Source organism: Lonchura striata, chromosome 33, assembly GCF_046129695.1.
Source record: "Lonchura striata isolate bLonStr1 chromosome 33, bLonStr1.mat, whole genome shotgun sequence".
NCBI classification, from domain to species: domain Eukaryota; kingdom Metazoa; phylum Chordata; class Aves; order Passeriformes; family Estrildidae; genus Lonchura; species Lonchura striata.
Window position 1 is genome coordinate 3203490 of NC_134635.1, and position 69835 is coordinate 3273324.

At 51.7% G+C, this 69835-nt stretch overlaps 4 protein-coding genes across 4 annotated transcripts; all 4 read right to left on the reverse strand.

The window, feature by feature from the left end:
• Nucleotides 1-2891: 2891 nt before the first annotated feature.
• KRTAP17-1 (keratin associated protein 17-1) lies at nt 2892-3650 on the reverse strand. Its single transcript, XM_077789324.1, has 2 exons — nt 3275-3650; nt 2892-3028 (listed from the first exon to the last, which is right to left on the reverse strand). Exons 1-2 carry the CDS (start codon nt 3648-3650, stop codon nt 2892-2894), a joined length of 513 nt encoding a protein of 170 aa, XP_077645450.1.
• A 5878-nt stretch (nt 3651-9528) lies between these two features.
• Nucleotides 9529-19343, reverse strand: LOC110476839 (uncharacterized). Its single transcript, XM_077789325.1, has 3 exons — nt 18265-19343; nt 14058-14317; nt 9529-10060 (listed from the first exon to the last, which is right to left on the reverse strand). The coding sequence occupies exons 1-3, from the start codon at nt 19314-19316 to the stop codon at nt 9822-9824; spliced, it is 1551 nt and encodes a 516-aa protein (XP_077645451.1). The 5' UTR covers nt 19317-19343; the 3' UTR covers nt 9529-9821.
• Nucleotides 19344-43589: 24246 nt separating this feature from the next.
• Nucleotides 43590-44855, reverse strand: LOC110476838 (uncharacterized). Its single transcript, XM_077789422.1, has 2 exons — nt 44495-44855; nt 43590-44401 (listed from the first exon to the last, which is right to left on the reverse strand). Exons 1-2 carry the CDS (start codon nt 44853-44855, stop codon nt 43590-43592), a joined length of 1173 nt encoding a protein of 390 aa, XP_077645548.1.
• A 6945-nt stretch (nt 44856-51800) lies between these two features.
• LOC144247795 (uncharacterized) lies at nt 51801-54097 on the reverse strand. Its single transcript, XM_077789421.1, has 2 exons — nt 54086-54097; nt 51801-53770 (listed from the first exon to the last, which is right to left on the reverse strand). The coding sequence occupies exon 2, from the start codon at nt 53749-53751 to the stop codon at nt 52033-52035; it is 1719 nt and encodes a 572-aa protein (XP_077645547.1). The 5' UTR covers nt 53752-53770; nt 54086-54097; the 3' UTR covers nt 51801-52032.
• Nucleotides 54098-69835: the final 15738 nt, after the last annotated feature.

Consider the following 69835-nt stretch of genomic DNA (forward strand, 5'->3'; position numbering starts at 1 on the left):
GGGGGAGGACACATTGTCCTTGGAAATTGCTGGACACATGCAAAGCTTTCCAAACGTGGATCCAGGGCGTTCCTGCGGATCACCGGCAGCTGGTGGGGTGATCAGTTTTCTTTTGAGGATCCAAGGTAGGTGTTGCAGGAGACACCTCCAGAGACGGATCCTGTATTGGTCCCATGGAATCCGGATCCACTGCTCCCATGGCTGCCAGATACGTTCCCGTGGCTAGTGCATCCACCACTGCTCGTGTGGCTATTGGATCCTCCACTGCTTGCTTGGCTACTGGATCCGCCACTGGCTCCACCACTGCCCCCAGAGCAACGGGATTCTACGTGGTAGGACCGTTCCACATCCTTGCCCTGGCGGCGGAAGGGCATGGTTGGAGACCTGCTGGGAAAACTCATCCGTGAGTGAAGGCAATGAGCAGGGACACTGCACGGCTGCGTTGGATGGGACTTGGAGCACCCTGGGATGTGCTGCTGGCGGGGGAGGGGGGAGGTGTCCCTAAAATCTGATTTTAAGGTCCCTTCTAACCCAACCCTTTCCATGATTCCATAATTCCATCATTCCGCAGTTCTAAGCCAAGTTCTTGGGCGGGAGAAGAGTTACCACTGCACGTCTGCCTGTGGTGGCCTTTTGGGGCAAGCCTTGGTCTTGTCAGAGAGAAGTGAAAAGAGAAAAGCTGGACAGACTCCAGAGCAAGACACGCACAGCCCTCGGCCACCTGAGCCAGGAATTTTTTACGTTTTCCTACTCGGCAGAAGGACTGAGATGGAGACAGGAGGTGGAAGAGAAGTGCCCAAGAGCTCAGGATTGGGGAGAAGCTGGAGAACTTTGGAAGAGCAAAAATCAGATGGGTCTGGACTCACCTGGATCAGGAGCTCGAGAGGAGACGCTGAGGAGATGCTGAGGAGAAACAAATGAGACGAGATGCTGAGGAGAAGCGGGGAGCGAGGGCTTTTAAATGTGAATTGGACTTCTCTAGAAATGGGAGGGACCTGCTTGCTCAGCACCAGCGCACTTGGCTAAAGAACAGAGGATTTGGCTAATTAAAAGTTCCCCCCTCCACTGAGCAAATCAATATCCTAACATCCCTGTTGTTACTCCATAAAAATGTTCATTGTTCACCACGCCTGGGCTCCTGGGCAGGGCTGGGAGAGTTTGGGATGTTTTTTGCCACCTTTGATTGTGGCATTTACCTGTTCCTTGTGCCCAAATTCTGAATTGAGATGGGACGGATAAAAGGTGGGAAGGTGGGGCTGCAAAGGAAACTCAGAAATAAAAGAGAAAGAGAGCAAAAAAGGCTGTGGTGGTGAGTAGTAAAAAAATAAACATAATTGGTCAGGGCATAGCATCAAAGAAACACCAAAAATTCTGAATAAAGTCAGCAAAGAAGCACTAAAAGCAGGGCTGGGATTTTCCAAGTCATTTCTTCCTTAAAGGCTTTCAACCAAACAGAAGGAATTTAAAGCCCCGTAGGATGTGGAAAACGTCCTGGTAGGAGTGAGAGGACATCAGGATCTGTGTCTTCAATGCTCTGCTTTGGGGACAAAAGTGTCTTTCTGTCCAGGCCTGATCTCCTGCAGGGCTCTAGAGACCACTGTGAAATTAAAAAAAACCCCAAAACTGGATTGAATGAAAATAAAACACAGGGTCCAGGAGACTCCTCGGTCCCCAGGACAGCTGATTCACTGGACCTGATAGATGAGGAAATCCGATTTCACAAACACTGGGGAAATGGAAATCCTTGTGAAGCTCGTTATTCATGATTAATTACAGACTTGATTCCATGGATGGGGATAAACGTGTTCCATTGTTCATCTCAGGGATGGAGACAAACACTTGAGCAGGGCCCGGGGGCACCTGGGCCCATGAAGGGGCAGGACTGTGCTCACCCTACAGTGGTCTCTGCATCCCTTACAAAGCTCCTGCTCCTCGGAGAGGCATCCCTGGATCCACGGGGACCATTCTGAGCAAGAAATGGTTTTTTGGGGGTCATTTGTTGGATTTTTGAGGGAATTGCCTTTGCAGAGGTTGGCGAGGGAGGCTTGGGGCGGTGTTAATCTCCACCCCGAAAACCCCCGTCCTACACCTGCTTTGGCTTCTTTCCCTTTTCCTGCAGCAGAAATCCCCACCTGTGACGCTGGGAAAGTGGCTGATGGTGCCAGGAGGGGATGGAGGCCCTCGTCCGGGCTGGGGAGGTGCCAGGAGCTCTGGGCACGCGGTGCCGTGACTCACAGCGGCTCCCAGAAATCCTCCTGGGGTCTCCTCTCCCAGCCCTACCAGACCCGACCAGGAGTGTGGGGCCTTTCAGCCTGTTAGAGCCATTCCCAAATCCTCTTTCTGCCTTTTTTCCCCAGGGCTTTTTTTGGAGGTTTTTGGTGACAATCCAGCTGCAGCCGTGGGCTTGCGGTCCCAAACTGACGCCTCTGCTTTCTTCCTCTCTGGTGAAATGTGGATTTTTCTTACACAACCTTATTAATATTTAATTACCTCCTTGCATAAACAGTCCGTGATGAAAACTGTTACTTTACCAAGCAGGAAACTGCCTGACGTGGGAATGAGGAGCCACCAGGTGGAACCAACCCGGAGCCTCCTGGTGAGGGCGGGTGAGGCCGCTGCAAGCCCAGCTTTGGCCACCAGAAGGACCAGGAGCCACTCAGACGGATGAGGAGATAAAACCACGGATGCCAGGAGGGTTTGAGCCAACATTTTTTATTGCCTCCACGTCTGCTGTGAAATGAAGAGCATTTTAAATTTCACAGCATCAGCGGGTCACGACTTGGGAGCGCGTTACAAGCAGGGGGACAGAGCAGAGATCGGTGACGACGCAGGACATGGCTGGGGGGGAACAGGGACAAGTTCCCTTTGCTTCCCCTCACTCCTCACGTCCTTTATTTCATCTTCCGAGCTGGCACTTTGCAGATCTGCTTCTGCTGCTGGCGGGGGATGCCCTTGGCCACGGGCACACAGCCCTGCTGGATCGGAGGGGGACGGGGACAGGGACAGGTCTGCACTGGGATGCTCTGCACTGGTGGGGGACAGCACTGCACTGGTGGGGGACAGCACTGCACTGGTGGGGGGCAGCTCTGCACTGGTGGGGGACAGCTTTGCACTGGGATTCTCTGCACTGGTTGGGGACAGCTCTGCACTGGTTGGGGACAGCACTGCACTGGTGGGGGGCAGCTTTGCACTGGGATTCTCTGCACTGGTGGGGGACAGCTCTGCACTGGTGGGGGACAGCTCTGCACTGGGACGCTCTGCGTGGCCGTCCCACAGCACGGCTTCCCGCCCTGGGCCACTGATCCCTGGCACCTCTCGGAGCACACGGACCTCCCGTAGCCCTGGCAGCCCCCCGAGCCCCCGTAGCTGTACGTGGGTCTCCTGACGCAGCTGCCACCCCCTCCGTGGCACGAGCCCGAGGAGCCGGCGTAGCCGTGGCAGCGCTCGGCGCAGCGGGGCTGCCGGTAGCCGTAGTGGCGGTAGTCGTGGCCCCTCATGCCCTCCGCGCCCTCGCCGTGGCAGCCCGAGGAGCAGCACGTGGCGTAGCCGTAGCGGAAGGGCGTGCGCCGCGTGTCCAGCCAGGAGCCCGAGGGATCGTACCAGGTGGAGTTGAGGTTGAAGTAGGATTCTCTTCCGGAGGAGTAAATCATGTTGGGGCTGTGGGGAGAAACCTGGAAAAGAGATGGGTTGGTGTCAGCATCTCCTCTGATCGATTTAATTTCCTGTGGGGTTTATCTTGAGGGCCTGGATCTGGAGGAAATTCCTGCGGTTGCCCAAGGCTGGTTAGATTGCATCCAAATTGCATCCAAACCCTCCTTCTCACCTTCCCTTTCCGATTTTTCACCTCCAAGAACAAAACCAACCGCAAGGCACCACCACATGTGGCAGCACCGCTGTAAATCCCACCCCCGGGTCCCTCAAGAGCTTCTCCAGTGGCAGAGCGTGGTCTGAAGGTCCAGGTGTGACCTCCCAAATCCAAACCCCCATCCAAGAAGGGATGAGCCTCACCAGGTCTCAAATGAAGCCAGGCGCTGCCCAGGGGAGCAGAATGTGAGAGGCCAAGGGGCCGAGGGCTTTTATAGAGCTCTGAATGTTCCCCTGAAGGTGAAACACACGGCAGGAACGAGGATTAAATTATTTATTGGCAAAACATCTCCGCCATTTGGATGCTGTTCCCGGCGCCTGGCATGTTGTGCTTGACTCACCATTTCTGATAAGCATCTTTTAATTATAACATCGGTCCCCAGCGGGGCACATAAAAGTCTGAGATGGCCTAAGCCCCACTTTGGCTGGGTGAGACAGGCAATAAAGGACTTATTCACCCTCTGCAGGGGTGACCTGTGAGTCAGGAGCGGTGATGGCACCGCTCTGACCCTCCCCTCCCGCTGCCCGTGAGGAGCATCTCCAGCTGAAGCACGAGCAGGTGATGGGAAGAGCCAGCTCAGAGTCACCAAAAGCAAATTGTGCCCGTCGGTTTCCGTGATGAAGGGCTTGGCTCTGGGCACGAGGGAGCGAGGGCGGGCAGGGCCTGACACGGCTTTTCCAGGGAATTTCTGGCTGCCTCATTCCTGGAAGTGTCCAAGGCCGGGCTGGCCAGGGCTGGGATGGTGGAAGGTGTCCATGAGAGTTGCAGTGAGATGATCCCTAAGGTCCCTCCCAACCCAAACCATTCCGTGATTGTTTCTCCTCCATTGCTGCATTCCAGACTTGCCTTTCCTCTCACCCCCAAATTGGTTTTTTGAGGTCCTTTCCAACCCAACTCATTCCATGATTCTGTTTCTCCATTTCTGCATTCCAAACTTGCCTTTCCCCTCACCCCCAAGTTGGTTTTTTGAGGTCCTTTTCAACCCAACTCATTCCATGATTCTGTTTCTCCTCCATTTCTGCATTCCAAACTTGCTTTTCCCCTCACCCCCAAGTTGGTTTTTTGAGTTTCCTCCCAACCCAAACCATTCCACAATTCCATGGTTCTGCCCCAACTTCTGCAAGGTTTTTGGCGCAGTCTCCGACAGCAGCCTCAGGGTTAAACTGGTGGAGACTTGGACTGGGTGGATGAAAAAGGAGCTGATTCTGGTGCTGGTGATGTTTAACACCTTCATTAAAACCCTGGATAATGTGATGGACTTGGAAAATCCTCAAATTGGGGTGTGGGGCTGGAATTCTGAAGGAACAGGTCCGTGGCTGGGATGGGGTAACTGGGATGGGGTAACTGGGATGGGGTAACTGGGATGGGGTAACTGGGATGGGTAACTGGGATGGGGTAACTGGGATGGGGTAACTGGGATGGGTAACTGGGATGGGAGGGCTGGTGAAAAGCAGCTCGGAAGAGAAACTGGACCAAATCAGACCTGGAAGCGAGGGCTGAGCTGGCCCTTGGTCTGTGGGCCCTGAGTCACTGTGCTGGGAACTGGGAAAAGGTTGGGAAGAAAATGCCTAATAAAAAAAGGTTTCTGCCTGAAGGTAAATTCCACAGGTAAGTGTTTTCTTTTTTTTATTTATCTAGTGATTTTTTATTTGGCTAGAATTAGACACGAGAGAAATAAATTGTTGTGGTGAAGAAAACGAGGATTGAATTTCCTTTTTTTCCTTCCCAGCTCTCAGCGGTGGCTGTGTGAGGACACGCCCGGGCGATGCCGAGACAACACAAAGAAATTAAATTATTTCTTTTCATGCACTTTGCGGGAGGCTTTTCGGGCAAAGTGAGGAGAAGGAGCAGGTTATCCGTGTGCCTGCACCTTCCTGCAGGAGCGAAAAGGCATCCCCGGCATGCACAGCCACCCCTCCCGTGCCGGGCCACGCGGTCATTATCATAATTAACATGTAAATGAGGATGCCCTCCCCATGCCCTGCTTCCATCCAGGGGATGGAGGTGCTGGCCCGGCCGCAGAGCAGATGTTGGTGCCCGGATCTGCCCATCCCGAGCTCCCGGGGTGGGTAAATCCCGGTGGGGAGGATTTTCCAGCTCCCAGCCTGGAGAAATCCCTGCGGGCAGAGCTGAAACCCTCCCGTGTGAGCCCTGACTGATTTAAATGTACGAATTTCCTCGCCGGGGTTTTAATGGCTTTCGACATCTTCTCGTTGTAATGTCGGTGATGCTTGCGGGGGCAAGAAAGAGAGGAACCGATGGTTTGCTAAACATTTTTCAACTTTATTCTTGAATACAGGGGGAGGAGATAAAGTTGCAGGAGTCCGTGGTGCTCCTGGCCGTCACAGTGGCTCCTTTTTTCCTCGTAAAGACCCGGAGCTGCTTCCAAACAACCGTGAAAGCACAGCCCGGTGAAGCCCGGGAGAGCAGATCCCTCTGCTGCTGCCCAGAGAGAGCCAAAGCCCGGCAGGGGAGGACACCCCGAGTTTAAAGTGTCGGTGCTGGGGCCAAGCAGGGGATGGCAGACCCCAAATCTGATGTGCAAAGAGCAGCAGCCAGCCCGGAGCGGCGCTGGGAGCATCCCTGGGGCCCGGGGGGCGAATCCCCCCGAGCGGGCAGGAGCTGGGGAGGGGTCCCCGGGCTCAGTTCTTCACGCAGAGCGGCACCAGCGTGACCTGCTTGTGCTGCTGGTGCTGGCCGGGCTGCGGTGGCAGGGGGCCGGCGGGGCAGCAGCGCTGGGCGGGCCGGGGGCAGCCGGGCACGGGCCGGGGGCAGCAGGGCACGGGCCGGGGGCAGCCGGGCACGGGCCGGGGGCAGCAGGGCACGGGCCGGGGGCAGCGCTGGATGCAGGGGCAGCGATGCTGCAGCGGCAGCGGCTGCAGGACCACCGGGGGCTCCTCATCCTGCTCGGGGCACTGCTCCAGCCGCCGGCGGGGCTTCCCGCAGGAGTCGCGCTCCGGGCACGGCGGGCACGGGCGGTGCTGCTCCAGCGGCCGGCGGCGGATCTTCACGGGCGGGGGGCACACGGGGGGCACCGGGCTCACCTCCACCCGCCGCCGGGGCTTGCAGCTCGGCGGGGCTGGGCAGCAGGAGGGCCGGGGCGGGCACAGATCGCCGGGCTGGCAGCCCCGGGGCGGGCTCTGGCTGGAGCCCTCGGTGTCGTGGCTGAGGCTGCCGGGGTTGGGGCAGATCTCGGGGGGCTTGGGGCAGATCTCGGGGGGGTCGTGGCTGCCGTGGCCGCAGCCCGAGCGGTGCTGGCACAGGTCGTGGTCGGTGCCGCCTTTGTGGTGCAGCATCCTAGGACAGAGATCACAGAAGCGGGGAGTTATCGAGGGTGGGAAAGAATCCCAGGGTCATCCAGTCCAGCCTGTGATGGACCAACATCGCCCAGCCCAGAGCACCGAGTGCCACGTCCAGGAATTCCTTGGGCACCTCCAGGGATGGGCACTCCAAGCCTCCCTGGGCAGCCCCTGCCAAGCCCTGACCGCCCTTTCCAGGAGGAAATTCCTCCCGAGTCCAACCCGAAACTGCTTCTCTCCTGTTCCCTGGGAGCAGAGCCCGACCCCCGCTGCTGTCCCCTCCTGTCAGGAGCTGTGCAGAGCCCCAAATTCCCCCTGAACCTCCTTTTCTCCAAGCTGAGCCCCCCAATTCCCTCGGGAGCTGCTTCTCCCATGACTCACAAATCCTTTGAGGGTGACCAAGCCCTTGGGCATAAACAACCTTGGAAACAGCAAAGAAAACACCGACGCCTTTTTTTTCTTCTTCTTCTTCTTTTTTTTTTTTTTTCTTTTTTGCTATTTCCAATGGGAAACGGGGGAATCTGAGAGAAAGCAACTCACCCTGCGAGCAGAAACGGACGGGCTGAGCAGGGAGTCGAGTCCTGAGGACAGAGCTGGGGCTGAAAGCTTTTATACGCGGCCGAGCTCTCCTGGGAATGAGGCACGTCCTGGGAATGAATAGCTGAGCACTGAGGCCGCTGCCGTGTGTGTGTGTGTGTGTGTGTGTGTTTTTTGTTCCTGGAACTCGCTGTCGGGTTAATCAGCCACAATTAGCGCCTGGCCCGGTGTGGCCAGCGCTCTGCAGAGGCAGTGCCCATTATCCCATTAGTTCTGGCCCTGCTCGGATGGGCTCCTGGCTCGGGTTAGTCACACGGATCCCGGGCGCGGATACCTGGGATGCCGCGGTGCTGAGTGATGCGCCCAGCAGGGGACTCGGGTGGCGGTGGGAAAACCACAGGGAGGTCCAGGAGTCCTCCAGAGGAAGAGGAAGGAATCCAGGGTGGCCCCAGCACCGCGAGGAGCGGCGGGTGCTGCTCCTGTGGGTGACTGGGAGATGGGAATCCGGGATCCCTACGGGCACCGGGCACGGGGGGACAGTGGCAGGCTGGGCATGGGGCGTTTGGAGGTTTATTCCCTGATTTAAATGGGTTTAATTCGCTCCCAAGTGCGGAGCATCTTGGCTACAGCGCGGAAAAGACTTTTATGTGTGGAAAGTCTGGAATGGGGACACCAGAGGAGCGATGACCTCACACAGAAACAATTCCAGGCTCTGCCAAGCGCCCTGTCCACCTTTCTGGCATTTTTGCTTTGATTCACACTCCGTGGAGCTGCTCCGTTTTGCATTTCTGTGGCCGAGACGTTTTTTAAGTACCAGGAAAATTCCTCTCCCAGGAACCCCCCGGGGCTCCGAAGGCATTTCCATGTGGAGTAAGGGATGCTCAGAGCTCCGTCCAGTGGAATTTGGGTTTGAATCACTGGGAAAAGCATCCGCAGAATTCGGGGGTGTGGCTCCACGGCTGTGCTGGCACCTGACAGGGCTCTGCTGTAATTTATTCCAGAGCTACAGGAGAAGTAGAATTGCCTGGCAGGAAGCCATGGGATTTGTGCAGAAAGGTGAAAAAGACCTCGGGATCTGTTAGGGCCAAACAGGATTTTACGTTTAGAACTCATTGCCAGAGTCCCAAGTTTCTGCTGGATTTGGATTTTTTTTTCAATTTTAGAGAAGTTTTGGAGCCACTTCCCTTCCCGAGGATTTCACAAATCCCCAAGTGTGAATATTGAATTTCTGATCTGGTCTCTTAAAGTTTCCCACATTTTAATAGAACCCAGAAAAAATGGCTCAGTGTTTCTGGATCCTTCAGGCTGCACCTAAATCTCATCAGCCTGGGCTAGTGGGAGGTGTCCCTGTCCACAGCAGGGGATGGCACTGGACGAGCTTTAAAGTCCCTTCCAACCTGAACCATCCTATTTAATAAATATTTAATTGATCTATAATCAAGATTTAATTGGTTGATTTAATCAATTTAAGAACCCTCCTTTAAAGCTCAGCAAATTCTCTGGGAAGATTCAAATTAGGAAAAAGAGACCTCCAGCTCTGGCTTTAGGACCACAGAGATGCTTTGGCTGTGAACTGGATCTCAAATCAGCAGGAGAAAGATGGAATTAAACTGATGCTCCTCCTGCTGAGGTGACATTTTTCACTTGCAAGTCCCGTTTTCCCCCAGGTGAGCATCGGCCCAAGGAGTTCACCAGGTACACCAGGCGTTGTCGTCATGGAATGCCAAACATGCAAAATTAATTACATTAATCAATTAGGCAAATGCTAAACACATCCCACACTACTGTTCAAGGGATAAAGAGAAATGAATAAACATAACCCAGTAGTTTGCAGGATCAGAAGTTATAAATTTTATTGGCTTTCATGGCTAATTGGGGATTAAAGAAAGAGAAGGGAGAAGGAGACAGCACCGAACATCCCATCACCAAGAGGGGAAGGAAGAGCAGCGCCAGAAACTCGCTGGGCAGCGGCTCCAGGGCGCAGCCAAGCACCTGGGCACTAAAGGCAGCAAAAAGAGAAGTTCTCAGCGTCCAAGCACAGCAGGAAGAGCGTCTGGGCTGGGATCCACGTCCACATCCACGTCCACATCCGTGTCCGAGCCAGGCACCGCCGGGCGAGCTCAGTTGCCGCCGCAGCAGCCGCCGCAGCAGCCGCCGTTGTTGTTGCTGCTGATGGTGTAGCAGCAGGACGTGGGCATGCAGCAGGACTGCATGGGCATGCAGCAGGGGCTGCAGCACTGCATGGGGCTGCAGCACATGGGGGTCTTGCAGCAGCGGGGGCTGCTGTAGCAGCACACGGTGTAGTTATTCCCGCCGCCGCATCCGCAGCATCCGTTGGGCATCTTGGGGGTGGTGGGAGCTGGAAGGAGCAGAGAGAGGCTGTGAGGGGGAGCAGCAGGTTTGGGAGCAGGGGTGAATTCGAGGCTCTGGTCATTCATTTCCTGCTGGGGCTTCAAGGAGGCCAAACCCAGGCGTGTGCTGTTTGGAAATTGTGCCCGCAGCTCTGGGTTTTTCCCGTGGTGCAGGTGCCCAGCGACTCATTCTGGTGTCTCAGAAAGAGCAGCCCAGCACTGAGCTCTCACTCTGGGCCTTTCTGGAATATTCTCCATGCCCCTCCCCTGCCTGGCCCAGCTGATACCCCCAGAGCCTCCCCAAACATTCCCAGGTCATTCCCGGAACTCCTCGTGCAGAGTTTGTAAAACCCCGACGCCCGAGCCCCATCCCAGATTCCCAGCAATGCCTGTATCTGCTATAAGACATCCAAAATTCCATTTTGGGAGGTGAAGGAAGGATCAGAAGTTCTCACTTACCCTGCTGAAGAGTGAGGAGAGCTGAAGGAGGAGAAGACGAGCGAATGAAGTGAGCTGGGCCCGGAGCCCTTTTATACTCCCGGCCATCCTTCCTCCTGGAAGTGAGACAGCCATTGACCATTCCAGCTTCCCTGTTTATCCATCCAAACCCATATTTTTTAGCCATAGGTGTCTCCTGGAATTTGCATTTTGCCTCATTACCGGCGATCACCACGCTTGTTCTGCCTCGTCACGGTTTAGCCTGGAGATAATCAAAGGGCTGCCATGAATTTGGATGAATTTGTCCTCCCCACAACCTTGCGAGGGAGCCAAAAAATGTGGCCTTGTATCTGCTGGACGGAGATGTTCCGGGCCTGACTCAGCAGCAGCTGGTGCTGAATCAGTGCGGGAGCCCCGGAATCGTGACGGTCGTTCCGTCGGGATGGCGTTTGGGACAAATTGGGAAAACGTCAGGAAAATGGGGGTGTTTGTTCCTGGTCACTGGACGTGCACGTGAGGAGTTTTACAGGGTAAATGTAACAGAATAGAAACCCATTGAGATTTAAGTGAAATGTGCTGCTTTGGATTATTATTATGCTAGCATAGGTAAAATGTGATGGTTAGTCTCCAGCTCTGTGCTCTTGTAGGAACTGTCTCCGCTGAGGAGAAAAAATGCGAATTTCCAAGCTGAAGAGATAAGAGAGGCACCTTAAGCTTTGAAATGAAAAGAAAAAAATCCAAAGCTGAGTCTGCAAAAGATGAGCAAAGTGACCAGAGAGTTCTCGGTACAAGGACTTCTCTCTGTACAAGGACTAATTGCAAGCTATGATGTGAAAGCAGTGAAATGAATATTCATGAACCTATTGTGAAATTCTATGCATATGCACTAGAAGAAAAAATAAAAAACCATCAAGAATTCTCAGGGGGGCACATGTCCTTTAAAAGGGGAACAGTGCTGCAATAAACATTCTGGCTTTACAACTTTTACAAAGTTGTGGAGTTTGATTTATTTTTCTGCAATTCAGAGGGAGCAAGGGGTCTTTGGGATGTCTGGGGCTCAGTCACCTGCATGTGACTCCGTACAAATCCGTTGTGGAATGGTTTGGGTTGAAAAGGACCTTAAAGATCATCCAATTCCACCCCACAGCCATGGGCAGGGACACGTCTAGGCTGCTCAGAGCTCCATCCAGCCTGTCCTTGGACACTTCCAGGTTTGGGAAGTTCTCGCTTTATTTATTAACTTTTATTCCTAGTAGTATTTTTATTAATATTTAAGTTCAAAGGTTAAGGGGCAGCTCTGCCTGTGCAAGAGGCAGCACAAGGGACGGTGGCTTCAGGACTGGGTGTGGGGCACCCAAATCAACATTTCCCTCTGCAGCCTCCCCTGGATCCAGCTGAAGTCCAGCTGGGTCCTGGAATCCTGGCCCTGAGCAGGGATTGAGGGCTTGGAGTTGGTGCAGGACCCTCTGAGGGTGTTGGAAGGGGAGGGAGCCCAGAATGAACCAAAAGTGAGGAGATTGAGGTGGAAGAGAAGGGCCCAGCACAGAAACTGCTCCTCACCGGGCTGGTGGAGCTGAATGAGGGGCCGGGACTCAGGAGACTTTGTTGAGGTGAAAAAAATTTTCTGTGAGGGAGAGAGGAAGGGAGGGACATCAAGGTAAGGCAGAGCCTTGGGCAGCGGAACCCTGGCAGGAGCACCGGGGAGGAATTTTGGGAGGAATTTTTTCACGGGTGTGAAATTGCAGCTCTCAGTTGAAGACCTCGCCACATTATCTTGAAAGCTGCCTAATGAGAGGATGGTGGATCCTGCCTGGCCAGTTCCCTGCTCCTGCCTGACATCCCCAGGGATCCCGGGGCTGCTCAGGAGAGGGGTCGGCCCAGGTGAGCTGGGGCCAGCCCCGAGGACGGTGACAAGGACCTTGCTTTGTTCTCTGTGCAGTGCAAAGGGGAGCAGACGGAGATTTTAGAGCTGTTTCACCCCTGCAGGAAATGCCAACAGCTCCTTTCCAGGCTTCCCTGGCATGAGAGCAATTCCTGGAGTGGAACACGGGAGAAGAAACGCGGTAATTGTGGCTTCTCCGCGAAGAGCAGGAGAACATGCACGGCATTTCCTTCCTGGTGGGAGAGACAAATACACCTGGACAGATCCATTTATTAATTTATTAATTTACAAGAATGAACGGGGCAGAAGCAAAGGGACACACTCCACTTGTTCCTCCTGAGGGAAATTTTCCATGGCAGCTGTGAGAAGGGAGGTCGAGGTGGGCGTTTCCCACCCTGGATGGTCGTGTCCAGCTCTTGGTGGAACCAAGGTACCCAAATCATCTTTGGGGAGTGGGATGTGGATCAATGCAAACAAGGGACTGAAGCAGGGGGCAAACAGAGTCAGAAAATGGCATAAAATGCATCAAAAGGGTGGCAGTGCAGAACTTCCGTGTTTTGGTGCTATCCCAACCCACCCTCGAAGGCAGCAGAGGTTTCTCAGCATTTGTTTTACAACTTCAGTTCAGTGTCTGGCAACTCAGATGGCAGAGGAAGAACCTCCACGTCCTGAGTGTCAGACGGTCTGCAGGGACTGGCTGTGGGACCTGAGGCAGATTTTGGCTGGCTGGGATGCATCTGTGTCAGACTCTTCCTGAAAACATCCCCATTTTTTGTGAGTTTATGAATTATTTTCACAGAACCAGAAACTGGTTTGGGTTGGAAGGGACCTTAAAAATCTACTTATTCCATGCCCTGCCATGGGCAGGGACACCTTCCACTATCCCAGGTGGTTCCAAGCCCTGTCCAACCTGATCTTGGGTACTTCTAGGGATGGCACAACCAGAAATTCCCTGGAAAACCTTGCCAGGTCCTCACCACCTTCACAGGGAACAATTTCTTCCCAATATCCAACCTCAATTTCCCCTCTGCCAGTCTGACCCCACTGCCCCTTGTCCTGTCACTGCAGTTCCTGATGAAATTCCCTCTCCAGCTTCTCTGGAGCTGCTCCATGTCCTGGAAGGTGCTGTGAGGTCTCCACACAACATTTTTTCTCCTATTCTCTTCCTATTTCTCTGCTATTTTATACCAAGAGGGCAAATATCACCCCCAGAGGTGCCAGAAGCTCCAATTTGAATTAATTTACCACCAGGGATGCCCTGGTTTTATTTGAGTGAACACCTTGGCGACAGGAGAGTCCCAACAATGGGGAAGAATGCCAGGAAAAGGTGAAAGGTGAGGCAAAACCCCCTGGATCCACCAGTGAACAAACAGCTCAACGCCAAGAGGTTGCAGGGTCACAAACTACGGATTTTTTATTGTTTTTTTCCAGACAGATTGAAGCAGAACAGTGATGAAAAGGGCGAAACAACCCACACACCAAGAGGAGAATGAAGAGCAGCGCCAGCGCTCACAGGAGAAACTCGCTGGGCGGCGGCTTCAGGGCACATCACAAGCGCAAGGTGAGGGAAGGCAGGAGAAGATTTGGAGTTTTGCAGCCTCTAAGCGCAGGAGGAGGAGCATTTGGGGTGCTATCCACATCCAAATCCGTATCCAAGAGGGAACGAGCCGGGTGCGTTCAGTTGCCGCCGCAGCAGCCGCCGTTGCCGCCGCCGCAGCAGCCGCCGTTGTTGTTGCTGGTGATGGTGTAGCAGCAGGGCATGGACATGCAGCAGGACTGCATGGGCATGCAGCAGGGGGTGCAGCAGGGGCTGCAGCACTGCATGGGGCTGCAGCACATCGGCCTCTTGCAGGTCTTGGGGCTGCTGTAGCAGCACATGGTGTAGCTGCTACTTCCGCCACCGCAGCATCCGTTGGGCATCTTGGCGATGGGAGTGGAGGCGAAGCTGGAAGGGAAAGAGAGAATTTGTCTTTTACTCTGCTTGAATCTGAGTCAGCTTAAAGCATTCTTATCCCCAAATCCATCCCAAACTGGCCAGGGATGTCCTGAATCCCAGGACAGACTCCTGTGCTTCTGGCTTTTTGTCCAGTACTGGTTCTGCCAGAGAGATTCCACCTCAAAATCAATCTCTGGTCCCCAAAACCAATCTGCGATCCCAAATCTTCTGCAGTGTCCAGTCCCAAACCAGACAGCCCAGAAAATCCTGGAGAAGCCCAGGGAAACAGAGTCCCAAAGTAAAGGCAAGTAGCAAAGTCCAACTTACCCTGCTGAGCAGTGGAGGGAGGAGAGGAGAAGAGGCGATGATCGAATGAAGACCCCTGGGCTGGGGAGCCTTTTATTCGCTCCAGAGCCTCCTCCCCTGGAAATGAGGCATCCCTTGGCAATTCCGACTGGTGGATCACCCGGGGTATCCCCTCACGTGTCTTCCTCCCCCGATGTTTAATCTCTGCCTCTTTCTGTTTGCTCACCACCTCAATTGTGCCCCATAATTACTCCTCCAGAGGAACAACAGATGCAAATTTTCTAATGGATTTGCGTTAATGGGACCGGAGGGAGGGAGCTCTGAGGTATTCCCATCCCTTCCCAAGGAATCACCTTGGGACACAGGGACACTTAACAATGTGCCTGGGGGAGCCAGGTGCTGAAGCAGTGGGACAACCATGCCTGGAACTTGGAGCTGTCATTGCTCATGTGTCCCCTCTGCCCCTGGCCAGGATATCTGGGGGCCAGTGGAAATTTTTGGTCAACGGGAATCCTTTTTTTCCTGCCTCTGTGGTCAAAGTTTAGGCTGAAATTTCCCCTCTCTCAGTCTTTGCTCTTGGGCCTCCCTTTGGGGTGCTGGGTTCTCACACTCCCTGTTTTGTAATTTTTATTGTATTATTATGATTTTTTTCATTTTTATTCCTGCAATGGATAAGTTGAGTCTAAATGAAGGGGTTTTCAAAGCAGCAGTGCACACAGGAGGGTTTTCCCCTGTGTTTGTTCCACACATCCCATTTTCTGAGGTTATCCCAAAGGTTTCTGGGACTGAGGACACTTGTGCTGATCACGTTTGAGTGATCACAGGAGGAACTGTGGCCACATGCAGAGCAGGGACATCTCCACATTGGAAGACGTTGATGACGTTTCCACGTGATGAGAGGGACCTCCAGTAAAAAATGGGAATTCCAGGATGCTGAGGCGGCACCAATTCATGGCAAAAAGAGGCTGCCATCACATCCAGGAGACTCTGACTGTGAGGCTGACGTGGTGGCAGGTGATCCCTGGTGACTGGGACAGGATCTGCCTTTCCAGGATGTGACCATGACCTCCTGTGACGTCGGGTGTCCCCTCTGGAATTGTCCCCAGGGGAGCATTGTTTTGGTCACTCAATAATAACCAAGAGTTGCCTGCAGGAAGCAACGTCCTCCTTGTGTAAACCCTCAAACATCTCCCTTGAATCAATCATTCATCGCATTTTTATCAGGTTTTATTGTTGTCCTGTTGGCCAAGGTGATCCTGGTGTTGTAGTCATGGAAATATGGAGAAATTTGGGTTGGAAGAAACCCCAAAGATCATCCAGTCCAACCCTCCTGGGTGGGCAGGGACACCTTCCACTATCCCAAGTTGCTTCACACCCTGTCCAGCCTTGGACACTTCCAGGGACTGGGCACCCATGGAATACCCTGTGCCAGGGCATCACCACCCTTGCAGGGAAGGATTTCTTCTCAATATCCCATTTCAACCTGCCTCATCTCCAGGCTGAACCTCCCCACCACTGCCAGTATTTCCAGCATTTTCCCTGCTGTTCAACGCTATTTAACCTGCACTTGGGTCAGAAATAACATCTACACAAAGTTCCTTTTTTGGGCCACGCCCCATCCTGTGACGTCTTTGGAACATCCATGGTGGTTCTGTGAGTTTGAGACCTTCATGAATCTGTCCCTGCAGCTTCTCCAGTGTAGGGTAAGGCCACATGTGGTGGAGCTCTTGTCTATCTGGAGATGTCCCTGTCCATGGCGTGTTGGAATGAGATGGTTTTTGACATCCCTTCCAACCCAACCTGTCCCATGATTCTGTGGTTCAAGGATGGAATGAATATTCACAAGATTCCCTAAACAAAAAGAGCTTTATAAAACATTCTGATCTGGCACATCCTTCTGCCTGCGCATTGTGCCTGATTTACAATAAATAAAAACCCTCCTGAAGAACCCAACAGTGTTTTCAGAGAGTCAAACACATAGAGAAAATGATTTTAATGCAGATGTGTGAAGGTTGGAGGAAGCAAATCAAGCCAGAGCTCCAGGCATTTTCTCCAGACCTGCAATTCCGAGCTGAGTCCTGAATTTTAATAGCAAAGAAAGTCCCAGCCAGGGAGGGAAGGTATCGTTGACTCACGGGTTTGCTATTTTAGGAATGAGGCTTTTAGGTTGGATGCCAACCCCGGGTTTCATTCCCGGGCTCACAGTCCAGGAATACGTGGGGGAAACGCTCTGCTCCCGTAAAAATCGTTCAAGGATTTCAAGGGATTTTATTTCTGGAAGATGGTGGTGGGAAGAAGATGCTGCCTGCTGTCCAGTGAGTAGTGAATTCCTATTGGAATACCCCTTCAAGGTCAGGGGTGAGCTCCTGTGCATCTCACATCTGTCCACAACTTCCTCCCGAGGGGCAGCTCCCATCTCTGCTCTGGGACCAGGGGCAGGACCTGAGGGAATGGCTGGAGCTGTGCCAGGGAGGGTCTAGGTTGGATATTTCTGGAAAGTTCTTCCCCCAGAGGGTGGTGGGGCACTGCCCAGGCTCCCCAGGGAATGGGCTTGGCCACGAGGCCGCCAGAGCTCCGGGAGTGTTTGGATAACGCATCTCAGGGTGGGATTTTGGGGTGTCTGTGGAGGGGCAGGAGTTGGACTCCATGATCCTGATGGACCTTTTCCAAGTCAGGATATTTGTGGAGTCTCTGATTTATGGAGTGCTGTGGTTTCAGGTGGTGCTCGGTCCTCGCCCTTTGAGTTTTAATTACTTCAGCTTTCCGTTTGGTAGTAAAATCTGAGCTGAGGTGAACGACCAGGAGGGGCAAGAAGGAATCAAGGAATGGTTTGGGCTGGAAAGGACTTTAAAGCTCATCCCATTCCTCCCCTTGCCATGAGACACCTCCCACTGTCCCAGGCTGCTCCAAACCCTCCAACCTGGATCCAGGGGCACCCACAGCTCCTCTGGGCACCCATTCCAGAGGATCAGGAATGCTCCGCTTGCTTCAGATGTGGCTTAATTTGTGCCAAGAGCCTGGACAGCTCTTTGTGTCCCAACTGCTCTGCTGTGCCACCGGGACACACCCAGACCTTGGCACAGATGGTGCCAGAATGAGGACAAACTCTGGGCAAGATGGCAAACTCTGGGCAAGGTGACAAACTCTGGGCAAGGTGGCAAATCCTGGGCAAGGTGGCAAATCCTGGGCAGAGTGACAAACTCTGGGCAAAGTGGCAAATTCTGGGCAATGTGACAAATTAAGGGCAAAGCCATGTAAGAACGACCAAAAGACCAAATATTGCGTTTTGCTTAATGCTAAATTTTATTGTCTACAAGTCAAGAGAGGAAATGAAGAGTGGTCACAGTGACACCAAAGGTTTCCCAAACACCAAGAGGAGAATTAACACCCCACTAATATCTAATGCCTTATACAATGGGCGATAAATTCAGGAGTACTCAAGACAGTCAATAATTAAAGACAATCGATAACTAAAGGACGGAAAGAAGCAGCAGCTTAAGCTTGGAAAGAAGAAGAAAATCGCTATGAATTGGCTCCATCACCATGAGAACCAGAAGCAAACGAGCAACTTTTCAGCTCCTTGTGCCCATTCCTGGAGCCCTCGGAGCCAGCTGGGGGCTCAGCAGGTCTTCCTGAGGCTGGCACAGCACTGCTGGATGGGGATGCAGGGGGTGCAGCACTTCTTCACTGGGGTGCAGCAAACCACCACGGGCTTCTTCACCACATAGGAGCAGCAGCACCGGGACCCGCAGGGGCAGCAGCAGGGCCGTGGGACACAGCACACGGACTTCTGGCACACCTTGGTGCAGCACACGGACTGGCACGGGTTGCAGCAGGTTTGGCACGGGTCACAGCAGGGCTTCTGGCACGGGTCACAGCAGGTCTGGCACGGGTCACAACAGGTCTGGCATGGGTCACAGCAGGGCTTCTGGCACGAGTCACAGCAGGTCTGGCACGGGTCACAGCAAGGCTTCTGGCACGGGTCACAGCAGGTCTGGCACGGGTCACAGCAAGGCTTCTGGCATGGGTCACAGCAGGTCTGGCACGGGTCACAGCAAGGCTTCTGGCATGGGTCACAGCAGACAGTCTGGCATGGGTCACAGCAGGGCTTCTGGCATGGGTCACAGCAGACAGTCTGGCACGGGTCACAGCAAGGCTTCTGGCATGGATCACAGCAAGGCTTCTGGCATGGATCACAGCAGGTCTGGCACGGATCACAGCAAGGCTTCTGGCATGGATCACAGCAGGTCTGGCATGGGTCACAGCAAGGCTTCTGGCACGGGTCACAGCAGACAGTCTGGCATGGATCACAGCAGGGCTTCTGGCATGGATCACAGCAGGTTTGGCACGGGTCACAGCAAGGCTTCTGGCACGGGTCACAGCAGGTCTGGCACGGGTCACAGCAGGGCTTCTGGCATGGATCACAGCAGGTCTGACATGGGTCACAGCAGGGCTTCTGGCACGGGTCACAGCAGGTCTGACATGGGTCACAGCAGGGCTTCTGGCACGGGTCACAGCAGGTCTGACATGGGTCACAGCACACAGTCTTCTGGCACGGGTCGCAGCAGCAGGATTGCTGGCATGGGGAGCAGCACACGGTCTTGCAGGGGCTGCAGCACACGGTCTTGCAGGGGCTGCAGCACACGGTCTTGCTCTTCACGACAGAGCAGCATCCCGTGGAACAGCATCCAGTGGAGCACATGGTGTTGGGAGAGGAGCGAAGGGTGGCCGGAGCGAGGACCTGGAACACAAAGAACTTTGAGATTCAGCCCATCTTTCCACAGTGCCCAGGCCCTCATCCCACCTCGCTTCCTATTTCTTCGTCTTGAGTTGGAAACCCAAGATCCTCGCAGGAATCGAACCAACTGTTGCTCTGTCCCAGAGATATCTGAACTCTCCTGGGACCTGCCCGTGCTCATCTAGGACATTCCCTCCCTGAATTTCCACCCCGAGCAGCTCCTTTCCACTGTGCTCTCTCCACCTTTTCCAAGAGGCAACAGTCTCAGAAAAATCGGGATTTCAGGGAGAGCTGTAGATCATGGAGCCCCCAGTAATCATAAAACACTGAAACCATGGAATTGCAAAACCTTAGAACCGTAAAGCCATCGGATCACAAACCTATGGAACCAGAAACCCATGGAATCACAAACCCATGGAACCATAAACCCATGGAATCACAGACCAACAGAACCAAAGAACATTTTGGGTGGGAAGACACCTTTGAAGGTCCATCCGGCCCAACGCCCAGCAGAGATCAGACACAAAGACCCAGCCTCAATTCATCACTTGCCCAAAGCCAAATGAGAACAAACGATCCCTGGTAGGAAACACTCACCGTTCTTGCTGAGAGCTGAAGGTGTGTGAGGAGCAGAGGCACCTGGAGACCTTTTATTGAGGTTGGAGTTGTCCTGCCGGACATGAGGTACCCCCCAGCAATCCGTGATTTACGCACTAAGCCTGTACTTATTCACCCAATGGGCCTTCATGTGTTTAGTCTTTGCCTCGTGGCTTTTGACCAACCCCTCAATTTTGGGTTATTATCAATCTGTCGTGTGAATTTTTTACAATTTTTTAATGTCGAGTTAATTCTTGTGGGACGCTCGAAGGCGTTGTTTCTGCTCGCTTTGCATATGGTAAGGCTGGTGCATGGAGATGATTAATTGACATAAAAATCCTAATGAAGATGGAGGTGCAGTGGATTCCAGAGGCGTGCAGAAGCTTCTGGACGTCAGTTGCTCCTTGATATATTTTAAAAATAGAATTCCAGGAAGTGCAATTCCATGGTCCCATGCTTTGTGTCTGAATGCAGAAATGGTGGAGCCCAAAGTCCTTGTTTGGGGCCACCAGAAGGGCAAACCCAGAAAGTTCTCAGTGTTTCATCCCTCACCCCCTCATCCCATCCGTGCATGGGAAAACACCTGGGAATAGAATCATGGAATATCCCATGCTGGAAGGGACCCACAGGGACCATCCAGACCAACCTCTGGCCCTGCACAGCCCCAAAAACCCACCCTGAGCCCGAGGTCATTATCCAAACTCTCCTTGAGCTCTCTCAGGCTCAAGGCCTTGCCAATATCAGACATTTTAACTGCAAATTCATTGTGCAAATTTGGAATTGGTTTCGGGTCAAATTGGAGCCTTTGGGTCAAATTGGATCCTGTGTTTTTCCAATTCCTCTTTGACATATTTAAATAAAAGCAAAATGCAAAACTGCTCTGGAAGTTTTGCATCCTGTTTATGCTCGGCATAACTTGATCTGCAAAATTCCTGTTCAATTCTTTTCAGATTCCAAGATGCCCTGGAGTAATGGAAGAGCCACCCATGGATGTTAATTCTGGAAGAACTCCGTGCTCAGCTCCCAGTCACTCGCTGGCAGCGATTAGCGCTGATGCTAATGATCACGTTGTGATCAGCCATTAATGATGGATGTTAATATCTGTTTTGCATAAAAGCTCCGTGTGATGTCCTGAGCATGTCGAGGATCTCAAATTAAACCACGACTTTATTAAAAAATGATCTCTCTCCGGTCAGGGGAAATGTTTGGTGTCTGAGGTCACCCCCAGGGGAAGGGCTGATGCACTCCCTGCATCCCGGGAGACCCCTCACTTCTGCTGGGGTGAGGGAGGGGCGATTTAGGCTGCGTTTGCTCATCCAGTTCTGGACGTTGAGGACCCTTTGGGTCACCAGAACCTCCCATTTGACGCAAGACCTCTGTTTCCCCCAGTTCTGCTCTTGAAGCTTTGGCCACGTCACAATTCGAGGAGCTGGTCCTGCTTTGAGGAATTCACAGGACCGTGAAGTCACCACTTCTCCAGGCAAGGCCATCCCAAGGTCAACGTTCCTGTTCCCTCGAAGCTTAATTTCCTATTGGCTTCAGCTGTGTTAATGACCTTGCGCCAGGTGCGGCTCATTATCTCCTAATTAGTGATTGACATTCGCATGGGCTGAGCCCCCGCGAGGAGGCTCGGGCAGGGGATTCCAGAGCCTCTGGAGAAACTCCAGCATTAAAAATGTGGGACATTCTGAGCTGGGAGGTGATGGAAGAGAGGTTGGCCAAAATGTTGACTTTGTACAGATTCGGTGCATGGATTCATCCAGTGAGCCAAAAAAACCTCACCCCCATTGTTGAGTTGGATGGGAACACCAGAGGTGTTTAAAGCTCTGCAAGGTGGATTCATAGATCCAACAGCAATTTTAAAGAGGAAAACATTCAAATTAGGGCCATAAAAATGTCTCAATTATATTTTGCTTTGAGTGCAAGGCTCTGGAAGGTGCCCAGAGGAGCAGAGCTCTGTTTGTTTGGAGATTCAGGAAAGCAATCCTGAGGCAAATTCCTCCCCATTAATCCCTGGGGGTTTCCTCACAGTTTATCCTCCATTGTGTCGTTATTTGTGTCCTTAGCAGAGTAGAAATGTCCCTTCAGGCCACCTGGAGGAGAGGATTTCTCTTGCCAAATGTTTGTGGCTCTTCGAGGCCTTCCCACTCTCACAGGGAACAATTTCCTCCTGATATCCCACCTAAAACTCCTCTCCATCACTCTGAAATAATTTCCTCGTGTCTTGCCCCTGCAGTTCAGGAGGGAAAGTCCCTCTCCAGCTTCCCTGGAGCCCCTGCAGGTCCTGGGAGAGGCTCTGAAGTCTCCACAGGCTCAACATTCCCAACATTCCCAGCCTGGCTCCATGGGGGAAATGCTCCTTATCAACTTTATGGTCTTCTCTGGATTTGGAGAAGGAAATAAAATGTGCTGTGGTCAGTGATGGAGGAGAAAGTTGGAAGCTGGGGCAGCACAGGGAAGTGAAAGTCTCTGCTTGAAGACCAAACCACTTCTGTGGCCAGGAAACCTCAGTAACTCCATTCCCACCTGCAGGGAGGGCAGGAATGAGTAAGAAAATCATTTTTTCAGGCTCCTGTGAGGCTGAGCCACCTCTCAGCAAGGGCAGAAACCCCCAGGCAGGTGAATCATTCATTGCTCTCTCTCCCAGCCTCAACTTTTCCTTTTTAACCCATTCCTCGCTAATGAGCGTTTTCTCCAGAACCTATAAATAACTAATTCCAATTGCTTTTTGACCAAGTGGTCATTTAGTGGCTATTGCAGCACCCAGCTCATTCCAGGCTGTTTCCCACGCCAGGGATGGGTGATGAGGGATGAATCACGCTGGGGAAACCTTCACTTATTTTACATTGCAGAAACTGGTTAATTGAGGCTGCTCCGTGTTCCAAACCCTGCAGGATTTGATTTTATTTTGGTTCCAAAAATAGCAGTGTCTCTGAGAGCAGAAACATGCGGGGAAAACATGAACACACAGGTCAGGTGGAAACCCGAACCCCCAACAAGGTAAGGAGTTGTTTCCCCCAGGAATTCACCCCATGTGCTCCTCCCAGCCCTGCAGCTGTTTTCCATGGATTTCATGTTTCCTTGGCATTCCCCCAGCTCCAGGGATTAAATTATGATTCCAAACACACAAGGAAACAGAGATGATGCCAGACCAGCATGGAAACCCAGAGTAATCCCAGAGAAAAGAGATCCCAGACCACCAAATCCAACCTGTTCCCGATCCTCACCTTCTCACCCAGCCCAGAGCACTGAGGGACATCTCCAGGCCTTCCCTGGACCCCTCCAGGGATGGCGGCTCCAAACCTCCCTGGCAGCCCTTTCCAAGGCCTGACCACGCTTTTCCAGGAGGAAATTCCTCCTGATGTCCCCCCGATCCTCCTTTCTTCTCAGCTGAGCCCACCCAGCTCCCGCAGTTCTCCAGACCCTTGTCCTGCTGCCCCAGCCCCTTCCCCAGCTCCGTTCCCTTCTCTGGACACACTCCAGCTCCTCAGTGTCCCTCTTGACCATTGACCCAACCAATCTAATGGAGCAGTGACTGAAAACATCCAGGACTGTTTGGTCGGCTTGAAACACCATTTTTATTGTCTTGCTGGAGGACGAAGCAGCGAAGCAAGAAGGGAACCATTCCCAGCATCGGCAGAGGAAAGATAAACAGCTCAGAGCTCCTTAAACCGAGAGGTTTCATCCTAAGACTGCATCACCTCTGGCAGTTTGAGAAGGTTTTTCTTGGAGAGAAGTGACGAAGCTGGAAGGGGCGGGCGAGGAGCGAGCCGGTGCTGGATCCTGCCTCAGTACTTGGGGTAGCACGGGGGCAGCTTGCAGATGTTCTTGGTGACCTGGGGGCAGACCGGGGGGCAATAACGCTGCACCGGGGGGCAGCAGGGCTGCACCGGGGGGCAGTAACGCTGCACTGGAGGGTAGCAGGGCTGCACCGGGGGGCAGCAGGGTGTCACATAGGTGAACTTCTGCACGGGCTGCCTCTGGATGGTGTAGTGGCACGAGGGCCCCGAGTGGCAGGAGGAGCGGGATCTGTGGCAGGAGGAGCGGGATCCGTGGCAGGAGGACTCGTAGTCATGGCAGGACCCGCGGGAGCACATTGTCCTGGAGTTCTGGCAAAGCTGTTTGGAGCAAGGAATCAATGTGGTGAGAGGAGACTCTGGTTCTCTTCCTATATTCCTCCTCTTTCTTTTTAATAATATTTTTTCTTGATATTTCCTGTGAACTGTTTCTCTCCTTTTTTCACCTGCCTAACCCAGACTCAACACCCCCTCGATCCTGCCGGGTCTGCTGGGAGTGCTCTGGGAATTGGGGTGTGAAATTTGGTCCCTGTGAGTCAATTGGAGCCCCAGGAGCCCATCTGCCAGGCCCCAGTTCCAGCAGAGTTTGTGTCACCCCAGGATCCCTCTGGGGGCTGCGCCTTTCCAGGATTCCCAGGCATCCTTATTTTCCATCTGCCATTCCCCACCTCTCCCTCCCTCAGCACAGGCAGGAGGCACTTCCCTAAATCCCAGCTCCCATGAGATCCATAAAAACCCCTCGTGGAGGTTTCAAGAACAGAAACGACGAGGTTGGTCTTACCCTCTTCAGCTGCAGCAAGAAGTTTCTGGAAGCGAAGGCGAGCGACTGAGGAGGACGGGGCTGAGGGAGCTTTTATCCTCTGCCGAGGTTACCCGGGGTGTGAGGCACCTCCTCACGATGACATCTTAATTAATTCTGCGCTCAATCCCGCAGATGTTTGCACTTCCCCTGATTTTTAGGTGTTCCCTCCTTGACGCACAGGGCCCCGTCCTGCCGGTGATTCCTACGGCAGGGATTTCGGAAGGGCAGCTCGCTCCCATTTCCTGGAGACTGACACTGATGTGACGGGTGTTAATTAGGGACGAGGGACACCTGGGATTGCATCAGGCACAGAAAGGTCTCAGAAACGCTGACTCCTGCGGTTGGTCTCCCGTTGGGTGCAGGTGACAGCTCAGGGTTTTAATTCCCCTGTTGGTGAATGCCAAGAGGAAATGGGATTACCGCCTGCAATTCCTGGGGATGGCACAACGCTGGAAAATCCAGCGGGATCTCCTCGGCTCCCTGGGCTGACAAGAAATAAAATGTTCCTGATTCTTCAGGTGTCCCTCAGCTTGGCAGGTGACTGGGATGATCCCATCAGGTTGTTCCATGTGAATCACATGTTATTAAAGAGAAAAACATCTGACCCTGAGCTCTGTATGAGGTTTGAGAATATTAAATTTTCCCATTCCTTGGTTTCTCTTTCATTCCGTGATCTCTCACATCTTTTTCACCTGACCTCACCAGGGATTCAGAGAAGAGGAGCTGAAGTTTGGGCAAATATTGGGTTTTGTCATTACTCGTGGAAGTTTGGGCACTAAAGCTGGATTTATGGCCCTGTTTGACTCAGAGTTTGAAGTGTAAAAAAACGAAACTCCTCAGCCTGGGAAAATATTGCCTATTAAAGCAATTCACTGACTGGGAAGGGAAGATCTCCCAGTCAGGGGGTGTCCCACAGCTGTTCTCCAGGGTAAAGGCAGTCAGTTCCTCATGGGGAGTTTTGTGGAGCAAGGGGGGATGACAGGAATTCCTCAGGGACGTTTGGTGGCTCAGGTGTGGGTCCCTCAGCAGCCGCCCACGTGGCAAAGTGAGAGCTTGGGTGGCAGTTCTCCTTTTGTCCACATTGATGCCCTCCAAAATCTTTCTATTTCCCCCAGAGCCTTCCAAAAACACCCAAAAAATGTCTCTGAACCTTTCAAATTCAGGGCCTGCTCAGGAAAATGGGATCTCAGCAGAGTTCCCATCATCCTTTTCTCACAGTTCTTTCACAGAAATTTGGGCCTTCTGTTCTCAGAGGCTCAAAGGCTTTCAGATATTTGAAAATTTATATCCAAGGTCTGAAATAGAGCTTGGAGTAAGTTATTGTGTATTGAGAAGGAGCAGTGTAACCTGTTTATTCCCCTTCCATTTAATTTCCTGGAATCACTGAGGTGGGAAAAGCCCTCTGAGATCATTGAGTCCAATCTTTGACAATCTCCCCCTTTCCTTTCCATTCATTCCCAAATGAACATGAGAATTATTTGCCATCAAATATTGGGATACTTTGGAAATGCAAAGAAATTTGAATTGAAAACCCCTGAAAAAATGGCAAAATAAATTCAAATAAAAAGATAATAAAGGAATTCAAAGACAATGAGGGTCTCATGAATCAGATTTATTGTTTCCCACACCCAGATGAGTCTGAAACAGAAGTGCAAGGCAGAGAAAGATTCCCAACAAACAATTACACCCTGAATAATTAGAAAGGACATTTCCCAAATAATTAGCAAGAATAACACCATAAATGTTAATTAGGGTAACATTTCATCCCCACCAAGATCCCACATGGTGGAGACCCAGGGATTTCAGCGTGGACGAGCCGAGCCGAGGTCAGGGTGTCCAAGGGAGGAGCTGGTGGCTCCGGCTGCCGGGGCTGGGTCCTGTTCAGTACTTGGGACACGCTGGTGGAAGGTTCCAGATGTTCTTGGTGTACTGGGGGCAGTAGGGCACCTGGGGACAGCAGGGGACAGGGGGACAGCAGGGGACAGGGGGACAGTAGCGCTGCACGGGGGGACAGCAGGGCGTCACGTAGGTGCATCTCTGCACCGGCTGCCTCTGGATGTCGCGGCAGGAGGGCTCCGGCTCGTGGCAGGAGGAGCGGGACCTGTGGCAGGAGAACCAGGATCGGTGGCAGGAGGAGCGGGATCCGCGGCAGGAGGACTCGTAGTCGTGGCAGGACTCGCGGGAGCACATCGTCCTGGAGTTCTTGGCAGAGCTGGAGGGAAGAGAGAGATGGTCAGGCTGGGACAGCCACTCCTTCCTTGGCTCTTCTTTGGGACTGGGATGGGAAATGTTTCCCTCTGTTTTGGGGTGTACAGGACATGGAGACCCTTCCCTTTGGAGGGCACTTCACGATGGTGCGGCTCTGATGGGAATTTCCCTCCCAAGATGCTCCTGTTGGCTTTTCAAGGTAGAATTTCCCTCTAAAACTGCTCTGACTCGTCTGAGCTCTCTCTGCCTTCATCACCTGCCAGTCTGGAAGTGAATTCCTCGCTGGCTCCCAAGGACTCCCTGCCTTTGCAGGTCTGCTCCTTCAACTGCTCCTGCTTTTCTGCCGTCCCACCCGTGAGCAAACCAAGCACTCCTTGTGTCTGTTCAGACACCCAGTCATCAAAAACAAAGACAAAGGCAAGGTCTAAACTCAGAACTCTGAGAACTTCTGCTGCTCAAGAGTAGATAAATCAACATAACCCAACTCACCCTTGGCTGGAGCAAGAGGAAGAGTTCAGGGAGCTGATGCTGACTGAAGGATGGACAGGGGATGCCGGACTTTTATATCTCCCAAAGGGTTGTCCTGGAATTAGGCATCTCTTGGCAATGCTGACACAAACCCTCATATTCATATTTATCTCCTGTGTCTTGTTTTTAGCATTTCCGACTCCACGCAGTCAGGAAAAAACCAACGATGACTTTTTCCTCAGCACTTTAATAAATGAGAAATTTCCCAATCTGCTTAGAAGGGAATTTTGGAGGCAGTTGCATATTCCTGTGGCAAAAATGAACCTATCCCTGGAGTTATTAAGTGATTTGTCGTTGGGCAACTGGGATTGCATCAACTCTGGAGGCTTGACTCCTTCCCCACGTGCTGCCCCTGGTTCTCTGTGGCAGAGTCACATTTTGATTGATAGGTTTTTCCCCCTGACACAAGGGACTGTAATTAAGAGCCACAACTCCCAGGGACTTCATTAGAGGGAGGTCCTGGTGACTACCTGGGACCCAACGCCTCGACTCCGGAGGTGACGCCAGAATGACGTCCCGAATCCCAATTTTTTCTGTTCCGTTTGACAACCGTCAGCTGTTTTTTCCGTTTGTGCCACAATATTTTCCTGCTCGCGCTCCTCCTGGATGGAGGGGTTTCAAATCCTCAGCAGGAAAGGTTTGTGGAGGATTTTATCTGTTTTCAACCCCAGGTTTCTGTGGGGTCCCATTTCATTTAAGCGGTTTTGTAATTTTTATTCTTTCCCGCGTTTTGCTCTTTGGTCCCAAGTTTGTCCCAGAGCAGCCCAAGGTTTTAGGACAATAAAATGGGTAAAATGGGTGATTATCCCTTTCCTGTGGCTTTTATCCAGGTGAGAGCCACAGGAACAACTCAGGGATCGGGGAATGAGGTGATCTTTAGGGTCCCTCCCAGTCCAAACTATTTTATGATTCTATGAATATTTTTATTTATTTGTCAGGCCATGGTTCAGAAACCCAACAGCTTTTAGGGAAATCTTTTGGAGCTTAGGAGAATCTGAAGTCTTCTGGAAGCTGCTGTGATGGAGAAATGCTTCATCTGGGTGGATACAACTCCTTTCTGGGGGAGGCCCTTGAGTCAATTCTCCGTCAGGCGGGAGGAATCCATGGAATCAGGGAATCACGGGATGACTTGGGTTGGAAGGGACATTAAAGATAATCTCACTCAACTCTCAGGGTCATTAACTCAAGCTGAGTCTGGCTGCTGAGCTCTTGGGGAAGCTGATGCAGCCACAGAGCCTGTTCTGGAACCGGTGTCTCAGCTGGACTGGGAGATAAGGAAAGCCTGAGGTTGTCAAAAATCCAGAGGGATTTCACACTTATTTTAAGCACCTGCAATTGTCGCTGAAAACAGTAATTTGGAGCTCAGTGAAAGAAGGAGGGCTAGGAGAAGCCACGAGGTGCTTATTTGCATTTATTAGACACCTCAAAATGTTTGTGACTCTGAGTCAGAGGGACAAACGAAGTGTGAGGAGCTGCTGAGGAGGGGACCAGTTCCCTCCAGTGGAATCCTGGAACGGGCTGGATGGGGAGGGACCTTAAAGATGTCCAGTGCCACCCCTGCCATGGCAGGGACACCTCCCACTGTCCCAGGGTTCTCCAAACCCCTCCAGCCTGGCCTTGGGAACTTCCAGGCATCTGTGGAATCACTGGTGCCAGGGGCCCATCACCCTCCTGGGAGCAATTCCTTCTGGATATAAATGTATAAATACATATTCTGTGTATCAATATGTGAATAAATAGGGTGCAGATGGGCTCCCTGAGCCTTCAGTTACTTCAGAAATGCCTCTGGAATCTCTGGCTTTTATTATTTTGAAATTTTAGGGATATTTTGTGATCAGCTTGAGGACAAAAGAGTGAGAAGTGGTGATTAAAATGTCAGAGGTAACAATTATTCTGAAGAAAAAAGATCAAAGAATAAAGAGACCATGAAATTCTTTTACTTTTGGAAATCAAATTTTATTTCTTTGGAGACTGTCAAATGGGTGAAAAGCAGCAGGAATTATTCCCAGCTTCATGGAAAGCAACCTGAGCTGGGTCCTGCATGCTGAGCAAATTAAACCAAATAAGAGCAAACCCAAATTTAACCACGGCCGAGGAACTCGAGGATCAAATTAAAAATGGGAATAAAGAGCCATCGGCTGAAGCTTTAGGCATGGAGAGCATCCAAGGCAGGAGCAGTCCAGTGCATCCCAGACCCTGCCCTCAGTACTTGGGGTAGCACGGGGGCAGCTTGCAGATGTTCTTGGTGACCTGGGGGCAGACTGGGGGGCAATAACGCTGCATCGGGGGGCAGCAGGGCTGCACCGGGGGGCAGTAACGCTGCACTGGAGGGTAGCAGGGCTGCACCGGGGGGCAGCAGGGTGTCACATAGCTGAACTTCTGCACGGGCTGCCTCTGGATGGAGTAGTGGCACGAGAGGCCCGAGTCGTGGCAGGAGGAGCGGGATTCGTGGCACGAGGTCTCGTGGCTGTGGCAGGAGCGGCGGGAACACATCGTCCTGGAGAGGTGGCAGAGCTGGAGGGAAGAGAGGAACGGTCACAGCCGCACGAGCTTATAGACATTTGTTCTGGGATTCCCCATTTTCTTCCTGATTTCCAGTTCTTCAGGGGTGAGAAAACGGGGTCAGTGTTGTTGGGAGATGCTTTAATCCCTCACTAAACCCAGAAACTCTTACGGATGGGACTTGATTTCCAGAGAAAAGTTGGTCCAAACATCAATTTCCCAAGAGCAGCTCCAGACCCTCTGGTTCCTCCTGTTTGGAAACCTTCAAGCCCCTTTTCCACAAAACCCTCTGTCTGTATTTTCTACCCTTTCTGTTATTTTGGTTTGGCTTGAGTCTCTGCTCAAGGCCTTTATTGTAATTTGTTTTAATAATTTGCTCTTGTGGGTAACAAGAACTTGGTCTCCAGCACGACCAAGATGCGGAGGTGAAGAGGGAGCGTCCAACACTCCAATTCTACCCAAACTTGAGGGAAAACATTCCTAAAGAAACGCCAGGGGAAGAGAAAAATTGGACTCACCCTTCCAGCAGTGGGGATGGAGCTGTTTTGGAGCAGAGCAGCGAGTGAAGGAAACTGGGATGGGAAACCTTTTATACTTTTCCACAGGGTTATCTGGGCCATGAGGCATCCCTAATTACAGATCCCAGCCCATTTCTATCCGTTGCGTTCAGCTTCCCGTATTTTCCCTTTGATGCTCTCTGTTTTTAGCATTGTAATTATTAATAGCTCATTAATTCCTTCACCTCCCTATGAACGAGATTGGAAGGAATTTCACGTGAAGTGACCAATGGATCTGCTCATGGACAACATGGATCAGGCTGAAGAGGTGTTTGTAATCCCAAATTCCTCAGGGTCACGTGGACCAGGATCTCCATGTGACCGACCTCCATGTGAAAGAATAATTATTGATGTTAATCCCTGCGGATTAGGTTTAGGGCAGGAATTCTGCAGAGGAATTGCACAATGGGGCCGGATATCTCAATGAGAGGTTTGCATTAGCCCAAATCTGTCCTTCACTGGTCATTCCAACCTGCCTGCCCGGTGTGGCCCAGCAAGGATTTCTCCTCCAGGTGCCCACCAAAGCCACAGGTTCTGCCACCAAATCTGCCCCAGAGTGGGTTCCTGTCCATGGGGTCTCAGGTTCTGCCATCAAACCTGCCCCAGAGTGGGTTCCTGTCCATAGTCCACAGGTTCTTCACCAAACCTGCCCCAGAGTGGGTTCCTGTCCATAGTCCACAGGTTCTTCACCAAACCTGCCCCAGAGTGGGTTCCTGTCCATAGTCCACAGGTTCTTCACCAAACCTGCCCCAGAGTGGGTTCCTGTCCATGGGGTCTCAGGTTCTTCACCAAACCTGCCCCAGAGTGGGTTCCTGTCCATAGTCCACAGGTTCTTCACCAAACCTGCCCCAGAGTGGATTCCTGTCCATAGTCCACAGGTTCTTCACCAAACCTGCCCCAGAGTGGGTTCCTGTCCATAGTCCACAGGTTCTTCACCAAATCTGTCCCAGAGTGGGTTCCTGTCCATAGCCCACAGGTTCTGCCACCTTTGTGGATCCCCATCCACCAAAACCTGGCCAAGCAAACCCAGCCTGAGGCTTCAGGTGCTGTTTTAGTCTGGTTTTGCACCCCAACATGGTGTTGGGGGCAGTGGTGTCAAATGCCAGGACAGGATGGTTCGGGGTGAACAGGATCCCAGATTTCTGGAATCACTGATGTTGGAAAAGATCTCCAAGACCACTGAGCCCAACCTTTGAGCACCCCCCATCTTGTCAAGCAGACCAGAGCACTGAGTGCCACATCCAGGTGTTCCTTGGACACCTCCAGGATGGCCCAAGCCCTGCTCACCCTCCCAGAGGTGTTTTGGTTATTTTCTCTTCTGATTTTACTCAGAACTTTTTATTTTAGCCAGAACAGAGTGCTGCTGTTTCTGTCCTGCTTACAGCACCTCTGGAATGATCTCAGGGATGATGAGACAGGGATGGAGGCACAAACACAACAGTGTGATGTAGGAAACACTTCAGAACATGGATTTTCCCGTGAATCACGGGTGAACTTTGGTCTCCCATGCCTGGGTACAAGTCATGCCCATCCGACCCATCAATTACATCTTCTTGTCCCATAAAAGGCAGGAATGTGTCAACACTGGGATGGCACCGGGGATTAGGCGTGAGGCACGAGGGATTTGGGGTGATGCTCTGCTGACTCACTGGGATCCCTCAGACTGGAGCACTCACGGCTGAGCTGCCTTACCCTGAGCACAGAACGAACCCGTAACACTTCCCAGCAAGGTTTGGGTCGGGCCGTAGCCAGGCAGCACCTCAGGGACTTTTGGCCACCTGTGGGAGGAGATTTGCAGTCACCTGAGAGAGGTGAGGAGGGAAAAAGGAAAAAAAAAAGGTGTTGGGTATAAATATCAGGAACTGGGGCAGGAAACAGAAATGTCTGAGGTCATGAGAGGGCAAAGCCCCCATTCTCCAGGAGTGGCTCACTGTGGAAACTTCCAGCTCCATTAGGTGTGGGAGGAGCTTCAGGAGATGCGGGATGAGCTCCAGGAGGTGTGGGAGGAGCTCCAGGAGTGAGATGAGCTCCATGAGGTGTGGGATGAGCTCCATGAGGTGTGGGATGAGCTCCATGAGGTGTGGGATGAGCTCTATGAAGTGCGGGATGAGCTCTAGGAGTTGTGGGATGAGCTCCAGGAGGTGTGGGATGAACTCCAGGAGCTGTGGGATGAGCTCCAGGTATGGGATGAACTCCAGGAGCTGTGGGATGAGCTCCAGGAGGTGTGGGATGAGCTCCAGGCGTGGGATGAGCAGCTGGAGCCAAGCAGCAGCTCTGCCACTCCCTGTGGTTGACTGAGGGGGTTTCACCAATGGCCTGGAACATTTGTGGACAATTACCTGCGGACTCCGTGTTTGCACAGGTGACTTGGCTCTGCCTGGACCCACCCGAGCTCGCTGTAAGCAGAGGAAGGGGGAGAGGCTTTCCCTGGGATATTTCTCTGCAGGGTGCAGCACCTTCGCTGCTGTGGCCTTTGTGGGGGAGAAGGTGGGGACAGTTTCCTGCTGGATTCCTGCAGCCTGTCCTGCTTTACTCTGCAGATGTGTGTGGAGATCACACAACTCCAGCTCGAGTTCCCTGTCTCTGCCCCTCAGGCCCTGCCCGAGTCTTTCCTTCCATGAAGTGACACAGCCTGGATGGCTCCGGCTCAGCTGGGAGTGTAGGTGAAGCCTTGGATTGCTTTGAAAGGATTCACCTTGGAGATTTTATCTGCCCTTCCCACAAAGGTAGACTCAAACCCAGCCTGGAGCCGCTCGTCTGGCTGGGTTGGCACCGGGTGGGCGAGGGGTGCTGGGGGACAGGGACTGGCACCCCTTGACGTCCCCGTGCCAGGCTGGAGCCGCACGTTCCCAACCCCGACGTTCATTCCCTGCTCCTGCAATCACCGACCTCACACCTGGCACTGAGGCTCCTCGTTATTTTAATTAAGAGTAGTAATAAAACGAGTGCTAATGGTACCTTTCTTGTTCCTTTCAAAGGTTCAGCATGAACCCTTGGCTAATTAAATGTCTTTTGCATTACACACAGCGCTGCTCTCATCCCACAGAAATCGGCCTGGTGGGGTCTGGAGCAGTGAGAAATCCAACTGCAGACCTAAAATTTGTTTTTTCCCCTTTCACATCTACAAGGTGGGGATCAGAACTTTAATGGTTTAAATCAGTTAAAACCTTGGGAGGAACTGAGAATGTTTTTTCTCACTCAAAGAGGGACATTGAGGGGCTGGAGTGTGTCCAGAGAAGGGAACGGAGCTGGGGAAGGGGCTGGGGCAGCAGGAGAAGTGTCTGGAGAACTCCTACAGGAGCTGGATGGGGTCAGCTGGGAGGAAAGGAAGCTCAGGGAGGACATCAGGAGGAATTTCCTTCTGGAAAAGGGTGGTCAGGCCTTGGCAGGGGCTGCCCAGGGAGGTTTGGAGCCACCATCCCTGGAGGGGTCCAGGGAAGGCCTGGAGGTGTCCCTCAGTGCTCTGGGCTGGGTGAGAAGGTGGGGATCAGGCACAGGTTGGACTCAAAGGTCTTGGAGAGCTTTTCCAACCTCAGTTCCTCTGGGATTCTGGGATTTCCTGCAGGGAACACAGACTCATGATGGGGTTTTCAAAGCAGGGAGAGCTCCCTCACACAGAAGACCAATCTAACCCCAAATTCTCCATTCAGAGGGGTCAGAAGGGACACTGAGCACGTCGTGGTCCTTCCTCTGCTCGTGTCCTTCTCTTTATGGAGATAATGGATTTCCAGAATGGAGCCTGCCATGAACAAACTGCAAACCCTTCACAACGGGCCCGTGAGGGTCTGAGGCTCGGAGCCAAGGGCTGAGATTGCAGAGAGGCTGATCCGCAGATCCTCACCTTCAGCCCCAGACAGCTTTTGAAAGCAGCCTGGCAGGTGCCCAAGGTGTGGGGATTGCAGGGCTGAGCCATCCCAGCCACTGGAATGCCATGGGAAGGGGAGGGAGCTGTGGAAAGCAGCTCCCCTCAGCCCAGACGGGCTTGGGAGCGGTGCCAAAGATAAGGAAAAGCAGTGGAAAAACACCAGGACACCAGCAGGTTTGATGAGCTTTAGGTTTTAATTCAACATCACACCTTTGCTACTGGAGACAGGAGCAGGGAACGAAGAACAAATCCCGATTCCACCGCACTAATGCCACTTGGGGTTCTCAGGAGGAGGGAAAGGGGCCCGAGGGATGAGGCAGGGCCTGTCCAAGCTCAGGGACAGGGGACAGGAGCAGCTCCGGACCCTTCACTTCTGCTGCTGCTGTGGCGGCCACTGCACCGGCTGCTTGATCTGCTGCTGCTGCTGCTGGCACGGAACCTGGGCCAGGGGCACCTGCCCCGTGCCCGTGGCCACCGGGCACTGCGGGGTCAGCACCACCACGGGGGTCACGTCCGGCACCGCGGTCACCTCGTGGCACACGACCCCCTCGGAGCCGTGGCAGGAGCGCTCGCTGTCGTGGCAGGAGGAGCTGCCGCCGTGGCAGGAGGAGCTCTCGGAGCTGTGGCAGCCTCTGTTCTCACGGGAGCACATCTTTGGGCTGGAGGAGAGACGGCTGGAGAGCTGGGAAGGAGAGAGGTTTGGCATTAGGTGCAGGGTGGGCACGGTTCCCATCGCTCCCAGCTCTGCTCTGGGGCCAGATTCCCCAGCAGGATTTGCCTTTCTGCCCGCCCAGTTCCCCCAGTTTGGGGCTTTGTTCCTGCAGTGCTGGATCAGCCTGGACCATCTGAACATCCTCACGAGTCCCCACAGCAGCCCTGGCCTCTGGTTCTGCTGGGCCCCATGAGCCATTTCCCTGCTCTCCTTGAGTCATTTCCCTGCTATTTTTTGAGCCATTTCCCTTTTCTTCCTTGAGCCATTTCTCTGTTCTTCCTTGAGCTATTTCCCTGTTATTCTTTGAGCCATTTCCCTGCTTTCCTTGAGCCATTTCCCTACAATTTCTAGAGCCATTTCCCTGTTATTTTTGGAGCCATTTCCCTGCTATTTTTGGAGCCACTTCCCTGTTCTTCCTTGGCTGCATCCCGGCATGCTCCCGGAGGAGCAGATGCTCTGTGTGATGCTGGGACATCCCACACCAGCAAGAGGCATCTTGGCAAGAATCCCAAAATCTCGTAGCCTTGAGGGGCCCTGGCACAGCCAGGACTGGTGGCAGAGCCCTGGAAAAATTCACTTCCACAGGCAGGTGCCCAAAATAAAGACAAATTCCTCTGCCTTTCTCCCTCCTCGTGTCCTCTGCTCCCTCCAGGCCAAATTTCCTGAGCATGAGGAAAATCCTCCGTGCACATCCCAGCCTCCTGCCAAGGATTTCAGGGATTTCCGGGAGGCAAAAGGAATCCAGGATGCTGATCTGGACAAGGATCCTGCTGCTCCTTCCTCAGTTTAAATCCACCTTCTCTGTTCTTTCCTAAATTTCTTCAAGGGCGTTTTAATACTTTCAGCTCCTGAATGTTTTCCAAAGGAGTCTAGGAAAGGAGTCAGGCTCATAAAAGCAATTAAAATTCTCAGCTTAACCCTGAGGTTTCTTATGAAAGATCAGCCTGCTGTCTCCCATTCATCCCCAAATCTATTATTTGCTTTTATTCATTTCCAGTTTGTCTGTTAGATATTGGAAAGCACCAGAGTAATCCAAATATAACTACAGGTAAGAAATTTTGCTTCTTAACACAGGCACTCCTAATTTTTGGGAGCACAAAACAGCCACAGCCACAGAGCCAAGGATTTGGCTCTCAATATCCCCAGGAAATGCCCGCAGAGCAAAGCTCAGCTCAGTGCAGGGAATCTCATTGGAATGAAAGGTTAGCAGGGACTCACCTGGGCTGCGAAGGCTCTGGAGGAGGAGTGGAGATGAGTGAATGAGCTGCTCTCCCCTCCAAGGACTTTTATACAGTTCCCAAGTCCCTTCCTGAAAATGCAATAACCCCCTGGGGAAAAATGACCAAGGTATTTACAAAACAGCCCCACCCCTAATTACCCACCACCTTCAAAAGCTCCTTCCACCTGATTTCTTTGATTGACTTGTCAGGCTCTGGATTGTCTTCCTTGTGTTACACAGATTTAATTGCGCCCTGCCCCGGCGGGCTCTGAGTGAAAACCGTGTGGGCGGCCCGGCTGGCTCACCCTCACGGCACGATGAATTTTAGGTTGCAAAACGGGTGGCAAAGGTGGTGAGTTTTGGAGTTCCTGTCCTCCAGAAACCTCTCACCTGGAGTCTGGCAGGAAGGAGAGGTCCCAGTGCCCACTCCTCCCCGACTGGTCTTGGCAGGAGAAAAACCTTGGGGTTCTTGTGGAGAAAAACCGCCATTCTCAGGTTCTCCCCATGAAAAACGGCAAATTCTTAGAAAGTCCTGGTTGGACGTGCTTGGAAAACATCTTCAAAGTCGTTTTCACCCCGTGAGGCCCCTGCAGGTGCCAGAACTGAGCCGAGGGTCCCCTCTCTGACAGGGTCATTTCCCAGAGGAGCAAAACTGCGGTGGCGAAGTCTGTGGCCACTGTGGGAGGCTCTGGCTGGGAGGTGACCTGGCAAACCCAGCTGGTGGCACAGGCCATTGTTGGGAGTGTTGGCTTCTACCTGTGAATTCCCCAAAAATGTAACGAGGTTTCCTCAACACGAGGGAGAGCTTCTCCCCATGGATAGGGGCAGAGCCCCGGAACAGCTGGGGCATCTGGAGTCATTCCAGACCCTCCTGGATGTGTCCCTGCATCACCTGCTCCAGGTGACCCTGCTCCGGGTGACCCTGTTCCCCCGCTGTTCTGGGATTCTCTGATTGTGAGGTCAGGGATTCTGAGCTTCTGTGGGTCCATGGTTCCATGGGTCTGTGATTCCCTACCTGTGTCCATCTGCTTGGGCATCTACTCATGGAGTTTGTGCCACCAGATTTCATGGCGATTCCACCATCGCTGACACAACCACCACCGATTTTCATTGCTGACATTTTTCCTGGCCAGCCCTGAGATGACCCACACAGAATTTTGTGCTGAAAATTTCTGTTTTTCTCATATTTTACTGTTTTATTTGCCGGGGTCTGGAGCAGCGATGGGAAATGGGCCCTACGGAAGTCGCTTGTGCAAACCTTGCACCCGTGAGTAAACTGTGAGTAAAATGCTGGGTCAGAGACCACGCATCTGAGCTCCCCACGCATCCCAAGCTCTTCCCTGGGGCAGGATGGGAGCACCTGGGTGCAGAGCACTGGGGTGGTGCAATCGTGGATGCAACCACGGCTTCGCAACAGCGCCGGGTTCTCATTTCCCCTCCTGACTGTGGAATTCCAGCAGGACTCCTGCCGTGTCCTCACTCATTTCCCACCTGAACTCCTCATGGAGCCACCAGGTTTTGTTGGGCAGAGATGCCCTGAAGCCGAGGGGTGGCTCCGTTTGCTATCACTGAAACAATTCCTGGAGTTTCTACCCAGAGGCGCCAGCTGGAGACTTTCATCCAGAAGCCAGAGCCGTGTTTAGTGCTCGGCCTGTTTACCAACAGCTGCAGGAGAAGGGCCTTGGTTCAACAAGCACCGACAGGCTTGGGATGAGTCCTGGCTTATCGGAGCTGGGGATGAGCTCAGAGTTATCAGGCTTTGGGATGACTCCTGTGTTATCAGAGCTCCTCAGAGGGTGACTCGTCCCTGCCCTGTTGCACAAGGAGAGGGGAGGAAACCTCGCTGTGCCAAGGATAAAACCCAGCCTGGGACTCCTCCCAGCCTCAGGCTGGAGCTGAGCTCTGGGGAGGGCGGATCAGCTCCGGCTCCTCGTGTCCAACCTTGGATGCAAACCTGTTCACCCTGGGTCCATTAAATATTGAACCATCCAAACTTGGGGAGTGCCCTTTGACAGGAGCCTCAAGAAGCAGGGAGTAAGAAATGGGGTCTTCAGGTGTTTTCTTTCTTTTGGCAGGGACTGAAATTTTGAGGTGGTTTTCGGTCAGTTGGATAAACACAAATATTTGAAGGCTCCGGGCTTGGTTTTGTGGAAATCTCTGGGAATTTGTTTGAGCTTTCAGAGGTTTTTTGCTCCCTTCATGAAGGAAGGAAACCCACATAAATATCAATAATGAAGTAGCAGATTTTACGAATAGAAATAAAAGCAAATAAATGATAACGCTGCCTAATTTTAGAATGGAATTTAATAGGGCTGGTGACAAAATCTTGTGTAATTGTCCCCACATGATAATGTTACAACACTTTATGTGTGAAGGATCCTGTGGCATCAAACACGGGTTTAGAGCTCAGAGGATTTGGGTCTTTGGTGTTTCAGGGCAAAGTTTTCTGGATTTCTATTGAGTTGAAAGGCTCAAAATCCCCCCGGGTGGGTGAGAGCAGAAAGGTAAAAAACAAACAGTGTGATTTTATGTCTCACTTTTAAATGGACCCAGGTCTACAGGTGGGGTTTTTCCCCCCTTACTAACAGGTATTTGGATGAGTCAAACAACCCCAGAGAAGAGAGCTGGAAGATTAAATGTTGAGCAAACCCCACGTCCCAACCAGCACTGGCACCATCCTGTCCCCGTGCCTAATTTAGGGCCTGATCCTATCAAGAAATGCCATGAGCAGGTTATGGGGAGGAAGCCAAGGAGCTCGTTGGAGTTGCCTCATGGACGAGGTTCTAGGCGCTCGGGGTTTCGCCATCCCCGGCAATCTCCGGGGCAGGAGCTGGTGCCAGGTAAACAACCTTTCACTGCCAGGTCACGCTGTAAATAACAATCAGTCGGAAATCCCCCGGGAGATCGGCAGATCTCCTTCGTGAGGCTCGTGGAGGCTCTGTGGGGTGGCAACAGCACCTCCAGCAAGAGGTTGAGAACAGAATCCCAGGATTCTGCAGCAGTTGGGGTTGGGAGGGATCTCTGGAGATCTCCTGAGGGAGCAGAGGGCATAGGGACACATCCAGAAGGGGCTGGGGAGTCTCTGGAAGGGGAGACTCCTTCCCTGGGCAGATGTTCCAGAGCTCTGCCTCCTCCACGGAAAGAAGTTCTTCCTCATGCTGAGCTGGAACTGGGGTTTGGTTTATGGCCATCCTCGTTGTGCCACTGGGCACCACCGGGAAGAGACTGGCACCATCCTGTTGCCACCTGAACTCCTCTCACCACTGAAAGTGCTGTATTTTAATTGTATTAACATACATTTTACACTTAAATTGGGTGTTAAATATATAGATAAATGTCCTTTGTGTTGGGGAGATTCCTTGAGTACCCATTTACATTTTGAGTGAAGGAGCCAGAAATGAAAGAAATCATCCCAATATTGAAACTACCCACAGGCTGTGAGGTTTTATTTTCCAACCTGTGATCCAGAGGAGATGGAGAAAAGAATCTTTTCCCATCACCACAGCACAAACCCCTTTTTCCAGCAGCTCCTGGGCGACTGTTGTCAGCACAGCCTCATGTGAGGAATGCAGAGCTCTGTGATGTCACGACACCGCCGGGGGAAAATTCCACTGCGGCACATCCAGGGGCACTTTGGGGATGTGGCAGAAGCTGCTGGGCCAGTCACTTCTTCTGGATGGGGGGCCAGTGGGTGCTCTGCTTGCACTGCTGGGTCTTGACCGGGGGGACGACCACAGGGCATTTCTGCTGCACCACCTGGGCGCATCCCCCGCCCGCAGGGCTGAGCTCTGGGCCGAGGAACGTCCCAGTTCCGTGTGTCCCATATCCGTACCCTCCCCCGTAGTACCCTGAGCCCTCAGAGACCCCCCCCGTGCTTAGGGTGTCACTCAGGGGTGCAGAGTATCCATACCCAGCCCCTGCTCCCTCGGCCATTCCCGAATTCCCTCCGTGGTAGACGGATCCTCCACCTCCCCCTGCGCTGCTGATGACCGGGCCCACGTCCCCGCTGCTGTACCCCATTCCCACTCCGGGGCCGTAGACTGGGATCGTCCCCACCGTGGGGTCCCAGCCAGACGTGACCCCATAATCCCCGCTGCTGTCACACGAGTACCCCCCTGAGATGCTGTAGGGGGCTGGTGCTGGCAGGGGCGGGCAGGACGAGGGTCTGCGGCTGTAGGTGACGGAGCTTTCCCCGCCGCAGGAGAAGGAGGTGTGCCCGTGGCGGTTGGCGAAGGCCCCGGAGCAGAATCCGCGGTGGCTCATGGAGATCTCCCGGCTGTAGCCCCGGTTCTGCCGGGAACATTTCCGTCGGAGATAGTGGTAAAGCTGGAAGAGGGAAGGAAAACACCCAAACTTGCACCGTTCTGCTTCGTGTCAGTGCCAGGGCAGGTGGTGTGGCCAGGGACTGGGCCAATTCCAGGCTTTGAAACGGAGCTGTTAGAGAATCCTGGAATCGTGGAGTGGTTTGGGTTGGAAAAGACCTTAAAGCTCATCCAGCATCACCCCCTGCCGTGGACAAGGACACCCTCTGCTAGACCAGGTTGCTCCAAGCCCCTATCCTTCAAATCCAAGGATATCTGAAGTCTTCCTGGGAGAGCTTTACTCTTTCTACCTCTAATTCCAGAGAATCCAAAAGCTGAAATATATTCTGAATCCAAAATCTGAAATATAAAATCTGAAATGTATTATTTTCCTCCTAATAACTACCATGGCTTTCCCCACTCATTCTCATGTCCACAGAGCTGCAAAATCACTGAGGATCATCTTTATTTCTGTTCCTCAGTAGCTGTTTGATGGATCAAAGTTTCCACCCTGGCTCTGTTACTGCAGCCCCAAAATTCTTTTATAGAAGGTGATTGGCCCAGGCACAGAGGTTTGTGGCCATTCTGAGATCCAGGGTTGTTATTAAATAATATAAAAATGTGTCCTGCACATTCAGGGTTGTTATTAAGTAATATAAAAATGTGTTCTGCACATTCAAACCCACAAAGGTTGTGCAGTCCCCACGTGGGGTGGGTGCAAACCCACCGCAAACCCATCCGGGTTTTTACCCTGCTCATCCCTCTGCATCCCGCTCTGGTGCCTTGATTTCCCTTTTTTCCGTAGAGATTGAATCGAGAACGGAGTGAGAGCCCACCCATATCCTGAAGACTTGGCTCAGGCAGGAGGATCCCGCTGCCGGCACCAGCCAAGGTCTCAAATGAGCCGCATGCCATGACTAGGAAAGGATAAAATCACAGAAAAAAAAAAAAGACTTACCCTCTTCAACCATCGGAAACACATTTAGAAGGTAAAGTCGACTGAATGAGGAGCTTTATCAGCCTCGGGAACATTTATATGGCATTTAACGTGTATGGGAAGTGAGACACCCTCGGGAATGAAAAGGATTTATTTACCGAACTGCGATTTCAGTGTTTGCTTTGACTCCCGATCCGTATCTCCCTTCACACCGCTCATTTCGCCTCTGTAATTGTTACTTCTGCTTAATGAGCCTTTCCTGCGCCCTTGCCCTGGGCTACGCCGGAATCCTCGGGCCCCCAGCCCCGGGGAGGTGGGTGCGGTGTGGGTGTAGGAGAATGCACGGCGAGAGCGGGGACGGGGGACGGCTCCCAAAGCTCTGGGGGCGATCTGATCCCTCCTGCCGGTCCCCGGTGGCTCCAGCGGGAGCTTTTTTTCCCGAGGAAAACATTTGCATATGAACCAGAAGGTTCAAAGTGATTGATGCCCTAAGTGGGAATTTTGCCAGGGAGCTGGAGGTGCGCTAAAAGAGCTTATAGGCAGAATTTGCGGAGGTGTAAACGTCCCCATGCTTAAACCCAGCCTGGCTGCATTACGCTTTAATGAAGGATTCTGCCTCCACATCCTTCCTTCTTTTTCAGCTCCTTCCTCTGGTTTGGAAAGAGCTCCGGGGCCTGCTGGGGGCTGCGGATCCCGGCTGCTGCAGCCCTGGAGAGCTCAGCGCAGCAGAGCAGCTCCCGGAGGCTGGACCGGCTCCGGGGACTTCTCCTGCGGGGACAGAGTCCCACTTTCGGCCAAAGCCCCATCCCCGGGCAGAAATCCGCGCGTGGAGCTGCCAGGACAGGGTGCACAGCCTGGGGAGGGGGGGATTTGAGGCCGGGAGGAGGATTTGGAGGTGGTTTTTGAAGGATTTGCTGCTGGTTTTATTCCCTCCTGCCCGACCCGGGGCTCGGTTGGCTGGTTCGCAGGTGTGGCTTCCCTCTGGGTACAGATCATGGAATTCTATAATCCTTGATGCTGGAAAAACCCTCCCAGACCATCGAGTCCAGCCTGTCCCCACTTTGTCAGCCAGCCCAGAGCACTGAGTGCTCCGTCCAGTCCTTCCCTGGACACCTCCAGTTTTGCTATTGGACATGAAATGAGTACACGGAAGCTTGGTAAATTCAAAAGAGAAAAAGACACAGTTTTAGTCAAACATTTGGTGTTTATACAGTTCCAGAGGTGACTGTGGATTTCAGGATGGAATTACCACCTCTCCAACCACACTGGTCCAAAGATCAATCAGTCATTTCTCTCCACACACAGAGAAATATAAACTATTCTATTTATACACGAAATTATGTGGGAACTTTGACTCTCAATTATGTAAACATGATCAGAAGGTTAAAGAATTTTAATGAGAACTTTGAAACTTTCAGAAGAACTATAAATGAAAACTTAACGCTTTTAAAAATCAGGGCAAACACCTCCAGGGATGGGGACTCCAAACCTCCAAGGCCTGACAATCCTTCCATGAGGAAATCCATCCTGGTGTCCACCCTGAGCCTCCCCTGGCACAGCCTGAGGGTGTTCCTCAGCTTTGCTGCAGGAAGGGGGAGGATGGCAAGGCCGTGGAGGTTGTCATGGTTTTATTGCCCACCTGGGGCATCAGCAGCTGCTTTGGGTCATCCCCAGTCCCAGCTGAGCAGGGTGGGCCTGGTCACATCTCCCATCAGGCCAACAGAGGTGGTCATCGTGTGCCGGCCCCTCAGAGGACACAGAGGGCCTGCACCATGCCCAGGCACCAAAGGGTGTTGGTGCTGTGGTTCCTTCGAGTTTTGGGGTCTTCTGTTCCTCCCTCACAGAGCCCAGGTGGAAAATGCAGGTGCAAAACTTTATGGGATGATAAACTGGGTGGCTTTGGAGAGAAACATCTCATCAGAGACATTTCCACATCCCCAGACCATGAAGTGCAGGTTGATAGTGCAAGAAAGAAATGAACTCCCGAAAAAAAGGGCAGGTTTGAGCAATTGTAACATTTATTGGATGTAAAAAGTGGCAGGAGGCACCCCAGCACCAGGAGCAGGGACAGGGCAATCCTGGAGATCTCACACGAGGGTGCAGTGTCCAGGGGATAGGAGAGGACACACTGGGAAGGACCAGGCAGCAGAGCCAGGGCTGGGGGTAAAGAGGAGCCGTGGCAGAGACTCAGAACTGGAGCTGCCCGGGGCTGTTACTTCTGCTGGCAGGGCCAGTAGGAGCTCTGCTTGCACTGGTGGGACACCACGCTGGGGATGACAATGGGACATTTCTGCTGGGAGTAGCCTCCGCTGCCCCCTCCAGAGCTGATGATGATGGTCTGGCCTGAGGAGCCGCTGCTGCATCCTCCTCCCATCCCATAGCTGGATCCTCCACTGCAGCATCCAGAGGAACCTCCACTGCTTCCCCCTCCAATGATGATCTTTGATCCTGAAGATCCACCATATCCTCCGCCCATCCCGTAGCTGGATCCTCCACCACAGTATCCAGAGGAACCTCCACTACCTCCACCTACAATGATGGTCTTTGATCCTGAAGATCCACCACCGTATCCTCCACCCATCCCATAGCTGGATCCTCCACCACAGTATCCAGAGGAACCTCCACCTCCAATGATGGTGGTCTTTGATCCTGAAGATCCACCATATCCTCCACCCATCCCATAGCTGGATCCTCCACTGCAGCATCCAGAGGAACCTCCACTGCTTCCCCCTCCAATGATAACCTTTGTCCCTGAAGAGCCACCACCATATCCTCCACCCATCCCATAGCTGGATCCTCCACCACAGTATCCAGAGGAACCTCCACCTCCAATGATGCTCTTTGATCCCGAAGATCCACCACCGTATCCTCCACCCATCCCATAGCTGGATCCTCCACTGCAGCATCCAGAGGAACCCCCACTACCTCCACCTACAATGATGCTCTTTGATCCTGAAGATCCACCATATCCTCCTCCCATCCCATAGCTGGATCCTCCACCACAGTATCCAGAGGAACCTCCACCTCCAATGATGCTCTTTGATCCTGAAGATCCACCATATCCTCCACCCATCCCATAGCTGGATCCTCCACTGCAGCATCCAGAGGAACCCCCACTACCTCCACCTACAATGATGCTCTTTGATCCTGAAGAGCCACCACCGTACCCTCCTCCCATGCCACAACCTGAGTATCCTCCACTGCTTCCCCCTCCAATGATGCTCTTTGATCCTGAAGAGCCACCACCGTATCCCCCTCCTATCCCGTATCCAGAGGAGCCCCCACTGCAGCAGGATCCACCTCCACCACCAGAGCTGATGATGACTTTGCCGGAGCCCCCGCTGCCCCCGCAGCAGGAGGAGCCCTGGGCCTGGTAACTGGAGGAGCCACTCCCGTGGCAACTGGAGCCCTCGCTGTGGCACCCGCTGGACTGGGAGGACATCCCATGGCAGCCTCCGGAGCTTTGTCTGGAGCACATCTTGGAGCAGTGACCCTGCAAGGAACGGAGCTGTCAGAAAGGAGAACCTTGGAGACGCAGCTGAGCCTTCCCAGCAGAGAAGGAAGAGCTCCCAGGACTTTTCCCGTTTGTCCCATCTTCTGCAGCCCTACTTTAAACTCCCTCCCTGAGACCTGCCGTGACATCCCAGGGAGCTCTCTGCAGGTCACAACAGTTCCAGGAAACCTCTGCGTGCGGGAAGGTCGGGAACGCTTCCCAAGGTTTGCACACATGCTCTGACACGCCAAAAAGATGGTGTGGATCCTTCTGGATGTCTCACACTGACTCAGCAGCTGAAAGTTCAGAGTCCCACCTGCAACGCCCCTGTCTAAGGAAGGGAGTTCTATTGGCACCTCCAGCTGGTTTTTGGTGGAGCCACCACAGTTCAAAGAACGCCCAAAGCCAAACTGGTGGAGGGATCTCCCTGCGCAGAGGTTCCAGAAGTTTCCGTGTCCACGGGCTTACCTTTGGTGCTGGTGGGAACGTCGCTGTGCTCAGTGTGGTTGAGTGAGGAGCCCTGGGATGGCCGAGCTTTTATACTGGCTGCATCGTGCTCCCGAGGGAAGTGAGACACCCTAAGGAATGCTGAGAGATTTATTGACGGAGCTTGGCCTCGCTGCCTCCTTCCTTGACTCACGTGCAGCAGAGGCGATGTGAAGGAGGCGCTTCAGCTCCATTCTGTACCGCAGTCGCTAATTCCGCCTAATGATTCGCTTCCGGGAGCCTCGCTCCGAATTTTTGGGACAAATGACACCTCGGGGTCTGCTTTGGGCAGGGCCCCACTGTGTTTCTGCTGGGATGGAGCTCCTTGGGTGCTCAGGACAGAGTGGGGACTGAGCAGAATGGGACTGGAGAGAGTCGGAACCAGAGTGATGGAAGGAGAAGGATAAAGGATGTGCTTGAGCAGAGTCACAGAGAATTTTGGAGAATTTCCTCAGGGACTGGCAAGACGGGGAGCAGGAGCACATCCATCCTGCAGGGAAAGGCCAGAGGTGCCACCCCAACAGAGTTCCCTGCTTTGAAGCTGCCCAGATCTGTGTCAGAGGACGTTGTGAGGGTGACAGTGACAAAGGGGACTTTTCCCTCCAATCTTTTGTGGCCCCAAGGTGGAAGTGGCTGTTGGATTTCCACAGAGGTCTGTGCTCAGCTCCAGCTTCCAGGGGTCTCAGTCTCCAGGCTGGAGTGGGCAAAACCTTGGAATCCTTCTGTTCTCACAGTTGCACTTGAAGGCCATCAAGACCTGACCCTTGAACTCTAGGATGTTGAACGCCCCCTCTACCTCAACAGGAGCTATTTCTGAGCATCTTCAGTGGCCACCCCACCCACACCTGAGCAGGGGAGTTACCTGGATATGTTCCCTGCTGGTGGATGACAGTTTGTCAGCACAGCTGTCCCAGCACCGGCTCTGTGTCATGCGTGTTTGGAGCCTGACAGCAGCATCCGCCCTCCCGGGACACTGAGTAGAGGAAGGACTAATCGGGGTTTTGGCTGTGGGGGTGAGTGACAGCAGCAGCAGGTCCCAGCTGTCACCACTAACGTGACTTTGAACATGCACATGCGACACCTTCGGGATGGGGACAGGCCACCAGAAGCGGGGACACACGTGCAGGGGGCTTCCTTCGTTCGGCTTTGGAGTCCCTCCCGTGGCCCTATCTCTGTTCTCATCTCCAGATCTGAGGTGTCACCGCTGTTCTGGCTCCCAGCTCTGACGTGTGGGTGTTGTACTCCTGAGGATCTCAACACCTTGATCCCTTCTGTGCCTTCAGCCTGTAGGAACTTGCCCAGAGGGACACTCAGGATTAGCAGCTCATTGGCACAGAGGGACACCCGGGATGAGCAGCTCGTCCTGACCCAGGGATGAGGAAAGACCGGGGAGGTTTTTGGAGGGGTGGTGAGAGGAGCTCCTGCAAATCACAGAGTGTGGAGAGCCCAGGGCGGGACCCTCTGGAAGCACTGGACCTGTAGCACATGGATTTGTTTGCCAGAGGTGTAGGAAAAGCGTGGCTGGAGCACAGGGTCGGCACCACCACAACCTCTCCAGGTTAGGGAGAAGTTTGGATCCCTGTGTTGGGTAAAGGGAAATGTGGATCTAAAAGGCTTCGGGGACACATTCTCAGTTTTGTGATGATCTCCTGGGTCCTCTTCCCTACAGTCCTGGAGCCCTTGGGAAGGGCTGGCAGGTCATGGTACATCTTCTTCTCCTCACCACAAACACCTCAGCGAGTGGTTGATATGAAAGAGAACAAATCCCTGGCCAGATCCTACATCACCCTGGATCCCTTTCCCACCAGATTCCCTTGCCCACAGTGGTGCTGACAATGTGGGGCGTGATCCTGGAGAAAAACTCTCCAGTTTTTTCCAAAAGGCAGGAATCTGTCAGTCGTGATCCCTCAAGAGTGTCATAGCCGATGATCTCTGCAATTCCTAATTTTGTTTCCTCCCTACCACATGTGTTTGTGAGGTGAACAAAAACCCTCTAGACTTAAAGTTTACTGGACTCAAGACTAATCCCACCAATTCCAAAGAGGACTTTGGGAGTCCTTTTTGAGAGGATTTTTCTGCTTTAGGAAGAAAGTCAGCTGTCTTTGGGCTGCATCCAAAGGAGAGTGGGCAGGATGGTGAAGGGAGGGTTTTTTTCCCTCTTCTCTGGTGAGATCCCACCTGGAATGCTGAGCCCAGTTGTGGTGTCCCCAACATAAGAAGGACATGGAATTGTTGGAGCAAGTTAAGAGGAGGCCAAGAAGTTGATAAAAGGAGTCCCTCCCCTATGGAGCCAGGCTGGGAGGGTTGGGAATGTTCAGCCTGGGGAAGAGAAGGTTGTGTGGAGACCTCACAGCACCTTCCACGACTGGCAGGGGATCCAGGGAAGCTGGAGAGGGACTTTTCCCCAGGAATTTCAGGGACAGGACACGGAGAATGGGTTTGGGATGAAAGAGGGGGAAATTAGGTTGGATATAGGAAAGATCTGTTGATGAGCACTTGCTCCATCACTGGAGGCTGGAGAACATTTCCCAGCAGAATGCTTTGGATGTTTTGCTCATGTTTTGGGAAGCAAACTGACAAAAGGAGATAAGCAACCTCACAAACCAGTTCTGTCTGTGCACAGAAATCTTTATTTCCCATCACATTTATGGCACAGAGGAGCCACCTGGGAGTTCACAGCACAGGGATGCAGCACCAAGGGAACACAAGGGACAGGGATGTGCTGGGGTCGGACTTGGAGGGCAAAGACTTGGCCGTTCCTGATGGGAACAGAGTGCCCAGGGCTGTTACTTCTGCTGGCAGGGCCAGTGGGAGGTCTGCTTGGTCTGGGGGATGATAATGGGACATTTCTGCTGGGAGGAGCCTCCGCCGCCACCTCCAGAGCTGATGATGATGGTCTGGCCTGAGGAGCCACCGCCGGATCCTCCACCACAGCATCCAGAGGATCCACCACCGCCTCCGCCTCCCATGATGATCTTCCCTCCTGAAGAGCCACCACCGTATCCTCCTCCGCAGCATCCAGAGGAGCCTCCTCCTCCTCCACCGCCAGAGCTGATGATGATCTTCTGGGCTGATCCCCCACTGCCACCACCGGATCCTCCTCCACAGCACCCAGAGGATCCTCCACCGCCTCCACCTCCCATCATGCTCTTTGAGGAGCCACCACCAGATCCTCCACTGCAGCACCCAGAGGATCCACCACCACCTCCACCTCCCATGATGATCTTCATCCCAGAGGAGCCACCACCAGATCCACCACCGCAGCATCCAGAGGATCCACCACCGCCTCCACCTCCCATCATGCTCTTTGAGGAGCCACCACCAGATCCTCCACTGCAGCACCCAGAGGATCCACCACCACCTCCACCTCCCATGATGATCTTCATCCCAGAGGAGCCACCACCGGATCCACCACTGCAGCATCCAGAGGATCCACCACCGCCTCCACCTCCCATCATGCTCTTTGAGGAGCCACCACTAGATCCTCCACCGCAGCATCCAGAGGATCCACCACCGCTTCCACCTCCCATCATGCTCTTTGAAGAGCCACCACCGGATCCACCACCACAGCATCCAGAGGATCCACCACCACTTCCACCTCCCATCATGCTCTTTGAGGAGCCACCACTAGATCCTCCACCGCAACATCCAGAGGATCCACCACCGCCTCCACCTCCCATGATGATCTTCATCCCAGAAGAGCCACCGCCGGATCCTCCACCGCAACATCCAGAGGATCCACCACCGCCTCCTCCTCCCATCATGCTCTTTGAAGATCCACCGCCAGATCCGCCACTGCAGCATCCAGAGGATCCACCACCGCCTCCTCCTCCCATCATGCTCTTTGAAGATCCACCACCGGATCCGCCACCGCAGCATCCAGAGGATCCACCACCGCCTCCACCTCCCATCATGCTCTTTGAGGAGCCACCACTAGATCCTCCACCGCAGCATCCGGAGGACCCACCACCGCCTCCTCCTCCACCGCCAGAGCTGATAATGATCTTCTGGGCTGATCTGCCGGAGGATCCTCCACCGCAGCAGGATCCGCCTCCTCCCCCGCCGGAGGAGCCCTGGGACTGGTAGCTCCCCCCGCAGCAGCAGCAGCAGCCGCAGCCGTGGCACCCGCTTTGTCTGGAGCACATCTCGGAGCAGTGACCCTGCAAGGAAAAGCTTTTTACTCCAGGGCAGCCACCAGTTCTCATGAGAATTTCCCAAGGCCCATGAGCCCAGTCCAGCCCAACAGCACTTTGTAGTGTCCAGGGTGATTTTTAAAGACTTTTATCCCAAAGTGGTCCCATCTCCTTATCTCAAAGCCATTTTATCTCCATCTCAATACTGATGAGAGACAACCTTCAGCAGCACAAGCTGATGCTGCTTCTGTTTGTCTGGCGGGACCAAGGCATCTACAAGAGATTTAAATTAATCCCAGCAATTTTTCTGCCCTTCCAACACCACCCACCAGATGTTTTTTACCAGAACTTTTGTGTTTTGGGAGCGGGAAAGGAAGATAAGAATCCCTCCCTTTGGCAGGCTTGGACTTACCCTTCTCGGCTCTGACCACGGACACCTCAGGGCAAAGCTGAGCGAATGAAGCACCCTGAGATCCACCAACTTTTATACCGTTTTTCCTGAGTGGGAAGTGAGGCATCCAAAGGAATGGTGATAGGTTTATTTACCAAACAGACTCTCCTCCTCCTTCCCACTTGTCCTGACTCACTGGATGCGGACGATGCTTCTCCCGTGCATCACATCCTCGGCTGCCCTGCATCCACAGCAGGTCCTGCACGTGAGCTCGGCTCCCGCAGTTGAATTCCCAGCAAGGATTCTGGGGTTCAAGTAGGATTCTGGAGGTTGCCACCCTCCACTCCAGCCAGGAGATGCCGCTGGTGACTGACACCAGGAGGGGCTGGGAGCCTCGTTTTATTGAGTGTTACATACCGAAGGCACAGGGGGATTGGTGGGGTGTCGGTGCAGGGCCGGGAGTTGGACTTTGATGGTCCTTGAGGTCCCTTCCACCTCAGGATATTCTGTGATTCCAAGATCCTGTGTCTGTGGAGATTCCCAGGGGAATGGAGGTGGGACTTCTGTTTCTGGGGCACCACAGGAATCCCCCATGGCTGTGGGACATTTCCCACCACAGCAGCAAAGGGTTGATTGGCATTTTTGTTTGATTTCCCCACTCAGGAGAGAGCCAAGGTCAGGCAGCCCCCACCACTTCAAGTGATGGAGATGGAGAGGTACCAGATCCAACATCCCTCCTTTGCAGCATCATCTCCATGGATATGGACCAAAATGATGAATTCCTGCCCATTTTGAGGATGACTGTGGCATTTCTGAAGAAGCAACGAGATTTGAGGCTGTGCTGTGGCTCCTGCTGTCACCCTGAGAATTTCTGTAATTTGAATCCAGGTTTTCTTGGTCCTGGGCCATTTCTGGGTGCAGGGATTTCTGACAGCACCGTTCCCACCCCCCTGCCATGGGACCCTGGACTCTGGCTTTGCTGTGTGCCAGCAATGTCAGTGTTTGTGCCATTCCCAGCCACTGGAATTTTAGCACCATCAATGACTTCCCATAATAAAATCCCAGGAAACTCAGCTACTCCAGTGCAACACTGGCTGGAGGGGCTCATCTGGATGTGTTTTGAGGTGTTTGCCTCACTAAGGAACCCACGGGGGAGTCAGCAGAGGGTGGAGGGACAGGAGAAGCTGTTATGGCTGTGGGTCACTCCTGTTTCTCCTGGGACACTTCCAGGTGTCTGTCACCTGCCTCCCGTCAAGGAGTTCTGAGGTTTAATTCCCTTTCCCTGCTAATTGCCAGAGTGGACCACATCAAAGAGATCGCTCCCCACAGGGAAACTCCCTCTGGAGACTCACACTTGGAGCTGTTCTAGCCCTGTGGGAATGAGGAAATCCCCATGTGCTCCAGCCTGGACATCCCAGCCCTTGGAAGGGCCTTGCTGAAGTCCCTGATTCCACTGGGGGTTCAGAGCTGGAAAAGTGTTGAAGACCTTTACTTCTTTTCCACTTGTGAGAGCATCAGGAGCTTCTGCACCACCTCAGGAAGGGCCTGAGTTTCTCTCACCCCATAACTGCACCTTGAAATCCTTCGTAGCTGAATTTTGTCATCTTCTCTCTCTGAACCCACTCAGAACTTTCTTGGGCATCACCAGGATTTTGATGAGGTACAGAAACCCCAGTGATCAACTTTGTGGTACCTTCTCTGACAGGCAAAAGTTGGGATCATCATCATCATCATCATCAAGAGACATTAAAAAATGACCTAAGAATATTTAGTGAATCCAAAATCTCTTCTACTGGTGGGGTTTCAGTGCAGTTTTGCTCTGGAGCTTTATTGCAACATCACTGGAACCAAACCAAGGATGGAAATAAAGCAACCGGGGACAGAAAATCCAACCACTCACACACAGAACTCTCTAGAACTGCAAGTTTTATTGTCTGGTGCAAGCACTTGAAAACCGAGGCAGGAACAGGTGCACGGAACAGCTCTGGCTGGAATTAGGGGTACACAACACCAGAGGTTCCGGTCAGAACATTCCCAGGGGAAGGGAGAAGAGGACAAGGCAAATAATCTTAAATTTAATAGAAGAGGAAATGTCAGCCAAACAATCTTCATATCTTTAGCTTCCTTGGTGTCAGAGTCCTTCTGGCAGCCACTACTTGCGCTTGGTCTGCGGTGGCCAGCAGATGGGCTGGGTCTGCTGCTGCATGGACATTCCTCCAGAGCTGGAGGAGCCACCTCCACCTCCACCGCCACCGCCACCTCCACTACCGCCCCCGATGATGACGATGGGACCTTGGCCCTGGTGGCCTGAACCACCTCCACCTCCTCCTCCTCCACCGCCTCCCCCAATGCACACAGGGCCTTGGCTTTGGTGCCCTGAGCCACCTCCTCCTCCTCCTCCTCCACCTCCACCACTAATGATGATGGGACCTTGGCCCTGGTGCCCTGAGCCACCTCCTCCTCCTCCTCCTCCACTGCCACCTCCAATGCAGATGGGACCTTGACCCTGGTGGCCTGAACCTCCTCCTCCACCACCACCACCACCACTAATGATGATGGGACTTTGGCCCTGGTGCCCTGAGCCACCACCACCTCCTCCTCCTCCACTGCCACCTCCAATGCAGATGGGACCTTGACCCTGGTGCCCTGAACCTCCTCCTCCACCACCACCACCACCACCACCACTAATGATGATGGGACCTTGACCCTGGTGCCCTGAACCTCCTCCTCCTCCACTGCCACCTCCAATGCAGATGGGACCTTGGCCCTGGTGGCCTGAGCCACCACCACCTCCACCACCACCACCACTAATGATGATGGGACCCTGGCTTTGTTGACCACCACCACCTCCTCCTCCTCCTCCACTGCCACCTCCAATGCAGATGGGACCTTGACCCTGGTGCCCTGAACCTCCTCCTCCTCCTCCTCCACCACCACCACCACTAATGATGATGGGACCTTGACCCTGGTGCCCTGAACCTCCTCCACCTCCTCCACCTCCTCCCTTGCCACCACCACCTCCTCCACTAATGATGATGGGACCTTGGCCCTGGTGGCCTGAGCTGCCACCACCACCACCACCACCTCCTCCGCCTCCTCCCTTGCCACCCCCACTGATGCAGATGGGACCTTGGCTTTGTTGGCCACCACCACCACCACCTCCTCCTCCACCACTGCCCCCTCCAATGCAGATAGGACCTTGGCCCTGGTGGCCTGAGCCACCTCCACCTCCACCACCACCACTGCCTCCGCCAATAATGATGATTCCTTTGCCCTGCTGGCCTGAGCCTCCACCTCCACCACCTCCACCACCACTGCTTCCTCCATCTATGCAGATAGGACCTTGGCTTTGCTGACCGCCACCACCTCCACCTCCTCCCCCTCCGATGCAGATGGGTATATGGCTCTGGTGGTCAGAACCCCCTCCTCCGCCACCTCCACCCCCTCCAATAATGATGGGACCTTGGCCCTGGTGGCATGAGCCCCCTCCACCTCCTCCTCCTCCTCCTCCTCCTCCTCCAATAATGCAGATGGATCCTTGGCTCTGCTGGCCGCCTCCTCCTCCTCCACCTCCTCCTCCTCCACCTCCACACGAGGTTGATAACATGTGAGTCTGATAAATGATCCCACCACCGCCACTGCTGCCACCGCCACCGCAACAGCCGCCTCCTCCTCCTCCTCCTCCTCCTCCTCCATGGCAGGATGATCCCTGGCTCTGGTATCCCATGGATCCTCCTCCACCGCTGCTGTGGCATCCTCCTCCACCTCCTCCGTGGCAGCAGCAGCCACAGCCGCCGCCACCGCCGCCGTGGCACCCTCCGGACTGCTCGGACATCCCTTGGCCGTCGCCCTTCTGCTGGTGGGACCCCATGGTCTGTGTGATGGAAGTCCTGCAGGAGAGACAAAACCCAGGCCTGAGCACTTCCAGAGGGAGGGAAAGTTGTGCTATTGGGCCACGCCATTCCCTTCCAACAGGGAATTGTCTTCCCTTTTTTCTCCTTCCTCCGCCTCTGACCCATGCAAAAATTGTCACCTTAAGGAGTTAATGAATGAAACTGAAAACCCGTGAAGTTTTTCGCTTAGTCCATCTGCACATCCTCCTTATTCAGATATAACTGTTCCTTGTTTTTAATCTAAGACAACAATCATTCCTTAATAATCCCCTCTTGGAAGAGGCAGACGAGGCCGTGGTACCCCAGAATTACCCTCATCCAAATGTGGTCTGGGAATTGTGAAAGGGCTGCAATGCTCGGGGACAGGGATTAATATTCCCTGGCCGCAGGAATGAACCCGGCTCGTCATTTGCATAAGAATAACTTCATTGTACTTTGAAATTCTTCAATCCCGCTTTCAAAGGAGCTCAGTGTTTCATTTCTCCCCCAGAAGGAGAAGGAAGAGGAACAGCCTGTGGAAAAGTTGTCAGAGACGCAAAAGAAGGAGGAGGGAGAGAAAAAAAGCCCAAAACTTCAGCAGCTCCAGGGCAGCACTTGCGGGGTTTGATGCGTGTCTGTCCCCGAGGGATGCTCTGAAGTTTGAGCACTTAATCCCCACCCCAGCCACGTCCTGGTCTGCCGGCAGCAGGAATTGATGTTCCTGTGAAGAGAAAGGACCGCTCTGAAAGGAAAAAGATCAGCAGGATCTGGTGTCCAAATGCCTGAGACGAAAACAGCTCCTCCAAGAAATGAAGCGCTTAAAAGAAACCCCTTCCCCATCCAGGTAAAAGAGAACAGAGCCCCACTTTGTGTTTCTGTTCCTTGGTTTCCCACTCTCTGCAGAGAACCTGCAAACCCTCTTTTTCCTGCCCTGTCCCTCAAGGTTTGTTTTCCAAGAATATTCAGGAGCTCTGTGTGTGTGTGTTGGCATCACACGGTGCTGGGCCCAGAGAAATCCAAGGGGCTTCAAACCCCAGATTTTCCACGTCCCAACTCGCTCCTTTTCCTGTTTGGTTACACGATCCCTGAACTGGTAAATAAAAACCAAAAAATAACAGCAAATAAAGAGGAATTTTTGAACCATGAGACCCAAAAGCCACACTTAATCCCACATTTCCACTCCAGCACTCCAAGCCTCATCAGCCAAATAAATTTCCATCTCTTACCGTGTCCCACGGCACGAACCAGTGGAAAGGAGTCAACGGGACTGAGGACCGTGGTGTGGGAGAACTTTTATATAGGATCTGGTCCTCCTCTTGGAAAGAAACAATGATTGATTTATTTACAGCCAAGCCCAGCCCCGACTGCCCACTTACTTAGCATAATATCAGGCTCGTCATTTCAGAGATTGCTATCACCCTTCCTTCCACCACCTCTTCGGTTGTTGGTGGCATTAAAATTATTGGATGGCTCCACCTACTCTGAGCAAAGTGAGGAAACACCAAAAACCAGACACATTTTCAGTGTAAACAAGCGATCTTTGATTTCACACCCCTCTCTAGAAAAGTGCAGCATTCGAGAGAGGAAACCCTTGGGGGGTGGTTTTGTCTTTATGGAAGCAGGGAATTTATTTCTCATTCTATAAATTATTTCTGAGCTGCCAAGGCGGCCTGGCGTGTCATTAGGGTGTGATGCAACCCAGGCTGTGGATTATATGTTGCTGATGACACCCACGTTATTGCCAGGGACACGGGCTCCGACGAGTCCTGGGAGCTGCAGCTCCCCAAAACACAACAAATGCCTCCAGAGGTTGGAGTGATGCAAATCTGGGAGGCTCCAGCTGATTTACAGACCTTGGAGGGTTTGACCTAGAGAGATGTGGAGTGAAGAAGCCCAAAGAAACCCAAAGAAGGAGTTCAGTGGTCCTTGGGATGGTTTGGAAAGGCTGAGGGAGCTGGGGCTGTTCAGCCTGAGGAAGGGCAGCTTTGGGGTGACCTCATTGTGGCCTTCCAGGACCTGAAGGGGCTACAAGGAACATGGGGAGAGATTTTTACAAGGCTTTGGAGTGACAGGAGAAAGGAGAACGGGTGAAAACTGAAAGAGGGGAAATTTTGGGTGGATATGAGGAAGAAATTGTTCCTGTGAGGGTGGTGAGGCCCTCACCCCTCAACTGCAGAGGAATTCAGTCTGGACAGAGTTTGCTCCCACTTTTCCTGCCTGTCTTCTGCCAGCCTGGCATTGTTCCAGGAAGCTCCTCCAGCAGATCTCTCCAGCTCCAGGCAAGCTTGGAAGTGCCAGAGCTGGGAGGATCTTTGGCTCAGATGGAGCTGATTGAGGCAATGGGAAGTTGATTTATTATTTCAGAGCTGTTCTTGGAGGCTGTGCCACCCAGGTGTCACCTTCCTGCCCAAATCCTGCCCAAATCCTGCCCAAATCCTGCCCAAATCCTGCCCAAATCCTGCCCAAATCCTGCCCAAATCCTGCCCAAATCCTGCCCTGGAGCGTGAGGCTGCTCAGCCTTGTCTCAGTTTTATCTTGTTCTCCCCAAATCCCAGCACAGAACCTGGCTGGACGTGGCACCACCAGGGGTGGCACAGGACAAGGGGCCTCCTCCCCAGGGCTGTGTTGGAGGCTCTCATCTGAACGGGATTTTGTGGGATACCTGCAGAGTTTTGTTATAAGAAACCCCCAAATATATATAAATATATGGTAGTAACATCTTAATATTATATATAATATTACCATATTAATATATTATGTTTACATATAGAAGTATAACTCAAACTCAAACTCAAATTCAAACCCCAAATAAAAATAAAATAAAAATAAAAATAAAAATAAAAATAAAAATAAAAATAAAAATAAATAGAAATATAGAAATAGAAATAGAAATAGAAATAGAAATAGAAATAGAAATAGAATAGAAATAGAAATAGAAATAGAAATAGAAATAGAAATAGAAATAGAAATAGAAATAGAAATAGAAATAGAAATAGAAATAGAAATAGAAATAGAAATAGAAATAGAAATAAAAATATATATTTTTTATTAGGAAAACTTTTGGTAGTCTCTTCTCCACCTCACTCCCAAGGGATGCCCACACACACCTGGCTGTTGGAGGATGAGCAGGTGAGTGGGTAGAGCCAAATACCCACCAAAAAAACTTAAATTAAAAAAAAAAATAGGCACCGCAAATACACAATAATTAATTGCTCTGTTCAATAAATAAACAAAGCAAAAAAAGCAAAATAAAATAAAAGTCACCTCCCCTTCCCACCCAGCCTTTCCTGAAATTTGGCACCGTATTTCCCACAAAACCGAGGTGATGTTGGAATTCAGGGACAGGCAGCTCCCAAGGGGAAGGTCCAGGCCCCTCCATGGGCTGGGAGGAAAATAGGGCAGGGAAGGGATTCGGGAAGGATTCCCCAGCTCTGGAATCAGAGGAAGGGCTGTGGCTGCATCCTTGGCGTACCTAGAACAGCTTGTTTATCTCTGCTGCGGGATCCGCCGCACGCCGGATGCAGCTGACAGGGTCCGGCACGTTCTGGCACACAAAAAATGAATCTGGATTCCTGGGAGCATTTCTCCTGATCTCTGGGAGCATTTCTCCTGATTTCTGGGAGAAATTATCCTGATTTCTGTGTGAATTTCTCCTGATTTCCGGGCGCATTTATCCTGATTTCTGGGAGCATTTCTCCTGATTTCTGGGAGAAATTATCTTGATTTCTGTGTGAATTTCTCCTGATTTCTGGGAGCCATTCTCCTGATTTCTGTGTGAATTTCTCCTGATTTCTGGGAGCCATTCTCCTGATTTCTGTGTGAATTTCTCCTGATTTCTGTGTGAATTTCTCCTGATTTCTGGGAGCATTTATCCTGATTTCTGGGAGCCATTTTCCTGATTATGGGGATCCATTCTCCTGATTTCTGGGAGCATTTCTCCTGATTTGTGGGAGCCATTTTCCTGATTTCTAGGAGCCATTTTCCTGATTTTGGGGATCCATTCTCCTGATTTCTGGGTGCATTTCTCCTGATTTCTGGGAGCCATTCTCCTGATTTCAACACCTGCTGTGATTTGTATCTCCCTGCCAAGGAATTTCGACATGGCTGGTGAGGTTTGTGTACCCCAACCAGGGCAACTTTCCCCAATAATTAATTGCCAGTGGTTTTGGCAGCGGAACAGTTGATTGTCCAGCTGTGCCTTGCTTCCCTAATTTCACTTTTATTTGGTCTCTGCATTTTGCCACCGACATTTAAGCCTCGGCCACACCCTGGCTTCCATTTTCTTCTTTCCCCCACGCTGGTTCCTCATTCTTCCCAGGCTTGTTGGGAAATCGTTGGAGCTTCACTGGGAATTTGGGAGCTGGGAATTGGGATGAGCTGGGCCTGCCTTTGCAAAAGCAAAGCTAATTTAGCACAACCTTGCCCGGCTTTAATTCCCAGAGGCTGCAGCACAGGGATGGCCTGGGGATCAAAATGTTTCCGACTGCTCCGATGAATTCCTGGCAAAGCTTGGAGGATCAGGAGGTTGATGAAGCCTGTTCCCAATGGATCTGGGCTGGGAATGTTGGGAAGGTTGAGCCTGTGGAGATCTCAGAGCCCTTTCCAGGGTCTGCAGGGGCTTCAGGGAAGCTGGAGAGGGACTTTTCCTCAGGAATTGCAGGGACAGGGCATGGGGAATGAGTTCACACTGAAAGAGGGGAAATTTGGGGTGGGTATTGGGAAGGAATTGTTCCTTGTGAGGGTGGCGAGGCCCTGGCCCAGGTTTTTCCATGGATTTCCCATCCCTGGAAGTGTTCCAGGCCAGGCTGGAGGGGGCTTGGAGCCACCTGGGCCAGTGGGAGGTGTCCCAGTGTGGTCAAACAGAAATGATCACTTTTAAATAATTGAAATTACCAAAGAAGTGGAAGAACATTTTGAAAATAAATTAAATCTGAGCTTTTCTGGCATACCAGGACCTGGAGCTGAGCCTGACCGAGGCAGACATTGGCGGCAGATGAAACAAAAAGGAGGAGAAGTCAAAATTGAGCAAGAGCCCCACTCCCTCAGAGGTGCAGATCCCTTATCACGGGAGGGTTTGGTAATGGCAGAAAAACTGGGGCCGCTTCCTTCCTGCACGCACCAACCTTCAGCCTATTTCGGTCGTGTCATCCCAGCTCCCATCAAATTACCCCTGGAGCTGGACTTCCCACCGTGGTGGTGGCCAGAGAGAGCCCCGGGAGGGTCACCCACCACCTCCTCGGGTGGGAAAATGTCGGAGTTGAGATGGAAAGAGCACAGAGCAACACACCCCATTTTCAGAAGGCTTCAAACTGGTTTTGTTCTAGCATGCATGCTTTTTATAATTCTTACAAAGCTCGTGAATTTACACTTTGCTCATTGGTCAGGAGAGACAAACAAAGTTCTCATTGGAACAGGCAGTTGCAGGTTTCTCTTATTTCTCCTTCTTTCTTGCTTGGTTTCTGTGTCAACGACCTGGGTAGGAAATTCTTTTGTGTTGAGCATGGATCCTCTTCTCAAACTTCTCTCTGGCTCACAGAAGTCACTGTAAAACCTTTCCCACAGGAAAAGAACATTTCCTTCTGCTTCCAGATGGGAATGAGCCACGGGAGGATCCCACGCCCACCCCGGGGCCCTGTGGGGTGACCAAGCCCCAGCTGAGAGCCAAACCTCCTGTGCTGATAAGGGCACACGTGGCTGGTCAGGGACACTCAGATGGAGGTGACCGATCCATCATCTCGGGGACACCTCCGTGCCTTTGGGGACAGGACACCTGACAGGATGTCCTGGGAAGCAGCTGCCACTGCCCAGCCCACTGGCACAGCAGGAAGGAATCCTTTCCAGTTTAATGGTACTTTTTTTTTTTTTTTTTTTTTTCAGTTATTCAGTTTTTAGTTTCAATTATTCCTGGGTTGGGGCAGCGTGAGGAGAGCCAGGTCAGCCTGGAATTTTATTTGCACAGCAGGATCCCCTCCCAGTGGGAATTCTGCTGTCTCCCAGTACCCTGGGCTAGGAAAAGCTGTCCATGGGTGTGACGAGGTGATTTTTGAGGTTCTTTCTAAGCCAAACCATTCTGAGGCTCTGTAATTGTGACATTTCAAGATGTCCCCAGAGGGAACAGCATCCACCATGAAGGGAGGGAAATAAATCCTCGTTGTTTTGTCTTGGGTCACTCCCTGCAGCTCTAAAGATCGGAGTGAGTCTTTATTTGATCTTTATTTGCTCCAAACCTTTTATCCTCACCTGCAGGACTTTTCCAGAGCCCCTCCTGGGCATTTTCCCATCCTCTCTCCTCCCCACCAAGGAACTGAAGCATTTCTGGGATGCCAGGAGGGCTCGTTGGCCAAGCCTGTCATTGTCACCCAGACACCAACGTCACTGCCAGCCCCATTCCAGCGTCCACCAGGGATCCGTGGGGACAGGGCAGGACAAACTCCTCGGGAAGAGGGAGCTGCTCGTGCCTGGCCAGTTTAGCTGCATTGCTTCCTATTTTTGAGGATCCACCCAGCTCTTTACTGGGTCATCTGCCCAGTTTTTCCCTGTGACACTGAGGCAGCTTCCTCCCCTTGTTGTTCAGAAAATTACAGTCATCAAATGGAAAGTCTTAATTGCTCCATTCATTATCCTCGGGAGTCATATCCGACTGTTAATTTATTTTGCCTGGGAACTCCCCAAAGGCTTCCCGAGGTTTTTGGCCTAAATCAGGATTAGCTGCTCTGGGGACAGTTGGAGGAAGGAATGTCACCAACACGGGAAAGCCTCTCGGTGCCACCAGCTCCTGGCACCGCTGGGGCCACCAAAACCAACCCCAATTTTCAGCTGCCAGCTCTGGAGCAGGACGAAGCCTCGCTGTGATTTTTGGAGATGTTGGAGCATTTCCCCCTTACCAACAGCTGATTTTTGGTTACTTTTGTGTGGATTTCAGTAGGGGACAGGAAAACCAGGACCTGTTTTGTGGGACACATCTGAAATATGTTTTTTTGTATTCCAGAGGCATCTGGAAGTCTCCTTATCCTCTTTCCAAGGGTCTGGAGTGACAGGACAAGGGGGAATGGCTTCAGATGGAGAGAGAGAAGGTTTAGATGGCATTTTGGGAAGGAATCCTCATTGTGAGGGCAGGAGGCCCTGGCACAGGTGGCCAAGAGAAGTTTTGGATGCCCCTGGGTCCCTGGAAGTGTCCAAGGACAGGTTGGATGACGTTTGGAGCAACCTGGGATGGTAGGAACTGTCTCTGCCCATGTCAGGGGTGGGATGGGATGAACTTTCAGCCCTTTCCACCCCAAACCATTCCATGATTCCACCATCTCCAGGACTGGCATTTCAGCGCCAGGGTTCCCCCAGATCCTCCTGGTGGAACTGCAGCTCCAGCACGGCTGGGTGAGGCCAGCCCTGCTCACTCCTCATCCCATCAGCACCACCCAGAGAGAGCTCGGGGAAGTTGGGATGGACGGGGAGGAACATCTCAGAAGAAGAGCAAATCTCAGTTCTCCCTGCTGTGCAAAGGTTTGATCCGGACCACCAACGGGATTTTCTCCTTCCCAAGCCTTCTCCTGCTGGAAATGCTCCCATGGGACCCAAGCAGGGTAAATACAGGCAGGAAGGAACTGGTGGAGAACCTCGGATAAACTCAAGGAGCTCAGTGGTGACCCTCTGTGTGTGAGGAACGGATTTGTAGAAAATCCTTAAAACCTGACAGAAAACTCGCATAGTGTGCATAAATATGTAAACTCTGAGATAAGAAAGGTTGGCTTAGAAATGCTATGGAGTAAGACAGGCATTGAGGAGAGAAAAAATGGAAATAAAAATCAGTTTTAAAGGATGGTTTTGCGAAAAGGACTGGATAATTTGGAAAACAGAACTATGAGAGATTAACTGTATTAGAACAAATACAGGCAATTAGAACAAAATCAGGGATAATTTTAGGTGATTTGGTTTAAGGCATTTAAAGGATGGTGTGGTAGAAGCTGATAGGCCAAGAAACACTTAAAGTGTATTATTATAGATAATATATAATTATAATTATAATTATATTTATAGCAATAGATAATATATAATATCTATACATAATATCTAATATCTAATATCTAATATAATATATATAAAATATATAATATAATATAATATAATATAATATAATATAATATAATATAATATAATATAATATAATATAATACAATACAATACAATACAATATAATATAATATAATATAATATAATATAATATAATATAATATAATATAATATAATATAATATAATATAATATAATATAATATAATATAATATAATATAATATAATATAATATAATATAATGTAATATAATATATATACTACAGATAATCTATATTATATATTATCTATATTATCTATAGATAATTTTATATTATATTTAGTTTTTATTATATTTAATTAAGAAAGACTCATCTTCTAATTGCATTAGCATGAACTATAACATCTGTATTGTCTCACCCTTCACATGACACTGAAAATAGAATAAAAGTTTTTGAAACTTCTCTCAGTTGCCCCAACTCTGGGTCAAAAAAGGGTTTAATCCAACATCTGCACCCCCTTCCATCCTGCCCTGGGCTGGGATTCACCTTTTCCAGGTTTATCCCTCATTTCTCCACCACTCCACTGGGGTGTATTTTTGGGGTTGCTTTAATAATGGCACCTGCTGTGAGGAAACGCCACCGGGGGAGATTTTAATTTAATTTCTCCTTCATTTCATCCCCAACCCTTTAACCTTTGGGTCTCTTTGGGTCTGCTTTTCGGAGGGTTCAGCCCCACTCTGAATGCTGACAAGAACCAGCCCAGAGGAGTTGCGGACTGGCTTTTCCAGCTCCACGGCCTTATCTCAGCACTTGGGGATTTCCACACCGCTCCTGCTCCAGCAGCTCCCCAGATCCCTCCGAGTGGCCCGGGTCGTTTATGTTTGCGTGGGGTTTTCTGTTCGTGGGCTGGCTAGTGGTTTTTTGTGAAGTAGCTCTGTCCCTCTGTCTGTCCCTCTGTCTGTCCCTCTGTCTGTCCCTCTCTCTGTCCCTCTGTCTGTCCCTCTCTCTGTCCCTCTGTCTGTCCCTCTTTCTGTCCCTCTCTCTGTCCCTCTCTCTGTCCCTCTGTCTGTCCGTCTGTCCCTCTCTCTGTCCCTCTCTCTGTCCCTCTCTCTGTCCCTCTGTCTGTCTGGCTCCTCCCAGGGCGGGTTCTGGGCTGCAATCTGCAGAGCTCGTTATGCAGCAGTTAATTACCGGCACCCCCGGTAATTATAATATAAAGTATAAAATATAAAATGTAAAACGTAAAATATAAAATGTAAAATGTAAAATATAAAATATAAAATATAAAACGTAAAATATAAAATGTAAAATATAAAATATAAAATATAAAATATAAAATATAAAATATAAAATATAAAATATTAAATGTAAAATATTAAATATAAAATATTTAATATAAAAATTATATATTACATAATATATAATATGTATTATATACAATTATATACTATATACTATATATGATATATAATATATAATATATATTTTATGTGATATACGATATATAATATATGATATATGATATATAATAAACATACATACTATATAATGTAGAACCTAAAATATATATTATATATTGCAGAATATAGAATATATGATATTTAATGTATTATATATAATACCTATAATATAAAATAAAATTAAATATACTAGATTATATAAAATATAATATACTATATTATATATTACATTCTATTAAAACATAATGTAATGTAATGTAATGTAATGTAATGTAATGTAATGTAATGTAATGTAATGTAATGTAATAATATAATATAATATAATATAATATAATATAATATAATATAATATAATATAATATAATATAATATAATATAATATAATATAATATAATATAATATAATATAATATAATATAATATAATATAATATAATATAATATAATATAATATAATATATAATATATTTTAATTAATAGTTCGTTCCAAGCGTGTCCGGCCGCCCCGGGAATGAGGGAGGTGAGTCGGGAGGGAACATTCCAGAGGCTCGGCGCCCGCACGGCCACAGGATGGTGCTCCAAGACCATCCGTGGAGGACACCGCCGATAAGATCGCATCCCACCCCTGCAGGGGCAGCGACACCGTGGCTGATCTAAAAATTAGGATTTTCAACTCTGCCTCCAGTGAAAAGGGAGGGAAAACCCAAATTATAAACAAATAATTCCATGCAGCAGAGGTTTTACTGGGGATGCTGGGGATGTGCCGGAGAAAATCAAATAATGCAAATCGTGGAGCAAATTGTCTGGCTTGCAGCTGATACATCTCGGGTGGAAATTTCATGTATTTATTGTATCTGAGAGTTTTTATTGTTATATTTAAGGAGTAAATGCTTTGAGAGTGAGTTGTTTGACACAAGAGACTCCTTTGACTTGGAAGTCAAATTCTGTTTTTCTCTATTTAATTTTTTTCTGTCTTTTTTGTTTTGTTTTGTTTGTTTGTTTGTTTGTTTGTTTGTTTGTTTTCTGTTTGTTTAATATAGAATTAAAATCCCCGAATCCCTGAGATTGGAAAAACCTTTCCAGACCATCAACTCCCCCATCCCCACCTGGCACTGAGCCCTTGGGCACCTCCAGGGATGTGACCCCACCACCTCCCCGGTCAATAAAATGCAATTTCTTTACAAATTTCCCTTTGGAACAAAGTGGGAAGCAGGAAAAAATAAGTTTATTTTTAGCATTGGCACGGGGAGCCCTTTGGTGGCACTGAGGCCACCTGGAGGCAGTGTCATCCATGTGAGTGGCCGGGCCCACATCTCCTTCACACCGCCACCAGAATCTCCTGGTGCCACAGAGAGTGGAGAAAAGAAGAGAAGAAAAGGAACTGTGAGACCCCAAAATCTAACACAGGGAATTCACTGAGAGGATTAAACAAGGGCTGGGTGTCAAAGGTGCCAGAAAGTTCCCAAAGGTACCAGAAAGTTCTGGAAGGTGCCAGAAAGTTCCTAAAAATGCCACAAGGTTCTTAAAAATGTCAGAAGGTTCCTAAACATTCCAGAAGGTTCCTAAAGATTCCTAAGGGTTCCTAAAAAGTGCCAGAAGGTTCCCAATGTTGCCAGAAGGTTCCTAAAAGAGCCAGAAGGTTCCTAAAAGAGCCAGAAGGTTCCCAAAGGTTTCAGAAGGTTCTCAAAGGCTCCAGAGGGTTCTCAAAGGCTCCAGAGGGTTCTCAAGGGCTCCAGAGGGTTCCCAAAGGTTCCAGAGGGTTCCCAAAGGTTCCAGAGGGTTCCTAAAATAACCAGAGGGTTCCCGATGGTGCTCAGGAGTGGTTTCAGCAGGAGAAGCGTGGTGCTGCCCGGAGCTGCCCCTCAGAGCTGGATGTCCTCCTGCTCTTCACGCCCTGGCCGTGCCCCGGGCAGCGGGCGAGGTTTCACTGCCCGTAGTTGTACTGGTAACTGTTGGACCACTGGTAGGAGTAGGGACAGGAGCGCTCCTGGCACACGGTGGCCGGGGCGCACACCTGGGCACACCTGAGCGCGCCCTGCCCGCAGCGGGGCACGCCCAGCTGCCGGCCCGGCGCCAGGAGCTGCGGAAAGGATGCGGAGCAGGAATCCAGGCACTGGGAGCTGCTGCAGGACGAGGAGGAGGAGGAGTGGTGCCCTTCCACCATGCGCATCTCCACACAGCCCTGCCGGCAGGGGCTGGGCAGGGTTTTCCTCACGGTGCAGACCTTGGGCCCCGTGGGTGAGCAGGGCGAGCAGGGGCTGCAGGGCACCAGCCCGGAGCTGTGGCACTGCTGGGGGAAGGCGGGCACGGTGCTCTGGATCCCGCTGGGGATGAAGCACTGCTGCTTGTACTGGTAGTCGTAGTAGGACATGGCTCCGGGGATCCTGGAAAACACAGAGCTGATGGAATTCCCTGCTGGAATTCTGGAGGGGAGCTCTGAGCCCTCAGCTCTACATCCAAATTCGCTTTTCCCTAAAAAACTCCCCCACAGCTCCAGCTGTTGAGGGGAGCAGGGAGCTGTAATCCCTGGGAAAAGGGGAATTTCGGGAGTTGGGATTGGTGCTGAGGTTCTCAGTTCTTTAGGACAAAGACTCTCATTTATTTCCTTTCCAGGTGCCTCACCTGACACTGGAATTTCTTTCTGCTGGCAGTAGGAAAAGAAAAGGAAGGAATTGCCCTTGGACCCCATGGTCTGGGGGCAGTTGCTGCTGCTGATGTCCCAGACCCCTCCTCTCATCCCAGATTGCTCCAAGCCCTATCCAAACTGGCCCTGGACTCTTCCAGGGAGAGAGAATCCATGGAATATCCTGTGCCCGGGCCTCCCCACCATCACAGGAAACAATTCCTTCCCAAAATCCCACCCAAATTCCCCCTCTGTCCCCGTGACCCCCTTCCCTATGTCCTATCCCTGCAGTTCCTGAGGAAAAGTTCCTCTAATTTCCCCAGAGCCCCTGCAGATCTTGGGGGGGCCTGTGGGGTCTCTACAGACACAACATTCCCAGCTTGGCAAAGACTGATCCAAACCTGGATCATTATCACCTGAACTCCTAAAACAAGTGGCCTCTAATAAAGAAGTCTAGAATTCAATTTTAACAAAGCAATTAAAAAATATGGATCCAAGAAGATGGTGAAGAAAGCTCACATCCCAAATTGGGCGAGGTTCTGTAACTCTCAGGCTCGACTTTAAAACCTTTGTCTGTGTCTGCCTTAAAAAAAGCCAGCAACAAACTCAAGAAAGAACCTTTAACTGCAACAACTCTCTTCATTCCCAGTGTCAGGATATTCTAGATTCCAGTTCTGAGTCCCAGCAGAATGGTATTTTCTTAGAAACAGGGAAACAACTTACCGAGCTCACGGTGGAGAGTAGGGACTGGATGGAAAGCTTGGAAATGGGGGTTTTTATATGGAGTTTTTATAGTCCTTCAGGCCTCATGGAAAACCTGAGCCACGGAGTGCCAAATCCTAATAAACCACAGCAGGGAATTTGTTCACATGCAACTTTTTCACTGGCTGTAATTATTTTACTCACTTGGGCTCGTTAACGCATTGTTATCCCCAAATCCCGCGAAAAACACCTCACACCCTGTGGGTTCTTTCCATTTGAAAGCTTTATGGGGAGAAGGAAAAGCCGCCTTTTATCCCGGTGACCTTGTTTGGTACCTGGAGGAATCCATCCCTCTCCTCCTAAAGCTCCTTTGGTTGGAGCGACCACGGGGAAGCAGCGCTGGGGGAGCGGGAGTTGACTGGGGTCATCCCAATGGCTCTGAGACCATCCCAACAGCTCTGGGACCATCCCAACAGCTCTGGGGTCATCCCAATGGCTCTGAGACCATCCCAACAGCTCTGGGACCATCCCAACAGCTCTGGGGTCATCCCAACAGCTCTGGGACCATCCCAACAGCTCTGGGGTCATCCCAATGGCTCTGAGACCATCCCAACAGCTCTGGGACCATCCCAACAGCTCTGGGGTCATCCCAACAGCTCTGGGACCATCCCAACAGCTCTGGGGTCATCCCAATGGCTCTGAGACCATCCCAACAGCTCTGGGACCATCCCAACAGCTCTGGGACCATCCCAACAGCTCTGGGACCATCCCAATGGCTCTGGGACCATCCCAATGGCTCTGGGGTCATCCCGACATCTCTGGGGTCATCCCAATGGCTCTGGGACCATCCCAATGGCTCTGGGGTCATCCCAATGGCTCTGAGACCATCCCAACAGCTCTGGGACCATCCCAATGAGTCTGGAACCATCCCAACAGCTCTGGGGTCATCCCAACAGCTCTGGGACCATCCCAACAGCTCTGGGGTCATCCCAATGGCTCTGAGACCATCCCAACAGCTCTGGGACCATCCCAATGAGTCTGGAACCATCCCAACAGCTCTGAGGTCATCCCAATGGCTGTGGAGTCATCCCAACAGCTCTGGGACCATCCCAATGGCTCTGGGACCATCCCAACAGCTCTGGTGTCATCCCAACGGCTCTGGTGTCATCCCAACGGCTCTGGGGTCATCCCAATGGCTCTGGGACCATCCCAATGGCTCTGGGGTCATCCCAACACCTCTGGGGTCATCCCGACATCTCTGGGGTCATCCCAATGGCTCTGGGGTCATTCCAAAAGCTCTGGGATCATCCCAAAAGCTCAGCTTTGTGCCCAGAGCTCATCTTTGCCCCCATGCCTTGTGCTGGGCCCTCAGGAGGGATCCTGCTGCAGACATGTGATGTCATTAGGGTAATTAGCAGCCTTTGATGTGCCGGGACGCGGCCCTGAAATTGGCGTTGTTCGTAATGGGGCTGAGCCGGGCCGGCTCGGCTCGTGTCAGACATTAATGAGCGTTTGTGAGGGGTTTATGAGGTCTTGTTATGAAGGTGTCGTTTAATGTCCTGTTTCTGCTTCATGTGCGGGTAAACACCAGGATGAGCCAGCTCAGCACCTCCAGGGTGTCTTCATTAATCAGGAGTGTCTTAATTTATCACCAGAGTGTCTGCATTTATCACTAAAAGGTCTTCATGAATCAGCAGGGCAAAGCTGAGTTTTGGGGTGAGAACAGGCTCTGATAAAGGGGTTTTCCCCTCTTTCTAGTCAGAGCAGCCCTTGAAAAAACAGCCCAGCTGGACGTGGTGGTTTATCTGTGGTTTTATGTAGTTAGTAAATACACCATGTGTTTGTCTTGGAAAGGGGAGCAGAGTCATCAGGGAATTGTGGGGGGGTCTGGGTGGGAAAGACCTTCAAGAACATCTCATTCCATCCCCACCATGGGCATGTGGGAGATGGAATTGTCTCTCCAAACTCCTGAGAGGAAGTTTGGAGCCCCCATCCCTGGACATGTCCAAGGAATCCCTGGACGTTGGTCTGGGTGACCAGGTGGGGTTGGGCACAACTTGGACTCAATGACCTTGGAGCTCCTTTCCAACCCCAGGGATCCTGGGATTCTGTTTTTGGCGTTCCATTGGTCTTAGGGATGGGTTGGATCCTTAGTGCCTGCTTTTTTGAACACTTCACCACACTGGTGTCCTCAGGGCTCTCCCTCCTCCTCAGATTTCCCTCGATCCCTTCGGTTTTATCTTTACAAATCCAGTGATTTTTTTTTGGTGTTGCATCTTTATCTTTAGAAGAGCTGAAATTGGATCCTTCAGCCTGTCTGAATCGAGCTGACGCTGCTCTGTTGTTCTCCTCACTCAGGTGCTGAGTTTTGGCCACGTGTCACCTGTTGATTCATCACTTTTATTTCCTGGTTGTGCCTGAGCTGTTACAACTCCTGTTAACAATGATACAGTGACAACATCAGGGCACTAATGAGCTTTTATGATGCGTTTGGAAACACCTGCAGAAAGCCTTGACATGATTCTTGTCAGGGTTAATGTTCATGTTCGCAGAAATCCACCCTGCAGTGACAGGAGCTCCGAGCAGAGGGAACAAATCCCAGCGCTGTGGATTCCTCCCACGCTGGAGTAAAGAGCTGGACTTTTCATTATTGACGAATCCCTAAAACAAGATTTAACATCTAGCTTAATCTTCAGCTGGCTGAAACCAGTAATTAGGCATTAATTCCAATGTCTGTGACTTTGGGGACGAATTGCTGGCCAGTTTAATCTGAGGTGGAGGTGGAGGCTGCAATCCCCATGGTTATCCTCCATTATTGGTGTCCCACCCCTGTAAGTGTCCAAGACCAGCATGGACAGGGCTTGGAGTAACCTGGGACACTGGAAGGTGGAATGGGATGGTCTTGGAAGCCCCTTCCAACCCCAGTGAGAGGGCCTTGAGGAGAGGTTTAATAAAAAATAGTAGAAGTAGGAAAATACTTTTGTATTTTAAATTGAATGAGAACCAGAATGGGGCAGTTGCTGTGGTGGGAGTGTCCGTCCAGCTCACACCGATGCCACCCTGGGCATCTGTCCCGGAGCCTCCTCCTCAGGTTTAGCAGGATGATAACCCCAACCAGCAGGGATTCATCAGCAGCTGGGATTCCAGAGGCGTCTCCCAGTTGTTGTTCCCGACGTCAGCTCTTCCAGCAGCCTCAGGTGCCCTTTGGTCAGAGAAGTGACTCCATGGAAAAAATGCCTGACAAGGTCTTGCC

Bases quoted from the DNA above. Each gene is read 5' to 3' on its own strand.
- KRTAP17-1 (XM_077789324.1), bottom strand. From the start codon at position 3,650: ATGATTTACTCCTCCGGAAGAGAATCCTACTTCAACCTCAACTCCACC. The intron at 3,029-3,274 runs GTGGGACGGCCA...GTCCCCCACCAG, and splicing joins CCAGGGCGGGAAGCCGTGCT to TGCAGAGCATCCCAGTGCAG.
- LOC110476839 (XM_077789325.1), bottom strand. From the start codon at position 19,316: ATGTGCTCCACTGGATGCTGTTCCACGGGATGCTGCTCTGTCGTGAAG. The intron at 14,318-18,264 runs GTGCTGTGCCAG...TTTCCCTTCCAG, and splicing joins CCCTGCATCCCCATCCAGCA to CTTCGCCTCCACTCCCATCG. The intron at 10,061-14,057 runs GCAACTGAACGC...TGCTCCTTCCAG, and splicing joins CAACGGCGGCTGCTGCGGCG to CTCCCACCACCCCCAAGATG.
- LOC110476838 (XM_077789422.1), bottom strand. From the start codon at position 44,855: ATGTGCTCCAGACAAAGCTCCGGAGGCTGCCATGGGATGTCCTCCCAG. The intron at 44,402-44,494 runs GTGGGGGTTCCT...GCATCATTGGAG, and splicing joins CATCATTGTAGGTGGAGGTA to GTGGAGGTTCCTCTGGATAC.
- LOC144247795 (XM_077789421.1), bottom strand. From the start codon at position 53,751: ATGGGGTCCCACCAGCAGAAGGGCGACGGCCAAGGGATGTCCGAGCAG.